Raw genomic sequence first — 72,089 nt, 5'->3', positions numbered from 1 at the left:
ATTGAGCATGCATCAAGACACAGCTAGGATGAGTTAATTTGCAGTAACTGAATTTCCCCTACTATATATATATATATATATATATATATATATATATATATATATATATATATCCATTCATCCATTAGCCAAGCCGCCTATCTCAACTGGGGTCATGGGATGCTGGAGCCTATCCCAGCAGTCATTAGGCGGCCGGCCACCAGGCCGACACACACAAACACATACACATACATTCACATCTTGGGACAATTTAGTATGGCTGATTTGCCTGACCTACATGTCTTTGGACTGTGGAAGGAAACCGGCGCACCTGGAGGAAACCCACGCAGACACGGGGAGAACATGCAAACTCCACACAGAGGACAACCCGGGACGACCCCCAAGATTGGACTACCCCGGGGCTTGAACCCAGGACCTTCTTGCTGTGAGGTGACTGCGCTATATATTACACACATGCACACACACATACTATGTGTGTGTGTGTATATATATATACACTACCGTTCAAAAGTTTGGGATCACATTGAAATGTCCATATTTTTGAAGGAAAAGCACTGTACTGTTCAATGAAGATAACTTTAAACTAGTCTTAACTTTAAAGAAATACACTCTATACATTGCTAATGTGGTAAATGACTATTCTAGCTGCAAATGTCTGGTTTTTGGTGCAATATCTACATAGGTGTATAGAGGCCCATTTCAAGCAACTATCACTCCAGTGTTCTAATGGTACAATGTGTTTGCTCATTGGCTCAGAAGGCTAATTGATGATTAGAAAACCCTTGTGCAATCATGTTCACACATCCGAAAACAGTTTAGCTCGTTACAGAAGCTACAAAACTGACCTTCCTTTGAGCAGATTGAGTTTCTGGAGCATCACATTTGTGGGGTCAATTAAACGCTCAAAATGGCCAGAAAAAGAGAACTTTCATCTGAAACTCGACAGTCTATTCTTGTTCTTAGAAATGAAGGCTATTCCATGCGAGAAATTGCTAAGAAATTGAAGATTTCCTACACCGGTGTGTACTACTCCCTTCAGAGGACAGCACAAACAGGCTCTAACCAGAGTAGAAAAAGAAGTGGGAGGCCGCGTTGCACAACTGAGCAAGAAGATAAGTACATTAGAGTCTCTAGTTTGAGAAACAGACGCCTCACAGGTCCCCAACTGGCATCTTCATTAAATAGTACCTGCAAAACACCAGTGTCAACATCTACAGTGAAGAGGCGGCTGCGGGATTCTGGGCTTCAGGGCAGATTGGCAAAGAAAAAGCCATATCTGAGACTGACCAATAAAAGAAAAAGATTAAGATGGGCAAAAGAACACAGACATTGGACAGAGGAAGACTGGAAAAAAGTGTTGTGGACGGATGAATCCAAGTTTGAGGTGTTTGGATCACAAAGAAGAACGTTTGTGAGACGCAGAACAAATGAAAAGATGCTGGAAGAATGCCTGACGCCATCTGTTAAGCATGGTGGAGGTAATGTGATGGTCTGGGGTTGCTTTGGTGCTGGTAAGGTGGGAGATTTGTACAGGGTAAAAGGGATTCTGAATAAGGAAGGCTATCACTCCATTTTGCAACGCCATGCCATACCCAGTGGACAGCGCTTGATTGAAGCCAATTTCATCCTACAACAGGACAATGACCCTAAACACACCTCCAAGTTGTGCAAGAACTATTTAGAGCAGAAGCAGGCAGCTGGTATTCTATCGGTAATGGAGTGGCCAGCACAGTCACCAGATCTGAACCCCATTGAGCTGTTGTGGGAGCAGCTTGACCGTATGGTACGCAAGAAGTGCCCATCCAACCAATCCAACTTGTGGGAGCTGCTTCTGGAAGCGTGGGGTGCAATTTCTCCAGATTACCTCAACAAATTAACAGCTAGAATGCCAAAGGTCTGCAATGCTGTAATTGCTGCAAATGGAGGATTCTTTGACGAAAGCAAAGTTTGATGTGAAAAAAATCTTATTTCAAATACAAATCATTATTTCTAACCTTGTCAATGTCTTGACTCTATTTTCTATTCATTTCACAACATATGGTGGTGAATAAGTGTGACTTTTCATGGAAAACACAAAATTGTTTGGGTGATCCCAAACTTTTGAACGGTAGTGTATATATATATATATATATATATATATATATATATATATAAAAAACAGGTGTTCTTCAAAGGCTTGGAATTATTGGCAATAACAAAATAACATTTAATTGTAACTTTTAAGCATCATACTTGCATGTTCAGCACAGTTGAGATAGCCAAAAAACATCCGAGCCTAGTGGGAAAATGGCATTGTTTGCCTGCAATCAGTTACCGAGTATCAGCATTACCAGGTTAGAAGTACCGATAGTAGACTTTGGTTGCGACTGAGTGATCTGCGAGGACCCGCCCTACTCCGCCTCTGATTGCTGTGACCCTAACGAAAACTCATGTACTGGTAGGCTATTTGTTAATGTCATTTATGGTAGCACTGGTTTCTCTCTTCTTCTCTACTCTCTGTGTTCCAACGAGGGCGGCGCTCACCCCCCCAGCCCCCCCCCCCCCACACACACACACGCACACGCACGGGGTGGAGCAGAGAAGAGACAGTGAACCAGGTTAAGTGAAGATAACATTACTTGAGTTGACAACTAGAGTGGTCACGTTAAGTACAATAAAAGCTTTGCAACATCCCCAAACCAAATTCTCTGGTGTAATGTTAACACATGAACTAGGCAGTAACTACACACAAAATAGAAAACGTTACGCTTCATAATGAAAAACACACGAGGTATGGGCCGGGTCTGGATTGACTTGCCGTTCAGTCCGTATGCAGACCAAGGTCCGGACTTTGAGAAGCCCTGATATAGGACAATCTGAACAGGTGTTTCTAGTTGCCCAGATAAACCAGGCCTGATTCTTAATCCACATCAATGCCTACATGACACTTCACAAACTCTCTTGTTTCTGCAGTATACTAGACATTGCTGTCAGTTTCAGTTTTTGGCTCCCAGTGACACAAAAAACTGCCCTGCAAATGAAGGGCTTGGTACCCTTTCAGTACAAATAGATGCAGGAAATTGGCCAATATTATATTTGGTGGTTTTCATCCATCGGCAGCATAATGTAATTTGGGTAAATTCTTAAAAAATGGATCTGGGGGGTTCTACAAAGACATGTTTCAAACCCACACATTGGCTGATGTCATCTTTTGCTATTTGAGGTTCATTTGAGAGAAACATTGTTTTCCTGCCTATTCAGCCTCATTTTATTACATATTATGTAGCTTTGACTGCCTTGGTTGTTGGTGAGAATATTGTCCAACTTGAGGGTCCTTCATTTGATTCCCTGTGCCGCCATGTCTGTTGAAGTATCATTGCGCAACATCCCCAATATCCCCAACAAGGGCTCCAAGGACCTGCTGAGGCTGGGAAAACATTTAAAATATGATTTAAAAAAAAAGAAAAGAACAAGGTGACGCTATTGTTAAAGTATCACTAGATTGATGCCAGATAAGTAATTTTAGGACGGGGGCAGAAGGCTGTTTGTTTCATCCCTTTTTTACTTTCCCTCTCTCTTTTTTTATGGGTGGGGGTTATGAGTTTTTCTTTTAAATGCATGATCCATTTTTAGCTCTCTTCCCACATCACAAAACTGATGGAGAGACTTTTTTTTCCCCTTCACAGCTGCTACTTAATCTAAACCAAATAAAATACAGAATATCCTCTCCCTCCCTCTCTCTCCCTCTCTCTGTCTGTGTCAAGTGATACCCTGCTGCTAAAATCTCCTGCGTCAGCACGATGAAAGTAAAAAGGTTTCTGAACTTTCCCGATGGGAAGGGGAGGTCTATTTTTGATTGCGGCACATCACAAATAAGCAGTCTGACATGACGAGCACTGTGCTTGGTGAAATAAAATACACTTTGATCTGTAAATTTGCACACGATATATAATGACTGCATGTAAAGCAAAGCCACCAGCCTCCTATCCACTCGCACAAAACAGATGTTCCTGTTTGAGACCTTATTATTACAAGATAAGTTATAGTCGTTGTTATTATCATCATTTCTACTGCGAATTGGGTTAGCATGTCACGGACAAATAAGCTTTTACAAGGCTTGCTTAACTGTGAAGTTTTTACTGTTGAATCAAGACATTACCGTAGTCATTACTCATTCAAGACACTTACTCCCGTCTGTCCAAAGGTTATTACAGGAAAAAGGCTGTGGCGAGAGTTTTTCTTCATTAGAAAAAAATAATTAATCAATTTTTATAGAATTCCACTCTGACACTTTAACATATGTGTCCATATAAATGTGTGTGTGTGTGTGTGTGTGTGTGTGTGTGTGTGTGTGTGTGTGTGTGTGTGTGTGTGTGTGTGTGCATGTGTGTGTGTTACAACTTACTGTCTTTCTTAACATGAAAATAAATATGAAATGCAAATGCTTTATTTATCCCAAAAACATACTGCCTTGTGTGAGGGCTTGCTCCTGCATTAGAAATTAACACGTTTCGGAGCAAACTTCACCAGCACTGTCCACAACACACCTTATATTTGACAGAAGCCCATCAAATATACATAAATCCCAGCATTGACCCTGCACAGTTGTCTCTTGTGTATTATTATCTTTCCAGCCCGACCTTAACACTGATGTCCCCTGAGAAATATCGGAGAGAACAGAGCCTCAAACCTTCAGGGGTGTTCAGCATCCTGTTTATCTTGCCAGGGTTGAGGACTTCTGAAATGAAGACATGTAAATGAGGCGGCTCTAAGCCTTTCAACTGAAGCTTATCCATATTAATGACATTCTTCTAAGCTGAGTGACAAATAGTTTCTCATGGAAGGGCGGCACACCAGTCAGCCATGGGCGGAAACACTATAATGTAATTTATCATCTTACTCAGAGCTCCATTTTTTTTTTACTTTACGCTGAGGTAGACCTGACTTTATTTTTTTTCCATGGCCCTGGGCAGCTAAGCAGAGTTTGTCACATGAGAAAATACAACACATAGGAGAACACGCTCCAAAAAGGTTAAGAGCAGCAATACTCAGCTATGTGTCATGGAGGATCACACGTGTGTGTGCAGGTTTTCATTCCAACACTATGAGTTACCTTTAACCTTTAACCAGAAGGCACTGGGCAGAAGGAAAGGTGGTACAGACCCCACCCCCCCCCCACCCACCCCCCCACACACACACACATCATTCACACAGGGGCAATTAAAATACTCCAGTTCGCTTAACACCACTTCTACACATGCTGCAAATAAGCGAATTGGCATCACAGCTTAAACGATCCTAACCGGTTGTGTTTTTACGTTGTGGATGTCCAAAGCACAATCTTTATTTATTTATTTTTAAATTAGGCTCGGCTCGGCTTTTTTTTTCCCCCTAATCACTTCTGCATGAAAATGAACGAGTATCTCTGTTAACCCTATTGGTGATGATAATGCAGATACTGACATTTACCAGCTTTTTTGAGCATTAATTGACTTGAGTCATCCATCCATCCATATCCAAACCGCTTATCCTTACTCTGGGTCGCGGGGATGCTGGAACCAATCCCAGCAGTCATTGGGTGGCAGGTGGGGGGGGGGGACACTCTGGACAGGCTGCCAGACCATCACAGGGTCCACACACACACACACACACACACACACACACACACACACACACACACACACACCTAGGGACAATTTAGTATGGCGGACTCACCTGACCTACATGTCTTTGGACTGTGAGAGGAAACCGGAGAACCCGGAGGAAACCCACACAGACATGGGGAGAACATGCAAACTCAATACAGAGGATGACCCCGGGACGACCCCCAAGTTTGGACTACCCCGGGGCTCGAACCCAGGACCTTCTTGCTGTGAGGCGACCACACTCACCACTGCGCCGCCGTGCTACTGTTTGACTCGATTATGTGAGCTAAATTACCCGATCTGTGGCGGCAGTTCAACCATAAACAATACACATGGCATTGTCTACCTTTCCCCATCAATGAACACATTTTTGGTGATCTTTTTGTAGCTAGCTAGGTGTATTTACAGCTACATCCTCGCTATATGCCTATAGGAAAATACAACCTTCAAGTCTTTGGACTCGGGAAACCCATGCAAAAACACACTGAGAACATGCAAACTCCAGATGGGCTGGAATTAAACTCAGGTCTCTCTTGTTGGGAGGCGAAAGCAGTAACTACTGCCAAGTCACTGTGCTGCCTTTCTTCCAAACAGGGCAGAGTTTAGTCAGTAAGGTCAGCTGGTATAGTATTGGGTTGGAACATTAACCTGCCTATGCATAATAATAACAACTTTTATTTATTTATTATATATGACACCCAATAACACGACTTGACTTTTATTGGTTTAGAGTATTTCAGCGAAGTGTTTGCAAGCTAACTTATGTGTCCTACTGTTGAACAGTAAAACCATATTTTGAATAATACTTAACTAGGGCTCTGTGATCTGGCCAAAATCTAATATCATGTCCCTAGGTGTGAATGTGTGTATGTTGGCTCTGTGATGGCCTGGCGGTCTGTCCAGGGTGTCTCCCCTTCTGCCGACCATTGACTGCCCGGCAAACAAAAAATGTCCCCAGCATATCCCTTAAAGGTCCTCTCCGAACATCCGATAAATGTCATTGTGAAGGGTTTTCATTACATCACGGGTACATTATCGCAGGATGTCCCTGTAACATCGCGAGGAAATTACAGGGATGTAACGGGTAAAGTCCTCTAGACCTCATCGTGATGTCCCGGGGACATTATTGCATGATGTTCATGGAACGTCCCGAGGACATTAGGGGAAACTCCTCTAGACGTCCCTGTGACGCCCAGGGGACGTTGTCGCGGGACGTCCCTGTAGTGTCCTCGCGACCTTTCCCCTAATGTCCCAAGGACATTACAGGGACATTAGGGGAAAGTCCTCTAGATGTTCCTGTGACGCCCCAGGAACTTATTGCGTGACGTTCATGGAACGTTGCAAGGACCTTACAGGGACGTTAGGGGAAAGTCCCCTAGATCTCACTGTGACGTCCCGGGGACTTATTGCATGACATTCATGGAACATCATAAGGACATTACAGGAACATTAGGGGAAAGTCCTCTAGATGTCCCCGTAATGTCCCAGGGACGTTGTTATAGTGTGACGTTCATGGAACGTCGTAAGGACATTACAGAGACATTAGGGGAAAATCCTCTAGACATCCCCTTGATGTGCCGGGGACGTTATTGTGTGACGTTCATGGAACGTCCTGAGGACATTACAGGGACATTAGGGGAAATTCCTCTAGACGTCCCTGTGACATCCGGTGGATGTTATCGCGGGACGTCCCTGTAAGATCATGAGGACATTGCAGGGATGTTAGCGGAAAGTCCTCTAGATGTCACCGTGACGTCCCGGGGATGTTATGCATGACGTTCGGGGAACGTCCTGAGGACATAACAGGGACTTTAAGGGGAAGTCGTCTAGACGTCACCGTGACATCCCGGGGACGTTATTGTGTGATGTTCGGGGAACGTCCCGGGGCCATTACAGGGACGTTAAGGGAACGTCCTCTAGATGTGCCTGTGAGATCCAGGGGCTGTTATTGTGGGACGTCCCGTCCCCAGGACGTTATTGCGTGACGTTCATGGAACATCGCGAGGACATTACAGGCACGTAAGGGGAAAGTCCTCCAGACGTCCGTGTGATGGCCAGGCGACACCATTGCGTGACATTCGGGGATTGTCCTGAGGACATTACAGGGATGTTAGAGGAAAGTTCTCTAGACTTCCCTGTGATGTCCGGGGGGCATTATGGCGGGACGTCCCTGTAACGTTATGAGGAAGTTACAGGGACGTTAGGGGAAAGTCCTCTAGATGTCACTGTGACGTCCCGGGGACGTTATTAAGTTACGTTCGGGGAACGTCCTGAGGACATTACAGGGACGTTAGGGGAAAGTTTTGGGTCTACTCAGTTTGTTCAAGAGTCGACTCATTAGAGTGGTAACACCCTTGATTTGGTTTTATCTAAAGGGATAGCTGTTTCCGACCTGAATGTCTTGCCAACCACATCTGCTGTGTCTGATCATTTTCTCATCAAATTTGAAGCATCATTGGCCTATCCAGTTAATGTCAGCACAGATGTAATTGCCACTCGTCACATTGGTCCCTCCACTGTAGCTGCATTTGGCCAGCAGCTGCCTGAAGTCTTGGCTCCTTTCACTGTTGTAATTGATTCTGTTGAGAATGTCACTAGTGACTTAAATGTGGCCGTTTCAAGTCTCCTCGAGTCAGTCGCATGATGAGACACATGCTCTTAAGTGGGCCTGCAGGAGACTGGAATGTACATAGCGAAAATCAAAATGGGAAGTTAATGGGAAGATAAAGCACAAGCGTGCTTTATCTGCTGCAAAAACAGCGTATCTCTCTCACTTAATCAATATTAATAAACATAACCCCAGATTTCTCTTTGACACTGTATCTAAACTTACTAAAAAAGCAGCCCTCTATTAGCTGCTCACCATTCACGGCCAATGACTTTCTAAATTTTTTTCTGCAAAAACGTTGATGAGATCTTAAATAAAATTAGTTCTTCCAACTCCAGCTACTCCCGCAGATCCCGTCTTACCAAATTCATATCTATTCAATGAGTCACTGATAGTCCCTGTTATTACAGCGTCCAGGGTGTCACCCTGCCTGCCGCCCAATGACTGCTGGGATAGGCTCCAGCATCTCTTTGACACTGAGAGCAGGATAAGCAGTTTGGATAATGGATGGATGGATGAGTTTATCTCTCTTGATACTTTGACTAAGTTTGCGTCAGCTTCTAAACCAACTGCTTGCCTACTTGACCCCTTACCAGCAAAACCTTTTAAAGACCTCTGGCCTTTTCTGGGACCTACAATGCCAGATATTGTTAATTTATCTCTTACTACTGGCACTGTTCCCTGCAGTTTTAAGACAGCTGTGGTTAAACCTCTACTTAAAAAACTGCACCTCGATCCAGGGTCTCTTAATAACTATTGACCAGTCTCTAATCTTCCATTCTTTTCTAAAGTACTAGAGAGAGTTGTGTATCAACAACTTCTGACCCATATATTGGAAGAAAACCATCTATATGAACCTTTTCAATTGGCTTTCAGGTCCTGTCACTCCACTGAAACTGCTCTGACCAGAGTGGTGAATGATCTTTTACTAGCTATGGACTCTGATTCCACTTCTGTGCTTCTACTACTGGACCTCAGTGCAGCCTTTAACACCATTGATCACTGTGTACTATTAGACAGATTAAATTGTAATTTTGGTGTCTCTGGCTTAACCCTCTCTTGGCTTAAGTCCTACTTATCTGGAAGGACACATTGTGTCTGCTATAGTAAATAATTTTTGCTATCCTGTTTTTATTTATTTATTTATTTACATGGGGATGCTGGTCACATGGCTTGGGTCCTGGGCTGTTCCGGTTGCGTCTGGACACTGCTTGGCATCCTGCGCATCATATTCTTCATACATTTTATAATTCTATTATAATTATGTTATCCTCTTTCAATGTGGTATTCTGTAAATTGTGTAAACACAACATCCATTGCACGTTGTCCGTCTTGGGAGAGAGAGCCCTCCTCTGTTGCTCTCCCTGAGGAGGTTTCCTATTTTTTCTCCCTGTTGAAGGGTTTTTTTAGGGAGTTGTTCCCTATCCGATGAGAGGGTCTAAGGACAGGATGTTGTATTGCTGTAAAGCCCACTGAGGCTAATTTGTAATTTGTGATATTGGGCTATACAAATAAAATTGACTTCACGTTACTTGACGTTCAGGGAATGTACTTAGGACATTACAGGGACATTAGGGGAAAGTCTTCTCGATGTCCCTGTGACATCTGGGGGACGTTATGGCAGGACGTCCTTGTAACGTCGCGAGGTCGTTACAGGGACGTTAGGGGAAAGTCATCTAGACGTCCCCGTGATGTCCCGGGGACATTATTGCATGACATTCAGGGAACATCCCGATGACATTACAGGGACATTAGGGGAAAGTCCTCTAGACATCACTGTGACGTCCCGGGGACGTTATCACGGGACGTCCCTGTAACGTCTTGAGGACATTACAGGGATTTTTAGGGGAACGTCCTCTAAACGTCCCTGCGATGTCCCGGGGACGTTATTGTGGAGGACATTAAAGGGACGTTAGGGGAAAGTCTACTAAACATCCCCGGCACATCACAGGGATGTTATTGTGGGACGTTCTTTGAACGTCTCGCAAGAACTTCCTCATGACGTAATGAAAACCCTACACAAGGACATTTACCGGATGTTCGGACAGGACCTTTAGGGGACGTGCTGGGGACGTTCTTTTGTTTGCTGGGAGGTGTGAATGTGTGTGTTGGCCCTGTGATGGCCTGGCGGCCTGTACAGGGTGTCTCCCCGCCTGCCGCCCAATGACTGCTGGGATAGGCTCCAGCATCCCCGCGACCCTGAGAACAGGATAGGGGGTTCGGATAATGGATGGATGGATATAACGATACATATCACGATACAGCACATTTTCTGTGAATTCAGTGAATAATAAATAGTTTATGTAATTTATATTATTTTGAATTATATACTCGACAAATAAAAGGTACTTACTCATATTTGATTATTTTTCTCGTTTTATTTAAAACTTTTGCGCAAATTTTCAATTAAGCAGTTAACAAAATCTGGTCCGTGTCAGACTTTTCATACCCAAACATCGTCCATATGATAGGAGTAGCCCCTCTTTTAGGTACAAACTCCGGATTTTGTCCTGGCTGTCGGGAGTCCTTCTGTTCGGAATTACCCCGTTCTGCGTTACGTTCGCTGTCCTCCCTGTTTGTTTGTATTGCCTCCATGCAAATTTCCTGCCTGCGTCCGTGCTGTGCAAAGAGTGGAAGGGGTCCACCAACAAAATATTGCCATACAGAGTGTGATATTTCAACACAACGAAATAAACCTGTCCAGGGTGTCTCCCCACCTACCGCCCAATGACCGCTGGGATAGACTCCAGCATCCCCGCGACCCTGAGAGCAGGATAAGCGGTTCAGATAACGGATGGATGGAAAAAACGACAGAGCTTAGTGTAAAACGACAGACATTTTCTACCGTCACACGATATGTATCATCATATCGCACAGCTCTATATTTAACCGACATGTGATAGTTTATTAACTATAAGCATCTTATTTTGTGCTGTCTGTGTTCTGTCTTTCTAAGAATGCTAACACAAACTCCCTATGTAACCTGGTGAAACCTGAATCTTTTCTTTTTTTCTTTTTGCTCCCGTGTTCGCTGATTTTGGGGATGAGTTTATACCTCCTTGTGACTTCATGCAGTGATACATTCACATACAGCCCGCCTCTCAGAATCCCCAGCACATCTGCAGATGACTAAAACATTATGTCATGTTATCACAACTGTAATTTTACCAGCCCTGTCATTTACACCAGGGTGTGTTACTGTATGTATGTGTGTGTGTGTATGTGTGCGCGTGCACTTGCATGTGTATGTTTTTTTGGCGCATGGTGGTCAACCTGAAATGTTTTCTTTTCGTAAACTCTTCTCTTATATTGTGGTTGGTGACTGGCCGCTGGCGGGTTTTGGTGGCTTCTGGGCTAAGAGGAAAATATGCAAGACACTCAGGGATAGAAAGAAAATTTTCTTGCTGCAGTGATTGTAAACATGTTGCAAGCAGCATAAACACAAACTCTGAACAACTTGAAAACAATGTAAACGATACAAACGCATCCAAAAATGTATACCAAACATATCAGATTATCCAAATACATTCTTGCAAAATTGCCGGTTTGCATGTCGGGGCCTGTTTGTGCAGTTGTGCAGCTGCTGTCAGTCTTACATGAATGGAGTGACAAGCAGAAGTATAATGGAGTGAATTAAACCAAGACCTGATCTGTTTACAGTTAAATCATTGTTGGACTATTTATTTTTGTGAGGGATTTAATATGTAAAGTACATGACATGCAAAATCATCAGACGGTGAAAAATACAAAATAAATCTGTATCTGTGTGGGACCTGAATGCAAAGGTGGGCAATGGCCCCTCATTGACATGATAAAATTTTGAACCTAAGGTCATGGAAAAGGTCTTTGCCACATGTGATTTCATTTTCTCCAAATTGATATGTTCTGTCATTCACTTCAAGTAACAATAGCAAAGAAAAATAAATGCACATTAAGTTACCATCTCTCCTTGAACGCTGTGACACAATGACGATTCAGCCAGTCAGCAGCTGATAAAAGCCTGTGCATTCGCAGTAGTACAGAGAAACACAAATGTGTGTCTGTGACGACATTCCCAGAACAAATCCCAAGTGTCGCACAGGTAGTGACGTGCTTTACGTCACCCAGCCGTGGTTGGTCCACCAGAGCTTCCAGTGTGGGAAGATGTGCTGCGCAAATTTGTGTTTGCTGACACAGCCTCACCCAGTGCCATTGTCGGAAGATAGCGGCGCGAATTCACATCTGTGGCGGCCTCACCCAGTACCGTCCATGCAGTGTCTTTGCCCACGTCTGCATCTACGTTTTGTCTTCGTTTGATGGCTGGCAGAGCTGGCGCTGATCGGCTGCGAGAGCGGGGCAGGCTAAGCTAACTGCTAGCCCATGCAGACCGGCAGTTCCAATAACACCGAGGGCGGTCTGGTAGCCGCCTCACTTGGCGTTGACTGCGGTGTTTTTGATCTCGTCGTGAGGAGTGCGGGGAGGTGTGTCGAGGGTGTCTGGTTGGGAGAGCCGCTGCTGGATCAGCTGGGAGAGCTTGGTCTGCTTTGTCCGGTGGTACAAAGGACTACGGCCCCTGCCTGGAGCTGCGCTTGGGGAGAAAACGGCGAGGGTGGTCTGACAGGACGCGGAAGTGGGGCGGGCTAAGCTAACTGCTAACCCATGCAGACAGGTGGTTCTGACGGTCATCCTGGCTGGCGTTTATTTCCTAGGACAGTGATTTTTTCGTTTAGTTTGGATATATAGTATGTGTTAGTTTGGGTATGTGTGTTCTTGTAGTTTTTGTATGTGTTTTTGTCTTTGTGCTGTACTGCTGTGGGCTGGGGGAGACGGCATTTCATTTCATTTCATGTACACAAGTGCATGAAGTGAAATGACAAAGTGTTCCTGATTCCAGAGAGGATAGGCATTGTACTTGGCCAATTACCCCGCTCTTAACCACATCCGACTGCCCAACCGCAGACATGGCCAATTGTGTCTGTAGGGACGCCCAACCAAGCCGGAGGTAACGTAGGGATTCGAACCGGCGATCCCCATGTTGGTAGGCAACGGAATAGACTGCTACGCTACCCAGACGCCAAGCTTAGTGTCTCTTTCACACACACACACACACACACACACACACACACACACACACACACACACACACACACTGCAACTTGTTCACGTATGCCATCATTCCAACGTAAAATAAAATTCCCTGGTAATTTGTTCCTCTTTTTGTCCTTTAGTTTTCTGTATGTTACTGTTGTTTGAGTTTGACCGTTATCAGTAAAGTTGGGGAAAAATTATTATGAAAAAAAATGTTTCAATAAAAATATCGATATTTGGTACCAGTGTCTCAATAACGTATCGCAAGAGAAAGTATTATGATTCATACAACAGTTGGTTCCAACCAAGTCATTTGATTGGACAAGAGGCATTCCACGAGTGCTGATATTCAGTATAACAGCACAGGGACTTTTAACTATATGTATCACTCCGCCACACAGTTCTATTAATAACCGTTAATTAGGCTACATTAACGGTCGTTATCAATATCAGATTGTAACAAACTTGCACGGCAAAGATGGATATACTTCCAAAAATAACATTTGAGTTAAATTACGAATGGTCGTCAGAAGAGGACGAAGGGAAGGAAAGCTTAGATAGGCCTACTTCGGTGCAAACCTCCGGGTGTGCTGATATGACACCAGCTGACGTAGACAAATTAGAGAAGAGCAATAATGAAGCTCACACCGTAAGGCAAACAACATGGGCTCTGAACTGCTTTCAGACATGGCTCCGTCTCAAATATATAAATATCGACATTCAGTCCATTGAGAAGACCGAGCTCAGTACAGTCTTGAGGCAGTTTTATGGATCCATCCGGACAACTAAAGGAGAGCGCTATGGCATTAGCAGCTACCTTGGGCTTCGGGCTGGTTTAAACCGTTATACCAATGAGCCTCCGGTTAGCGGTTGTTGCTTAACACTGTTAACTAATAAATGGCAGTGATTATCTTTGGTACTCGACCTAGAACCTCGTACCTACGAACGAATCACAGCCGTGCTGATATTCAGTGTAACAGCACGACCTCGACTGTGATATTGCTTAAATATATTCCAGTATCAACATTTTGTCCCACCCCTAATTGACACTTTAATGTTCAGTCATCTACAACATCACGAAATAACCACAGCATATGGTTAGGGTTCGCCACGGCTTTGGTTTAATTTCTTTCCTCATTAATTGATGACACTGCCTGGTCTGCAGCCTCTCTCGAACCCCCTTCAGACAATGCTATCTCTATTTCCTCCGCCTCATAAAGTCCAGACTGAGCAGCTTCAGGGAAAGAAAGGCTCTCTTCAACTTTTCAGAGAATCGGGGAGTGACAGCGCCAAAGGACAAAACATTGGGACATAGAAACACAGACAACAAGATAAAGGGAGCGAGAGAGAGAGAGAAAGGTGGGGGGGGGGGGGAGAAAGAGGTGTGTAGTGTTTTCAGAACTCCTACCTTCAATCCATAGTGGGCGAGCAAGTCCAGTTCTTGTGCCTCCTGTCGTGGTCCTTTTCATCCCGTCACCATGGTTTCTGCTGAAACATGTCCCTTCCCATTGTGGTGGGGAGGGGATGGAGCGGGGGGCATAGAAACGGGAGTGTATTTTGTGTGGAAGTCCATGTGAGCCTGTCAATCAGATGAAATAAAAAAAGGAGGCAAATTAAGTAAGTGTGTGTGTGTATGGGGGGGGTGCAGGGTGGTCAAAAACTGAAAGAGAAAAACAAGTACAGGCATTGTGAAGAGGAATGAGCATTGAGGATAATAAACGGGGAACAAAGGCAGCCGCAAGGGAGTATTTGTAATTTTTTTGTATAAACACTTCATTTCTCTCTCTCTCTCTCTCTCTCTCACACACACACACACACGCACATTAGAAAAGAGTGGAAGTGTGTGTGAGATGGTGAGAGCAATTGTGAATGTCAGAGTTAAATGGAGTTATGCAGCAGTCATGACAACTTGGAGAAGTTTTGCTTTTTTTTGGGGGGGGGGGGGCTTGTCCTGGGACCAGAATACTTATTACTTTTTAAGGTAATCAATCATTACAAATAAAAAAAAGGAAAGAAAGCAGTCCATTCTTGAACATATGGGTCATTATTGAACACTGCACCCGTCAGGTTTGCCTACTGAGATGTTTATTTACCTAAAACCACGGATCGTTACTCTTAACCCACGTTTAGGTTAATTCCCCCTGTAGTGTTTGAGCTGTGGCCTCAGTTTGGTGAGACATTGCTGGACTTTGCTGCTTCCTGTCCCCATCTTCTCAAACCCATGTTCTATAGCATTAGCCTAAACTGGCTTTATCATAGTTATTACTACACTGTAATGATTTATACTCAACAGTTCCTGTTTTGAAACCATATCTACTTCAAATTCAGAACGGAAATATCTTACCCCCCCACCATTATCATCTCTTTGCTAAATTATGCTATGAGTGAGTCCACTGGGACACTGCCTGAGATCCAGTTTGACTCTGTCATCCAAATATTTAACCATCAAATGGAGGACAGTTAGACAAGCTAAGTCTGTTTTAACAAAGGGATTCTCTTTTCTCCAAACACTGTTGATGGAGTTTATATTAAAGTTTATCCGTTTCGATGCTCCTCCATCATATTTGACCCCCCCCCCCCAAGTCCGTGCCAAGTTTAATTCAACACTGACATGCATTTTAAACGTAAGCCATCTGTCCGGGTTTCACATCCACTCTTCTTTTTTTTTTTACACTGACTCGTCAAGGTAGAGATGTGTTGCATATGTTTGAAAGCTCGGAGACACCATAGCGAAGCCCTTCTGTCTGAATGGATCTTAGCTATGGGCTTTGGTGCCTCCCTCCTGAGCTAAACAGGAAACCTCAGCAGGGCAAGTTGTCCTATTTACATCTTGCTGTGAAAAAGAAAGAAAGCACTTTATTTTCTCATTGTACAGGTTACAATGAAGTCTGGCTTCTGTGTGGGACCAACGCCACTTCTTCTTTCCATTGCCTTGCTCAGGGGCACAGGCAGGAGTAGTAACCCTTGGGGAGTCCGGGTAGTGTAGTAGTCTATTCCGTTGCCTGCCAACACGGGGATCGTCGGGTCAAATCCCCGTGTTACCTCCGGCTTGGTTGGGCATCCTTACAGACATAATTGGCCGTGTCTGCGGGTGGAAAGTCGAATGTGGGGATTTGTCCTGGTCACTGTACTAGCGCCGCCTCTGGTCAGTCGGGGCGCTCCCGGATCGGCAGAGAGCGGGTGCAGCAGTAACCGGGACAGCTCAGGGTAATTGGCCGGATACAACTGGGGAGAAAAAGGGGGGAAATTGGCGGAAAAAAAAGAATAGTAACCCTAACCCTAAGTCTTTATTGATGGTGGGAGGAAACTGGAGCACCCGAAGGAAACCCATGTAGACACGGGGAGAGCATGCAAACGCCACACAGAAAAGACCTGGGACGGCCTAGGGTTCGAACCCCGCACCTTCTTGCTGTGAGGCAACAGTGCTAACTACTGGGCCACCGTGCCACCCATTTTATTTTTCTTTCTTTCCTTTTCTTTTCTTTTTTATATAATAATAAGCAAGCCATAAAGAATGAAAACTGAACGTGTCTAGCACGTAGTAGCTCTCGCAGCAGCACCAGTTTATGTTACATCACATACAACGGTTTGGTGGACACTTTCCTCCAAATGACAGGGTACGCATTATAATAGTTTGCGGTCACACTGGGAAGGGATCCCCTGGCTCTGTTGTGTCATGATGCGCTGCCCATGAAAAATATCACACCAAGTTCATCTTCAGCACTGTGTGTGTCTTGTTTAGGGAGCTGTAAAAGTGTCAGGTCAATCTGTCAGTGTGTCTATTTCTAAATCCTGTTTTGGAGGGAAGAAAAGCAAAGCAAACCTCAGTTGAAACGATGTCTTTTCACAAGCACCAAACTAATAGTTATGAGGATCGTGTGGCTTTTCTTGTCGGGCGCTTAAAAAAAAAAAACACTTCCATGCACTTAAACGTGTACATCCAGACGTGCGAGCGCGCGCACACACACACACACACACACACACACGCACGCATACACACAAATACTCTGTGGCCAATGACACTTGCCAGGGTTGTCGTTTTCCCTGTCTTTCCTTGCACAACATGGACGGTAAATGTAAGACTGTGTGAGCAATGCATTAAAGCAAAAGCATTGAACAAAGAAGTCCTAAGAAAACACCACAGCCGTAGTAACCACCAGACTGGAACTGGGTTGCTAAACTGTCAGCTCTTTAATCTACCAAGCTGTCACACCACTATTATATTACCAATGTGAAAATTATCTCCAGACTCTTTCATTGTGGACCAAAGAAGCTTCAAATGGTTTTTTATATTATCACTGCTGAGACCTTTTAATGAAGTACAGTTTTGTGGGTTGGCAATGGCTTTTATGTGTGTGTGTGTGTGTGTGTGTGTGTGTGTGTGTGTGTGTGTGTGTGTGTATGTGTTGTGAATTATGGTACATGTTTTCAATTGATGTCTTAGGAGGAACGGCTAGAATGCTGCTGTGTGCTTGTGCTTTAGAGTCCTCGACCCCGGGTATCACCAGTGCTCATCCAGCAAGACCCCACAAATCATAGCATGTCACAGGCAACAGGTTGGTACCGTATGGGCCGACAACACAGGAATGTAACCTACATATAAATAGGAGGGGGGGGGTAAGAGAAAACTCAGTCAGAAACTCCATGTTATGATGCAAATACTCCATGTTACAAATGCTCCACATGCAAATATGATGCAAATACTCCATGTTACTCCATGCAAAAACTCCATGCAATGATGCAAATAATTTTGCATTTTCCACACACAAGGAGTTTTGCATTATTGGGACGCCTACATCAAAAAATGCCAAAACCATAACACAGCATTAATTCTGAGATAATGTCATGAAACACCCAGGGTGCAAAGTAAAGTCATTTCCGTATAAAACAGAGATTTTTGGGGATGTTTTTTTTGTTTTGTTTTTTTTGCATGTCAAACCTTTACTGGCGAGTGAGTCGGTCATAAAGAATCGGTTAATTCCGCAATTTAGAGGAAAACCAGAGAGCAGGATGGACATGTTGCGCTTCAGTGGCGTCTCTGGCATGGAAATCCTAGTCGGCCACAATAAACTCTGTATGGCCATCATCCGACTTGTCAATGAACATTCTTGCTCAATAAATCCAAACACAAACACGACTCTTCAATGAATGAAATCACTGTGATGCAGCCATCACACAGTCCTTGGCAGGGGGTGGGCCAGAGTCCAATGGCATGGAGAACCAAAACGGTTGGAGACCACCCTCTGTTGCAGCCTTCATCCACCTTCCCTGCCATTGTGACCTGGAGACATCTTCCGCCAGTTCCGCTGTTGAGGTCTTTGTTGGATCACACTTCCTCTAGAACCTCCCCCTCTTGACCTATCTCCCTTGGGTGACCCTACCAGGAGCCAAGCTCCGGAAGGCATAGCTCTTGGGATCATTGGTACACACAAGCTTCTCCACCATGGCACGGTGGTGATCCAGGAGAAGCCACTTACCCATACCCCCCCACACACACACACATACATGTATACACACACATACACACATTTACATTTGGTACCCCATACATCACAAACCAAATATTCCCTCCCCACTGGTGATCTAAACTGTTCTCCATCTAGTCTCCTTCGTGGTGCGCCTCTTCCTTCTTCTAAAATATTTTTTAAACCCCAACCCCATCAACAGACTTTTAACTGGGTACTACCCATCAGCTAGCTCACATGCATGCATGTATACAAGGCACTTGGGCCCAACCCATTCCCAGACTCTCTGCACACAGGCACACTCATTCTTTAAATTGAATACTTCACAACCTGTACTGCATGGTGGGTGTCTCAATGAATATACCAAGCACTGTTCTGAAGAGATTATAGTGTATAGATTATTGATTATTGCCAACTGTTCTCTTCTCTCACATCTTTTCCCTCTCTCTGAATCTCTTCTCCTTTCTCTTCTCCTGTGTGTGTAAATGGTGCACTGTGAGCCTCCCCTGTGTGCACGCGTAATCTGTCCTCCTCCCAGGTCTCCATGGTGACAGTGGTCACCACCTGGACACTGCTTGGTATCCTCCTCATCACCTTTATTTTTATATATCTGTCAAGTTATGTTTTTCGAATATGTGCAGCTTGAAAGGAATTGATGCATCTACCCGAAGGTTTTTAACTGGATTCCACTCAATGACCAAAATGCTTTTCCTTTTCCCCCCCAACTTTTATTTTGGCAGGTTCAGCAGTTTGATTTGATCCATCAGTCATTTGCCATTAGCCAAACTTCATAAGGTATAAGCTATAAACCATAAGGTGAAAATTCTTTGAATAATAATAAAAAAAAAACAGAAAAGAAAAAACACATGTAAAGATCTGCTATTGCAAATAAATGTAAATGGTTAAAAAGAAGCATTTGTAAGTATTGCAAGAAAACAAATATTAAGCATCTGTGCCTTATTTCACTTAATTATACATTTTCTTACATCAAATGCAAGTAAAGCCAATATACCCACTTGACAAAAATCATCAATTTGCTAACGGATTTACAATCAATACGCTTAGAGTTCAGAAAAAAAAAACAAAAAAACAAAACAGAAACCAACTTGCAGCTATGAACATTAAATCGTTAAACTATCGAACCACACGTAAATGAGCTGCCGACCTCTGTGGCATGAAACTAACGGCCCAAACATACTCGGGCGGAACGTACGCGAAGCGGTCGCCGCCGGACTAAAAGCGGACGTCCGCAAACCCTGTGCGCGCAAGACTCAGATTATCGCGGTCGTAAAATCTGAGTTTTGCGCGCACAGGGTTTGCGGACGTCCGCTTTTAGTCCGGCGAAGTCCGCTTCGCGTACCTTCCGCCCGAGTATGTTTGGGCCTTAACGCGAACCCAAACTGGTTTGGCTGCGGCAGTAAGCTTCGCCAGGGAAAGTCTCTGAAATTATTGAAGTTCAACGTCTTACCGGCTGCCTCTCCGGGGTTTTGTAGATGTCGCTGCTCTGCACGGTTTTACTCCCTCTATTGTTCGGGAACAATTTTCGGCGTTTTCTCCGAGCACCTTTTCTTTTCTTTTTTCCTTTAACGCGGCGCTTGTTCACTTCCGGGCCCCTGTCCCTCGTGACGCTGTTCGACGCTTCTTATGCTCCGGGGAGTATGTGGGCAGATTGGTTCCGTCCGGTTTGTTCTCTCAATATTGTTCGTCGTATATTTTGGCTTGACAATATATCATAAATCCATATTGTAGCGAATTAGGGGGGGGCGGCAGCCCGGGAACCGCCGCAGCCAGGACGCAAATCCGGATCGCCCGCACCACGGGCGATAACGTTAACCAGTCGACTAAAGTGTCCGACCCGTTAGCCAAAGGGCTAGCTAGCGAGTCTATTCATCCGTGGTCGGTACAGCGTTCCGTTTCAATGTTGTACCCTTCTCTCACTCCGATGTGTGACTAGTGTGATGCGAGTCTCCCCCGTATGTGTGTAGTTTCCCTCTTTTTTTAACCCCCCCCCCCAAATAATATCTGGCCAATTACCCAGCTCTTTTTGAGCCGTCCCGGTCGCTGCTCCACCCCCTCTCTGCCGATCCGGGGGGCGCCCCGACCGACCGACCAGAGGAGGCGCTAGTGCAGCGACCAGGACAAATACCTACATCCGACTTCCCACCTGCAGACACGGCCAATAGTGTCTGTAGGGACGCCCGACCAAGCCGGAGGTAACACGGGGATTTGAACCAGCACGCCCTCTCCTCATTTCTTAAGGTGGATTTCACCAATCAGACATTTGTCTGAAATATATATATATATCCAGGGAGACTGAATATTTAAATGGACAGTTTTGGGAGAATGAATGCTAAATCACCCATTTTTTTTTCTTTCTTTCAGTTTTTATATGGGTAAATTGTGGCTGAGACACCAGTATATGTTTGAGGTGTACATCAGTTAAAAACAAACAAAACTGAAAATAAAATAAAACATTACTGTTATTGTTTTTGCAGGTTCATTTACATTTGGGGAATGTTGGATTTAAAGGGGGAGAGGCGTTGCAACATGAGCTTTTATTTTGTAAAGACTGGCTGTGTTTCCCGTATATGTGTGTGTTACGTCCTCCAACTTGTCGGGTGTTTACAGTGCACGCTGCTGCGTATTACTGTCAGGTTTTGCCAGCCCTAGATAAAGTTAATTCAAAAGATAAGTTGTCGTGGGATCCTTTTCTCTAAGATGGAGTTACCACATCAGCTTTGTGAATCTTTCTGATGCTAAGTGTATATAACCTTTGTACAAAATGCACACACACTTCTTGAGTGTCAATCGACGTTGTATTCACAAACTCCTAATTTAAACTGCCGCTGAATCAAGATAGATGCAATTTTAATTTGCTATTATTATTTCAAAACACACATGGTGGATATCCCAAGCTTTGGCGATGCCCCCTTCATGAAACAAACATGTAGGAAGGAGGGCTTCCGGGTAGCGTAGCGGTCTATTCCGTTGCCAACTAACACGGGGATCGCCAGTTCGAATCCCCGTGTTTTCTCCGGCTTGGTCGGGCGGCCCTACAGACACAATTGGCCATGTCTGCGGGTGGGGACCCGGATGTGGGTATGTGTCCTGGTCGCTGCACTAGTGCCTCCTCTGGTCGGTCTGGGAAGGGGAACTGGGGAGAATAGCGTGATCCTCCCACGTCCCCCTGGTGAAACTCCTCATTATAAGGTGAAAAGAAGCGGCTGGCGACTCCACATGTATCGGAAGAGGCATGCGGTAGTCTGCAGCCCTCCCCAGATCAGCAGAGGGGGTGGAGCAAAAGAAAAGGATAAGCATGTTGCTTATCAGGGCCATACATGGCGGGGTTTGTCTGTTTTCTTTGCATGGACAGATAATGCGGCAGGCCCCAGTGATCACTTAAAGGAGAACATGTGACTGCTAGTGAATAGCGCTAAATGAAACAGTAATGATAGAGGTGACCTTTTAACCTTTGTACTTTGCTGCTATCATAAGGATTCCAGTGTTACATTTCTGCTTCCACTTCCACTGCCACTTCTAGGAAAGCGACCTGATAATACACATGCACGTGCACGCAGACACACACACACACACACACACACACACAAAGCAGCTTCCACATTCAGCTTAGTGTCTGAACATTGCTGGGTCTGCCCGTGGCACCATTTTGACAGTTAACTGGCAGGTGGACACTTCAACACACATTGCAGACGTATGTAGGAGAGATTGTCAGCCTGTAATCCCTACAAGGGTTGTCAAACTACTGTGCACTGTCTGTGTGTGACTGGCAGCTTGATACAAGTGTCACGAATGTGGAAAAGATTAGCTAATATGTGTCAAGTTGGTTGCTGAAACCCATTCAGGGGAGCAACAAATTGCCTCTCCAACAAATCTCATCGGAGGTTATGTGACAGGCACGTTGAAGATTTCTCTTTTTCTTTTACTTTCTCTCTTGCTCGCACTCACTTTTTCCTCCCTTTCTCTTTCCAACACCTTTTCCCTCTATTTTAGTCATTATTTCTCTACTGACCCCCCCCCCCCACCACCACCACCACCACCACTCCTATAGGCGTGAAGATGTTAAATGGCTGTGTGAGCTGGGCCCCCTCGCCTTCTGTTTCAGATTACACAAAACCCCTTAAACCTGTGCCATGAATTACAACTGCATGGCACATAAGCTTGACATTTTGTCCCGATACCGCTAATGTTTCATGACGTACCCACCACATTTCACAGCAGCGTGTTGAGAGGTCAGAAATGTGATGAAAATCAACCCATAATGAACCACCGTGTGATCCGGGAGGACTTTGCCACCATCGGTTTTCAGTCTAACAAAAACAGCCACTGACTCTGGGTTCTTAACTCACACCCCACTTTTCAGAGTCTCAAGTATCAAGAGTGTTTCAAGATTGCCGTAGATTCACAAATAAGGAATGTACTTATTACCCGACTTGCTGTGGGCCCAAAAAGTGGTGCAAGAAGAGGCACTGCCATGCAAACACCAGTCTGGTTTTGTGGTGCGACAACTGTACGCCCAGATTCAGGGCCCCTGTGAAGTGGATTTCTTTGGATTAAAGTTGCAAGGAGACAAAATCCCCGGCATGGTGGGCTGACAATTTAACCGCCCTGCCTGAGCTATAATGTAAAACTTGGGATGAATCCATGGTTTTTGTCGTTTTTTTTCCACAATGTGCTTATGGTGTGAGAGATATGGGCCATGACAACTTTCTTTTTGTGGGAAGTGTGTGATAAATGGCGGCACGAATTCACGTTTGCAGCAGCCTCACCCAGTTCCTGGGTGCTACTGCGTCCGGTGGGCCCAAGGACCATGGCCCTGCCTGGAGCTGTGCCCGAGGAGGAAACACAGAGGGCGGTCTGGCAGGATGTGGCAGTGGGGCAGGCTAAGCTAACTGCTAGCCCATGCAGCCCGGCAGTTCCAACACTCATCCTGTTCTTGTTCTCTTGGACAGTGATTTTTTTTTCTTTTGCAGTTTGGATATACTATGTGTTCTTGTAGTTTCTAGATAAGTGTTTTTGTCTTTGTGTTGCACTGCTGTGGGCTGGGGGAAACAAAAAATAAAGTGTTCCTGATTCCTGATAAAGAAAGACCAGTCAAGTTTTACCTTAATGCAGTTCTCATTTTATTTAAACCTTAAAAACAGCAAGTAAGAAGAAGAAAAAAAAACCCAGGACGAAAAAAATGGTGAAACAATAAGTTAAACACATGAAGAGGATTAATGTGAAGGCGCATGGAAATCATTTATAGGAGATAGGCAAAGGCACGAGAGTGACTTGTTAATGCGACCAATGAAAACACAGTTATGTACAATACTTAGGAGACTAGGAGCAATGTCGCAGCATTTTAATTTCACATAATTTACAAAGAGCACTACTGTACTTGGCTGCTTTCTCACATCGCCGCGCATTTCTGACCATGAAACGAAACGGATTCCAAGACTTCAGCTAAGTTTGGATTCTCATTTCAAATCAGAAGCAATCACACAAGGAAGACCTTGCAAAGTATCTATTATTATGCATGCATCAACCAAGACAGGTGGCCACATATTTCATGAATAATGACAAATATTTTTGTTTTGCTCTCAGCATCATTCCCCTCAGCGCCGGGAGAAAACACATGCTGTCTAACTTCTGCTCAGCCCCCCACCTTCCCCCACTCGCGCCTTGTCCTCTGCAGGGAAATGCTGAAACATAACTCATCTCATGTACTTGGCTGTGAGCAGGTATTTCAAACCATAGAGGGAAGACTAAAACGATGCACACTTCCAAACTCCTTTTCTTTCCTCCAAAGAAGAATTTATCTATGTAATCGCACCAATATCCCCCCCGATACCAAACACAAGATTAGTCCCACATGTTAAGGGCTAAAGATTTTAACGCTTTTTTACAAGCAACCAAAAGTCTTCCAACGGCCTTGTCCTCATTCCCAGAAACGTAAGCTCTAGCTCGCCTTCCTTTAGCTGGAAATCTTCACTTTGTGAGGAGCAGTGCCCCCTCACCCCACCCCGAACCTGCTCTTGAGAGAAAAATAAAGGATTGTTTCTCACTAAACGGCGGGTATAAAGTTTCGAGTCAAACCTGCAGGATGTCTCCAGCTGTGAACCGCATCTCCACCAGCAGCGTTGCGCAGCGTGATGCGTGCACGTTTGTTTCACTTCGCCGCACATCTTATGTGAAACTCAACTTCAGACTGTAGTTGCTTAAAACAATTTATCCCAATGCACCGCCTTTCTAAACACTCATCTAGCCCAGAATCTTCAAAATCAGTCTTTGGGGATGCCGGGTTCAAATTACCGAGTTATTGTTTGTTTAATAAAACGAAAACTGATAACCGATCCGCCTAAAGGTGAAAAGGACAGAAACATGTCAGTTTTGTAGTATGAGCTGAGCAAAACCTGCAGTAAAGAGAAAAGGTGTAAATATAAACAACCAATTTTGCACGAGTGCAACACAAGTTAAAACAACACCAAAAACCTCTGAACTCATAAACCAAAATTCGGATAAATCATCATGTACACGTGACTTTACAAAAGCAAGACTGATGTGTTTTTCTAATGAGACCGACTGCAGAGAAAACCAGGGTTTACGGCGTGAAAGGTTAGTCTGAAGCCATCTGTATGAAGGAGAAAATAAAATTCTCCTCTGTGTATAATTCATACTAAGAAAGCACTGCGTACATTCCAATCAGTTAAAAAAAAAACTCCTGCAGTCTCACGTACACCTTCGTGTCTGATAGTTTTTCCAGTGCCTATAGTCAGCGTTTATATGTACTTTAATGATCCAAAACTGTGTCAAATACTCAAATATTGGCTTTTTCTACATGTCTGTGCTTCGTTTGTTCGTAATTATCCCACACATGAGCTCAAACTAGACTATTGCTTGCATCGTGAACGCTTTGCTCATGTAAATGGACTAAATGAGCTGCGAAGGCATTTCCAACAGGTCATAAAACAAAATGTCAGCTTCTTTTTATGGGTTAAAGGACTGGTATGCTGCCCAGGCCTGAGCCACATTCTGTCAACATATTTCAATATAAACTTAATACACTGAAAATATATTAATGCTTAACTGACCTCATTAATCAAGACTGCTGGTGACAAAATGCTGAACTGGGATCAGTGAAACCAAAAAAAAATGCATTTCAATACAAAAGCCCAAAACTGATCAGAGATCAGCATTCCCACTCCTCGACTCCTAATAAATGTGGACTGAGCCTCTGAATAACTCCACACCCTGTCTTTGGTTTCCTCCGTGTTTACAGCGTGGGCGTCTGTGTTGTTCTCAGACCAGCTCCACCTTTGAGTTGGGGTAAACGGCCACGACGTCGTAGCCCTCGGGCGGCTGCACACGGGCCTTGGCATGGGTCTCACAGTACAAGTTGTCCTCGATGAAGAAGTAGCCTCTTTGCTTGAGGTTGATGCCACAGTCGTCACACATAAAACATTCGGGGTGGTAGAGCTTGTCTCTGGCCTTCACGATGGTGCCCCTGGATGGAGACAGATAAATAGATATTTTAGACAAGATTAGAATTATAATCAGAATTAGAATTATAGTTTATCTCAGATTATAAAATGAATATATTATATCTATAGCACCTAATAAAGTATTATATAGGTAATGATAAGTAATAAGTAATAAAAGGTATATTTTTTGATAGCCCAGTCACTTCAGAATTGCATGGTGTGAGTATCTAGCTCCCATTTAAATGCACAGACAAATCTGGTTGAATGTTTTTTTTTTATTTTGAGATGGGCGGCACAGTGGCGCAGTGGTTAGCGCTGTAGCCTCACAGCAAGAACGTCCTGGATTCGAACCCCGAGGTTGTCCAACCTTGGGGGTCATTCCAGGTCATCCTCTGTGTGGAGTTTGCATGTTCTCCCCGTGTCTGCGTGAGTTTCCTCCAGGTGCTCCGGTTTCCTCCCACAGTCCAAAGACATGTAGGTCAGGTGAATCAGCTGTACTAAGTTGTCCCTAGATGTGAAACTGTCGGCCCTGTGATGGCCTGGCAGTCTGTCCAGGGTGTCTCCCCGCCTGCCGCCCAATGACTTCTAGGATAGACTCCAGCATCCCACGACCCGACTTCAGATAAGCGGCTTGGATAATGGATGGATGATTTTGAGATACTTTCTTGATCCCCGTAAGGAAATTACACTCTGCATTTAACCCATCCTAGCTGTGTAGCTAGGAGCAGTGGGCAGCTGACGTGTAGCAACCGGGGACCAACTCCAGTTTGTCTTGCCATGGGTCAGTCAAGGGCACAGACAGGGGTATTAACCCTAACATGCATGTCTTTTTTTTGATGGTGGGGGAAACTGGAGCACCCAGAGAAAACCTACCACAGACACAGGGAGAACATGCAAACTCCACACAGAGGAAGACCTGGGATGACCCCCAAGGTTGGACAACCCCAGGGTTCGAACCCAGAACCTTCTTGCTGTGAGGCGACAGCACTAACCACTGTGCAACCATGCTGCCCATGAATGTGACAGAGGTCATATTGCTGAACAGCAAGGTCTGTCTAAAGGTATTGTAAGAGCAACAGTGAACCAGAGTCAGAACCAGAATCAGAATACACCATTCAGTCTGTACTTAAGTGTAAGAAAGTGCTCTATCACGACAGTATGTGCATTCTAGCAGAACAGTGTTCATAAGTTGTAGCTTTTCCACAATGCAGTGAAATAATGCAATACATAATGCCAGTTTTGGAAAGGACTGAATTATATGATGCATGACTGAGACCTGCTGAAGCACCATGAGATATACAGAACGTGCCCTAAATGGCTACAATCACACACAACAAACAGTGAAGGTGTCACTAACTTTCAAATGGGTTCAGTGTGAATACTCATTTACTGATTTGTCTAAAAGAAACATTGTCTAGTTGACTAAACCGTATCGGCATTTTGAAATCACCTGTCATAGGACTTCATAAGAGCTGTAAGCAAATAATTATCTGGAAAGACGCTATCACAAGCTATGCAAACTACACTGCACTTAAAAAAAACCCATTATTTAACACTGTAAGTTGGCTAAGAACACAAAAGTATATACAGTAATAGTCTACAGTAGTACATGCAGGGGACTTGAACCATTGGCCAGTTACACTTGGGCACTTGGAGGTCAAGCGCTAGTAAGTCGTTGACAGAGGATCACTCACCCTCCCAGATTTCCCTCTGGTTAAAAGCCCAGTTCTTGTTTGACTTCGGCCACTTGGCTAACTGCCCCACTTGTAGGTAAAACTATTGAAGCGGTTCTCTATAATTGCCTAAAACTTACTTGTAAATTTTCCCAGAGCATAACAGCCTTATTGTGCCTTACAAGCTCCTACAAGGCTCTGTTGTTAATGGCTAAGCTAGCGGGATGACATCACTGTTTACCTGCAGCTGCTTTTATAGAGGGGGGATTACCGGTGCCCTGGTTTTCTTGGCGAAAAGGTGTGCATGTGTGTGTGTAGGTTTCTGAGTGTGTGCATGTGTGTGTCTATTTGGTCCATCTGCCTATACTCCTGTGTGTGTGTGTGTGTGTGTGTGTGTGTGTGTGTGTGTGTGTGTGTGTGTGAAAGGGCTTGGTTTAATCGTACAACTGACATAAAGATCATGTCCTTGGTGCAGCTGAAAGGCCTGTTGGTGCAAGTGCGCCTTTATAACGTTACTTCTTTGTTTCAGGATTATTGAAGGATTTTTGGTTACACAAGTGATCTGTAATTATACACTTATAAAGACTGATGTGACGGTAGCCTATGATTTTCAGTTGGCGATTTACTGTATTTTTTCAACAACTGCTTTGAATAAGATGATGAACTGTAATTGTCTGCTGACTTTCACAATAAAACAAGATTCAAGGTAAGTTACATGCAGATAATGATTGTGTACACACTGTCAGTTTTAGGGAGTGACTGGAATTCAGAGTTAATATTGATTACGTGTGGTACATTGGAGCAGGACGGTAAAATGACTAGACTGTGTATAGACTATTAACATGAAAAGTGGCACTTTAAGACTCCACTTAACGGAGGCATGACTTTATCTGTCACGTAATAACAAACCTCGCCAACAGTGTTGTCATAAGTTCTTACTGCTACTGGCCCCCAAATCCTTTTCTTATGAAAAAGGAGGCGGACAGCAGTGGATGATTACATCAATTTAGATAAGACTATAATATATATGTCATGGGGCAGCACGGTGGCACTGTGGTTAGTGCGGTCACCTCACAGCAAGAAGGTCCTGGGTTCGAGCCCCAGGGTAGTCCAACCTTGGGAGGTCGACCTAGGTCGTCCTCTGTGTGGAGCTTGCATGTTCTCCCCGTGTCTGCATGGGTTTCCTCCAGGTGCTCCGGTTTCCTCCCACAGTCCAAAGACATGTAGGTCAAGTGAATTGGCCATATTAAATTGTCCCTAGGTGTGGATGTGTGTGTGTGTGTGTGTGTGTGTGTGTGGGCCCTGTGATGGCGTGGCAGCCTGTCCAGGGTGTCTCCCCGCCTGCCGCCCAGTCTGCTGGGATAGGCTCCAGCATCCCCGCGACTCTGAGAGCAGGATAAGCGGTTTGGATAATGGATGGATGGATATACTATGTCATGTTCTCTCACCTTGGTTTAAAATTAGCCTGCTGCACCGAAAAGTAACTTTTTTGTTTTGTTGCTCACGGTTTAAAACCATTTAGCATTGGGCATTCATCTCGTTATTAGATTAATTGTTATTCTTAACTTATGCACTTTCTTAAAATCAAAGTTCAACAACTAAATGAGAGCAAACAGTGAAAGATAAAATGACTCTTACACAATGCCATTGCCGCAGCGTGTGCACTGGGGTAACTTCTGAAGGCCAGTCCCAGGCCCAGGGATGGGGCTCCCCAGTTTGGGAATGGGGGACCTGACTGGGGACCGCAGGCTTCTCATTCTCTCAGTTGGGGAGACACCTAAAAAATGAGAATAAAATAATCCAAGAATTAGTAAAAGATGGACTGTGTAACCGGCACCATAGAACAAGCATTCAGGAGGAGGGTCGCACTTCTGACCTGGAAGAAAACCACACACAAAGACAACACACGTGTAGATATGAACCGCTTGTGGTTCAAAGTGGGTAACTGGTAATCCTAGGAGAGGGTTTGTGTGTGTGTGTGTGTGTGTGTGTGTGTGTGTGTGTGTGTGTGTGTTTTGCTCTCTGCAGTAAAGGCCCTCTGGGTTTCAGGTACTGAAGCTATGAGGACAGTGGCTGTCAGTCCATTTTGGGGGGCTGCTATGTGACCCAAAGATGGATAAACATTTCTTGGAAGTGAGAGGAAGCAGGAGTCAGCTTTCTTTCCCTGTAGAGTAATCACTCATCATTCTGGTCTTCCTGTTGTTTTTCTGGCCAGAAGTACACAGAGGGGGTTCAGGTACCAAGGGCTGATTTCAAACACTTGGAGTCTTTGGATTTGTCTTACTGGATTATCCTCCTTTTACTCAAGCTGTGGTTGGTATCCACCCAGGTCAACCTCCACCCTCCCAGTACCATAACCTGTGTCCATATCCTCCCCTGAAATAAACCATTAGACAAGTCATACACAAGCACGCATACGTGCACTCGAACCCTTACCCTGACCAGGGTTTGTATCACACACACACACACACACACACACACACACACACACACACACACACACACACACACACACACGCTTTCTTCTCTTGTGCTTTCTTAAGGTTTCAAGGTTGCACGTTTTTCATAAAGCACATTACGTTCATTTTTATTCATCCAGTTGTACAGAATAAATTTAGTTTGACAGATTGATTTCTGAATAACTGCATTTTGGCTTCACATTATTTGCGGTTATCAGTAGTCCGGCTGCTCTGAAGCATTGTGTCTCCGTTTTTATCGGTTTTGGTCCCCGGTAAAGAGACAAATTTCCGTGTAATCGGGCAATAAACTCTCTTCATTTCCTCTCCATTTGTGTTCCTCTCTTGCGTTTCCTGTCCGTCACCACCAATCTTTCTCTTTTTATTTCTCTCTCACCCCATTCTCTTCCTCCCTCGCCTTCTTTTACTCACCCCCCCCCCCCCACTCCGTCTCTCTTCCTTTTTCGAGTATGCCCTGCTTACACACCAGTGCAGTTCAGCCTGTTTACCAGGCCAGCTCTCAGAAGTACCTCCCCTGTTAGTTAATTATGCATAAATATGCAAAATATGGATTTTTCTAAAAATGGCTAAAAACCACTTTTCTCGGCATTTCAGATGATTCTGAGCATCTTTGTTTTTTTCACCTATATAAAATGTTTTTTCTGGGACTTAGAAATGTTTTGGCATTATGCAAAATATATGCATTTTTGCAAAAATGCACTTATGATCCTAATTTTTTTTGGAGGTGGTAGGTATTGTTCCAGAGAGGACCAGAAAAATGGCAGAAAATTAAAATAATTATAATAATTATGCATAATTATGCAAAATATGCATTTTCTTAAAATGGCTAAAAACCACTTTTCTCGGCATTTCAGATGATTCTGAGCATTTGGGGTGAGGGAGTTGGAGTGGGGGGGGTTAGGGGCAGGGGAAAGGCAGTTAGCTGGCAGGATGAAGAGGAGGGAGATTTAGACGGGTGGATAACCAAACCGCTACATTGTAGCGGGGTTCTTCTATCTACTCATATATTTTCGTAATGTGTGTGTGTGTGGTGTTAGTGTGCATGTGTGTTAGTTAGTGTAGATAGCGGGACCGAAAACGAAAGCACTTATGATCCTAATTCTTTTTGGAGGTGGTAGGTATTGTCTCAGAGAGTAAGGGAAAAATCCCAGAAAATTAAAAGTATGCATAATTATGCATAAATATGCAAAATATGCACTTTTCTAAAAATGACTAAAAACCACTTTTCTCGGCATTTCAGATGATTCTGAGCATCTTTGATTGATTTTTTTCACCTATATACAAAAACATTTCTGGGACTTAGAAATGTTTCGGCATTATGCAAAATATATGCATTTTTGCAAAAATGCACTTATGATCCTAATTTTTTTTTTGGAGGCGGTAGGTATTGTTCCAGAGAGGACCAGAAAAATAGCAGAAAATTAAAATAATTATGCATAATTATGCATAATTATGCAAAATATGCATTTTCTAAAAATGGCTAAAAACCACTTTTCTCAGCAATTCAGATGATTCTGAGCATTTGGGGGGAGGGAGTTGGAGTGGGGGGGGGGTTTAGGGGCAGGGAGAAGGCGGGTTAGCTGGCAGGATGAAGAGGAGGGAGATTTAGACGGGTGGATAACCAAACCGCTACATTGTAGCGGGGTTCTTCTAGTCTCGATATATTTTCAAACAAGATATAGGATGAGACAATACCGTTTAGATCCATGTAGTTTGATGTTGTGTTCAAATATTGTAGCAAACCTGTACAGCTGGGAGTTCTGGATTAGCGAAGTCGGTCTATCGTCTCCCTGCTCTTGCCAATCACGGGAATGCATGTTATGTCAGGCAGTGTGCGTGCCGGTGGTTGGTGGATGGGGGGGCTGGCCTGCTGGGTGCCTATTGGCTCTGTTGTGTGTCTTTAATATTTTGCTCTGGAACAAGACATTGCTGCATCCGTGTGTTTTCTCTTGGCGCGGCACGAGAGGTTTAATAAACCGATTTGTGCGAGAAACCAACAATACAATGCATAACCCATTTCTTAACACCACAACGACCGGGATTTCACTCCTACCTAAAACGACCATGGGTGATCAAATTGACGGTCGGTTTTTAAACTCTATATTCTGTCAAGATAAATACCCAATTGAGATATTAATGCATTACATATGTCTGTTAGGAAACGACTGACACCAAAATTAACATTTTAACAACTTTCAACATTAGTTTTCAAACAATTTAAAATGGCCACTGTCCCACGCCTTGTAAATACTGCAACGCCTCGGTGGTAATCATGGTGCATCTGACACGGCATCTGTAACCAGACATGTTAGCAAGAATCAAACATCAAGTTTCAACTATTACTCTGCACTGGAGGACTTCCCTAAGGAAATGATGCGACAGAACACGTCATCAATAGTGACATGACGCGCACGATCACGCCCAAATTATGAGTGGCCATTTTGACTGCTCATGGTTGTTTTAGGTAGAGCTTATCTAACTTTTTTTTTTTTAGGAGAATTCAGGGAGTGGCAGGTCTGTATCCCCCCCCCCCCCCCCCCCCACAAAGTTATTAAACTTTGAAAATTCAAAACGGTCATTTATTTTGGAATGCGGTTTGCATTCTCAGAGACAGGCCTATTTTTCATCTAATATAGGCTATTTATTTTAGATAATTTTTCGTTTGCACGTTGATAAATTGTGCCGCTGTATATTTCAAAACAGGGAAGGGAACCCTGTCCTTGCATTTTATTTTGATCTGTTTTACTAAAAGCGCTTGTGACATCTCACGCTTTGACTTACAACTGAACATTTAGCCCACTTCGTAGAAAATGCCAAGATATATATCATGTATCGCCATTCAGCCTAAAGATACCGAGATATCATTTTTGGTCCATATTGCCCAGCCCTAATTCACGATGTTCCTGAATTATCCCCCCACTGACTCCCACTTGCCCAGGTATCTGCTAAAATGAAGCATTTGGCAGGAGGGGAAGAGTCATAATAATAATAATGGAAATGAAAATGATAATAATAATAATTATCTCAGAATGATTAGATTATTAGAACGATCACAACCTGACCAAAACCGGACAAGATAAAAATCAATGTGCAGAATACAGATCAGGTTAAAATCAGTATAAAAAATGTGGTTTAAAAAGTGATGGAGGCAGAGACTGGGTTTAGACCTTACACTGCAAAAAATGAATTTCACGAAAGTAAAAATGCTTTATTTCTAGGAGGAAGGAGGAATCAGGAGTGGCTCAGCTGGAAAAAAAACGATCACTTCTACCTGGTGAGTCTCTGCCTACGTGTGTGTGTGTGTGTGTGTGTGTGTGTGTGTGTGTGTGTGTGTGTGTGTGTGTGTGTGTGGGCAGAGAGGGAGATATCTGGATATATGTGCTGCCATGCTGATGCTCTGTTGTATGTGTCTATGCTTGTTTATGTGAAGTGAGCTATTGATCCAGTCGACTGTGCAAGGGGCACCACTCCTAGAACGGTTTTGTTCAATAAAAACTGCACACTTTGATATCGCTTTGAGAGTGTCTTTTATCCGAAGAGCCTGAAGCGTCTCGGTGTTTTCACAGCAATTTTAATGATGACATTGTGTCAGTAAAATTGATCTCAATGGGCATGTAGAGGCAGTTTGTCAGAGCCGATTGGCCAAATGAGAAAGTAGATGCAAATTTTGCCAGCACTATAACATAGCTTTAACTGTTTCCCATCTGGCTCCGTATATTTGCATATACTATATGGAACCAACTAACTCTTCACCTTTGGAACAGACTGCCTCTGCTTACCTAATTAGAAATATAACAGTACGTGATGAAAAAGGATTGGAATTTTATCTATTTTTGGTAGTTTCTTTCTTCGCATGGATGGACAGATTTCCTATTAAGTGCTTTTAACTCTGACCATCAAGTATTAAACTATGCCTGAGTGGAATGCATGAAAGAGACGTGGTTTATGGATTTGGAGCCATTTCAGTGGTTCCTGTGCACCTACGTTAGATGAATGGAGCACAGCCGTGCACAATATGACCTCCCTTCACAGATGATGTGCCAAGAGAGGCTCTTTAGCCCAGCATGCTATCTATAACTGCTGCTAACCGCACAGCCGTTACCTTGCATTTGGCATCTGCTTTAAAGCACTTTCCATTCCTTACTCAGGCTTAGCTTCTAATTCTCCACATCGTTTAAAAGTTAAACAGTGCTGCAGGTGTTTTTCATGGGATTAATTGTTCTGTTACCTTATGATGCATTCTAATGTCAAAACCTTTATTACCGAAGTCTTTCATGAGAGACCCAAGAAATGGGAGGTCGACTAAGAGCAGAATTAAAGAACAGGGAGAACAGAACACGTTCAGGTATTGCCAAAGAAATCAGAAGAAGAATTTGTTAGGTCTCCATGTTTCCAATTAGTCAAATGAGCCGGGCTCTGGATAATCTGTGTGCCATGCGCATGCAGACACAATGACAAGGAAAAGACAAGTTGGCAGAGCACAACACAAATTTCACATCACCAAATAAATCACAATATCAACAATGCATGTCCACAACTGTGACTAATATCAACCAGACATAAAAGCTAAACAGTCACTTCCACATTTTACCGCCTCCCACAGCCCAAGGCAAAGATATCAAGTGGAGTACAAAACCTCAGCGGACTGAAGGCAACAGAATCACAATGTGGAATGATCAAACACTGTGACTAACCTTGTAAAATCATCTGAGATGATTTGTGGTTGTATATGTATAATTCTGTTAAATCATCAAAATGACATGTGCATATCAGCTAATATATGGGACCACGGCAGCAATAAAGGAGAAATTTTTTTCATCTGGTTGGATTTGGACAGGGAAATAGATTAGGAGCCATATCTGCAAATAGAATGACCTCTGTTACTTGTCATGAAAGCTACCAAAACCACATAAGAGAAAAAATGCTAAAAATGTCCAACACAAGACTAAACTAGAAGAGTGCACTCAGTAGAGTGCAGACCCCCCGGCAGGCGTATCTCTCCTTCTCGGTGCTCAAACTTGGCAACAAACCAGTTGAGGAGTTAGCACTCAATTGCGGTGTAAAACTTTTTTTTTCAAAGGTTCTGAATCACCGCAACCATGAGAGGTCCTTGATCATACAGTGATAACTGTGCACAAAAATTATTAGGCTGACAGGCCCAGTAGTATGTGAGATTAGTAGTGGACAGACACACACACACGGACAGAAAAAACAGTGTTTTTCAGGAACAGGAAATATGGGGGGGGAGTTGTTAATATGCAGTACTCAAGCTAAAAAATCTACCTAGTTAAAATGTTTTGCCTGTCAGTCTGTGGATGTGCAGCCTCCTAAGCGGACCCTCGCATGACCAAGTCTAATACGAACTTGCACTTTCCAAAAAGAGAAGGTTTGCTAGGAGACCATTTTGGTTTGACCCGAACCCTTTCTTTATTTTTATAATATAATAAAGCTGGGTAAACCATTTACAGTCGCACATGCACGACTTACATCTATGGTTGATTCAGATCAGGCAGCAACAAGAATATGCAACACTTCCTGTTTTGATTGCACCCTAGAGGAAGTTGTTCCTTTATAACTTTCGCATTTTTTGGATTTTCAAAATTCTTTTATACTTTTGATCATGCCGCTGCCCGATCTGAGTCAACCGTAAATGTGAGTTGTGCATGCACATGGTTGACTCAGATCGGGCAGTGACTGAGAGCAGCATTGGTCGAGTGAGCTAGAGAGCGAATGGAGAGAGGGAGCAGCTTTAGTGAAAACAAATATTTTTCAAAGGTTTTTAATCACCACAACCACGAGAGGTTCTTCATCATACAGTCATAACTGTGCACAAAAAAATTCTAAGATAATAGCTCCAGCAGTTTGTGAGATTAGCCACGGACAGATATACACACAAACACACAAACTAACAAACCAAATTCAAAATTCACAGCACAGTAATTAAATTAAATTAAAAATGTGATACCATGTTGGCTTGGATTTAATGGAATGACAGTAATATAGACAGAATCGTCATGTTATCTGACTTGATGTCAAAGTTAATAATAATGGTTTATAAAATATTTTTTCTTAAATTACACTATAAATTGAGATAAAATACCCATTCACCTACATTATATTTACACTTGTGAGCTGTAGGCAATGCAGTAGATGGGTACTGAAATACTAGTAGATTATGTTAATTATTATAACACTAAAAGATTTGGTTAATGTGTTACAATTTGAAAGTAATTTTCCCATCCATGTGCACAGTGCTAAAGAATGAGATGTATGAAATCATGTGATGGACGTCTGCTTTCTCCAAGGTCTTTGATGAAGGAAACAGCCTGTTGCTGTCCTAAGCTGGCAAGATTATTTGCACCAAAACAGTGGTTTGCAATGATTAATCACTGTTATGACGACAGCTATCTTGCAAATAGAGTGACTCCCCAGCTAGCTAATAGGAGAGGTCACTTTTCTGGAAATAAGGCAAAGCATGGTGATGTGATGAAACCTCTCATATTATTTTCTAAACCTCCATTCAAACAAATGACTTCAGAGGTCAGAACATCCAGCGGGAATGGAGGGGGATTTCAAGAGTTCAGTATATCAAGTTTGTTTCATCTTGTGCAACAGTCAAAAAAGTTACTTCTCACGCTGTCTCTTTCACTGTTTTAAAAACGTATTTCATTATTTTTTATAACGTTTTACCCTCAAAAAAGCTGTGAATCAAAATGTCATAACACTAGAGATAAAAGAAAAAAAAACATTTAGCTGTGCTATTTAGCTGTGCTAAATGAAAGATTTTCAGTGCTTGTTACTACTACCCGTTACTGTCCAGGAAAATAAAGGTATAGATGTTCTATAGCTCTGACAACGACTCCAAAGAGGATAGATTCTGAATCTCATCATCAGCCAGTCAGACTAGCTTGGTCTAGTCAGAAAGGCACTAACTGAGGAAGCCTCTTGGATGAGAGGCGAAACGTCTTCACGGATATATACCAAGTCCAGTTGCACTTGATTCAACTCCTTTGGCTAAGGTAGACCATATGCCGAGATGTATTTTCATTACTTAGTTTAGCGTAAGTGTCAAATGGAACTTACAACTCCACAGTTAGACTCTCTTGATTCTATCTCATTGATGATGTTCCCTGGAAGGCCCATATTCAACACCTATAGTCAAGAGCACATGCAACTCCACCTGACCCATCTTTCCATCCACAGTGCTACCCAATCTGAATATATTCAATGGACTCAGGGGTAAATTGACACTCCTGTTTGCTTTGACTTTAAAGCCCATGAAAGTCGACAGGGCCACCACTGTAGAGTTTGCCTTCAAAATGAGAGCAAATCAGTGGCTTGGAATTTAAAGCTACTGAGTTGTGCAAACAATAACAGGAAGACTTGTGTTTCTGTCTGTCTGTCTGTCTATCCATCTATCCCTTCCTTTCTCTTTCTACCTATTATTGTTTTTCTCTCAATTTCACCCTCTCCAATTCCTTCATAAACCTGTGAGTGGTTAGTAATTGATTAAGGGGACTATATAGGGTAGAAAGATCTGCAATATTGCATAAACAACACCAGAAGGGCAGGCGGAAAAAATTTTCAACATGCTTCCTTGATGACTGTCACTGTCACAGTTGGGCAGAGGTTATCTTATTGTCCAAATGATAGCTAATGTTGGAGAATGTAAACAATTGCATGACATTTTTTCCAGTTAGTTTTGGCTCATTCAGAAATTCATTCATTCACTGTCCATACCTACTTATTCCATCACAAGTTTGGGGTGACTGATGTTTATCAGACATTAGGCAGAAGGCAGGGAGACACTGGAGAGGCCAAATGTCCATCACAGGACCCCAAAACCCAGTAACTCACTGACCTTCAAACCTATTGTTTAGTTTACAGCCTTAACCCGACATGCATGTCTTTGGACTTTGGGAGGAAACCAGAGTACTTGGAGGGCACCCATGTAAACATGGGGAGAGTATGCAAACACCTCATAGAAGGGATAAGGTCAAACCACAGACCCTCTTGTTTTAGTTACGGTAATAGTCGTGTTTATTTAACCAGGGGAGGTTTGCTCCCTTTCATTCTGCTCATCCCTTTGTGCAGCTCCACACTTCCATAACTGGGACCTCCCCAGTACAACCACAATCTTTTACAATTGCTCACTGGACCAAGACGCAACAATGGGTTTTCCAGTACTTTCTTAATGGGGACCTCAACCACAGTTGTTGAGGATTATGTTTTCATTATCTGTCCTAAGACTTCCCCAGACCAGATCAGGGATTTAAACCCGCAGCCTTCTTGTCACAAAGCGTACTCCACAAAGTTTAGAAAAACAGAATAATAGTGATAATAATAATTACTTAAAAAAAATGTTTGGCCTGTTTCAGTGGAAAAGATGAAATATGAAAAGGAGGGATTTTCATTCCAGGAATTAGTCCTGCTTTGCCAGCCTGCCACTGTCAGCATCACATGACTCTTCCTTTTCAGTTCAGAGATGGAGATAATGGCAGCCTCTGAGAATGCTGCGTGGTCAGAAGGCAGACAGAAAAGCCATATTTCTTGTTTTATTGTCCTTTGTGAGGCTGTTTTAGTAATGACAGTTTCGTATTGTTTTGGATTACCAGTACTTCCCTCCCTTTGTCATTTTCTTCTGAAACTTTTAAGCACTTCATCTTTCTGCGTCCTTCTCTTTCTTGTTCACTTCCTCTCCTTTTTTTTCTGCTTGCTCTCTTTCTTTTCTGTATCTCTTTCACCTCTCTCTTTCCCCTGTGCTCTCTGTCTCTCCGCCTATAAAAGGAAAACTATGCCAGTGAGGCAGAAGACCTCATGACAGCCAGAGACAGACTGTATGAGATGTGCAAGATGGTTCCTCTGGAATCACGAGCTTTATTTATGCAAGGAGAAAAAAATGTTAACCTTAAATATACAAAATACAACATACATGTTGTGGTGATGGAGGTCCACTCAACAATGGCAGTAAAATGTCGCTCCACCACCAGGAGAGCCACAGAGGGAATTCCTCACACTTGCATCATTTAAGTCTAACCAGGTCTCTGGACAGAGGCCAACGCGAGCTGCAGTTGAAAAGAGACCTGCGTCCAATTATGTTGCAATTGTTCTCTTGCACCAACAGATAGCGATATGGAAGATATTGTGCTACCAGGTTCTCATGAATAACTGAGTCTATGTCAGACTGCCAAGAATGTTATTTGTTTCTTTAGCTAGCCTGCCCACCAGTCCTTTCTTTTTCATAAATACTTTCTGGGGGATTTACCCATTAGTGTCTGTGATGGTGCCTTATGTAAAACCCTGCTGTCAATACACCCACACCACAATGCATAAACAGAGTGTTGAAAACATACCCATGGGCCAGATGGGTACTTCTGAGCTAGAATTTACTGTCCCTCTTCCTTTCAGTTTGCGTGATGAAATTATTCAGCCTGCAGTGCGGAAGTTTTGTCTCCCCCTTCTGGCAGTGAGAGTAAATACTTCTCTTCTTTCAGCGCTCTCCAACGACGAAAAGCTACACCAATGGTTACCCCTGTTTGTCCTCGCCATCGATCGCTTTCTTTTTTTAAAAAAAAATTAATCCTTCCCCTGAACGCAGAGTTTCTTTTTTCTCTCGAGCATCAGAAACTTTTCTTGGACGCTCCTTGGGTTTTTCCACCGTAGCTTCCGAGCCCGAAGCTTCCTGGCAGACAACCCCGAAGGCAAGCCAATCAGAGGCATGCAAATGCTTTCGTACCATGGAAGTTCAGCTCTGGCAAAGCAATCATTGCTGGTGGACTTAAAATGCATCATTTCCGTCCGGTGTGCCAGATCAGGAATGCAGCGCAGGAATGTCGCCCCAGACACCAGATTTAAATCTCCGGTTTACAGTGAAATACAAAGATTTACCTGGCGGTAGTAGGCTTAGTTTCTTTACATTGGAAACAACAAAAAACTTTTTTTTTATAAAGAAAACATAACTGAAATGATTGCAGGACATTGAAAAATCGAAATTGATGTTTCACTTTCGTTAACCAGTGATTTTAATATAACCCATGTGACTTGGGTTCTACAGGGCTTAAGCAAACATGCATGCACGTTTATATTTGGTTCAACTTTTCCATGTTTAGCTATACAACATACAGAGAGCTGTGTGAATAAAGTTCACCTCATACTGACTGCTAAAGCAAAAAACGAAGGAATGGGTGGGTTTAGCTGCCCAGAGCATGAGGAATCAAACACGACTAAAATCATTATCGGGGAAATGCATTTAACACATGCTATAAATGGATATGGATTTTGTTGTTCAAATAAATTTGTGTCTTCTCTCTTCTTGTCTCTGTTGAAAGGGGGATGGTGAATTGTGTTACTGTCAGAGAAGCAAACCCATAACCTAAATTAGTTTGAATTCAAGGACCGATCCTTGTTTTGTCTAAGCTGAAAAACAGAGGGTTTTTTGTATCAGGCATCAGGATCCCAAATATAACCAGTGAGCTGCTGTGCTGCTTTCTGTCTGGGCAGTCACATGACAAATTTGCATTGTAATAAACTGACTGATAAAATATATCTCATCCAGCTTAAGAGGGACAATGACAAGTTTGTGCATTTAGGGGAACAAGTATGCTACTTTATGTACGCTTACATCTTCCTCTTTCATATTCTATCAGTCTGTTCCCCCTCCCACTCAAACACACACACACACACACACACACACACACACACACACACACACACATGAATAATACCTCCATCTCCAGCCTCCAGTATTCCTTGAAGGTACTTGAAGGAGCCAGACTGTTTGGGTTGGGAGATGGGCTCTTCGTAATGCTGCAGCATCTTGTATACGTCTGATTCGGTGTTGAAATTGTTCCCGGTGTCGTTGCGGCCTACAGGAGAATGCACTGGAGGCTCTGGGCTAAAGGAGACAGAGGAGGGAAAAAATGATCTATCGTGACCTCATTTACTTCATATTTCAACACTGGATAATGGTTGATGGCAAAGGCACAGCAATTAACATTCGTAGCTATGCTTCTGACTAGTAAAATAAATACAAGTTACTGAAAGCCCTGAGATACGGTGTGACCAGATCAAAATCAAGATGGGTTGACCAGATCTAGCGCCAGTTTAAGCTGAACAATTCAGTGGCATTTTGAACTTTTCTCAGAAACTAGCTCGGAGCAGCGGCAAATATGCCAAAATCTGGGCAGAAATGATCCAGTCTTGTATTGGTTAAAGATTTTCTTGCCTTGTTTTTGAACAGATGGAGAGGTGATATAGACTTTTGGTTAAGACAGGAATGTTTGGGGGTGGCAGCTGGAGACGTTCAAACAAGAACAGACAAAGCCTTGGATGAATTTTTGCCAGATTACCCGATGGGAAAACGTAGAAAAAAATGCTTTTTAAAAGGGAATGAAAAGTGGAAAGGCTGATAAACTTCCTTTGGCTTTGTTTGAAAAGAGTAGTTAGTCCACTCCCAGCTGTATTTTTTTTTCATTTTCTTTGTTTAAGCAGGGGTTGGGCTGAGAGAGACAGAAGAGCCACAGGAAATAAAGTTCAGGTAGGATTTGATAGTTGGCTGGCAGGACAGAAGTGTAAACATGTTTCCATGGCAGGGGTCCTGACCTACAACTACATGGTTTTTCCACTAACCACTCTGCCCGCTGTGGGTTCATCTAGCCTACTGTGGTATCTCCAGACCAAACAGGACATGTACTGTACAACATCTTTTGTTCACATCTGAGCTTCAACCTCAGAAAAAGTGCATGTTTGTCGTCTGACCCTGAACATTTTACATGTTTCTGTGTAGATGAGGACAGCTACTATTTAGATGTGTTGAGAGCCTGTCACGCTAAGATGCATGTCATCTCTTGACTGTTGGACGAGAAAACAAGAGGCGGGCCTCATGATAGTGTACTCATGCATCACACTTTGGAGTCCAGCATGACATCTAGCATCGGCGACCAGCACCCCTACATGTGGGTAAATGTTTAAAGGAGAAGATGTGAGTGGCAGAGAATGAGCCTATGGTGCAACTGGATTGAATATTTAGGTGTGAGGAAGTGTGAGACAGAGCAGAGAGAAAAAAACAGGAGTGTGTTTGACAGTGAAAGTATATGTTTATGTGTGTATGTGCTCATGCAGTTTGGACTCAGCCAGGAATAACAGTCTTGTCGAGTGTGGCAGAACATTTTCCGAAATGTGACACGCCCCTTTAATACTAGCTGATATGGACATGTGAGGAGTCAGCCGGGACAGCAAGCGAGAGAAGTGAGGGCGGGTTTTTCAAATAAGGAAATCAAGATTCAGAATATTCGTGCAGGGGCGCCCCCGGTGGCTCACCTGGTAGAGCGCGTACCACATAAGGCTGAGCCCTTACCGCAGCGGCCTGGGTTCGAATCCGGCCCAGGCCCTTTACTGCATGTCATCCCCTCTCTCTCCCCTGCCTTTCCTGTCTCTCTCTACTATCGCTATCAAATAAAGGCGGAAAATGTCAAAAAATTAACCTAAATTTTTAAAAAAAAGAAATATTCGTGCATCTTAAGTTCTGTTAAAAGTTTTAGTAATTCCTACATTCAAATTCACACGGTCTTGAGAATCTGTCAATTCTATGGACCTGCCGATTTGGGATTCTGGGTTTGGAGAAAGGAACAAGGTGAAGGAATTGTCCAAGGAAGAGGCTTAGTCTTGGTGCACGTTTGAAACTAATTTATTTCACACTTCATGACCCTACGGTCTTCTGACCGTTTCTTCCTGATAAACATGTAATGGATGCACATACTGAATCCTCAGTTTCCTACCGGTTTCTCCCTCTTCTCCCGGCTTCCATTTGTCTCCCAAGCTCTCACCTTTCAAGCCCAGTCAATCACTTCATTCACAAACACCTTCAAATACACACACACACACATTGTCCAGACACCTGAACAGCTTTCTTTTGTTTGTTTCTCTGATCATTAAAACAAAATGGGACTGCTATATTTATGCAGTTGTTTCGAGTTTTGTATATTGCTGATTCTTTGTCCAGATAAGAAGCATTCAAGTGAACTGTTTTCCATTTAATAACAAAAAGATACTTGGACTGATTATATTCACAGACTATCGTTTACAAGGGCTAAATTAAATTGGATTTTGTGTTCATAATTCGTTTACCATTGTCCCTTTATACACAGAGACGTGTCATTCTGTGTTTACTGTTTAACCTAATGAACTTTTTATTTAGGTGCATTATTATGTTAATCCTTAAATTCTCTTATTCGTTTTTGTAGTGGCTTGGTTAATTATATGCTAGTCAATCAAAAATAAAATTATCTGGGGCATCCGGGTGGCGTGGCGATCATTCTGTTGTCTACCAACACAGGGATCGCCGGTTCGAATCCCTGTGTTACCTCCGGCTTGGTTGGGCATCCCTACAGACACCATTGGCCGTGTCCTCAGATGGGAAGCCGGATGTGCCCTGGTCGCTACACTAGCGCCTCCTCTGGTAAGTCGGGGCACCTGTTCAGGGGGGTTACTGGGGGGGAATAGCGTGATCCTCCCACGCGCTACATCGCCCTGGTGAAACTCTTCACTGTCAGGTGAAAAGAAGCGGCTGGCAACTCCACATGTATCGGAGGAGGCATGTGGTAGCCTGCAGCCCTCCCCGGATCGGCAGAAGGGGTGGAGCAGTGACCGGGATGGCCCGGAAGAGTGGGGTAATTGGCAGGATACAACTGGTGAGAAAAAAAGGGGGAAAATCCAAAAGAATTTGTTTTTTAATTATCTCTGACATACATGTATTGGATGAGATACTGACAGGTTTAACCTGTCTGGTGCCCAACTCTATATAGCAGACCTAAATCCTTCACTCTAGTGGGCAAACCACCGCTCCAAGAGGGACATGAGCACTGTTGCGTAGCAGAGGTTGCACCCTGAGACACTTCGCAAGCACACATTTATCACATACTCAAGGGGCCTCACACGAACAAATGGCTTTTCCAGTCCATCTGCACGGGTCTCAAGAGCCATTTAGTAGTGTGCATGTAGCATGTAGAATCCATGTACTGCATACATATGTGAATGCCGCCATTGTTTGTCAAAGGTATACAGGTATGTCTTTGTGTATGTATTTTTGTGCATGATTATGTACCATGTTTGCATCATACACTGTGTGATTCCCTATGTCTCTAAAGTGCATATATGTTTATATATGTGTGTGTGTGTATTATATACTGTCTTACTTGTGTGTCTTGAGTTTGTATAGGTGTGGGTATCTATCTGTGTGAATGTACATGTCTGTTATGTACTCTGATGATCTTACCCGTTTGTTCCGTATTTATACTTGTGTGTGTGTATCTTTTTGTACGTGTGTGTGCGCCTTACCTGTGTGTGAGGCTGAGGCCTCCCATTTTGTTTGGCAGAGACCTGTCTCCATTGCTGCCATTCTGGGCATACAGGCCAGCCGGGTTGTTGTACTGGGCATGCCCGGTTCCGGTTCCGTTCCCATATCCGTAGGTGTGACCGTTGTTGGGCCGGGCGTGGCCGTTATTCAGGTGGGTGGGCTGGAAAACCGGCGTGGGTTGGGGCTCAGGGGTGTGGGATGGTTTGCGGCCATAACCTCCATATCCACTGGTTATGGGACGGAAATTCTGCTAAACAGAGTAAAAGGGATATACGAGAGAGAGAGAGAGAGAGAGAGAGAGAGAGAGAGAGAGAGAGAGAGAGAGAGAGAGAGAGAGAGAGAGAGAGAGAGAGAGAGAGAGAGAGAGAGAGAGAAAGAGAGAAAAACAACAAAAAAAGAGCAGAGGGGATATTAGAAGAACAGTTGGTGGTTTGGAGAAGGATCTCCTGAATATGATGAATTAGCAGACAAAACATCAGTAGAAATTTTGCTGATGCTGTCAACTGGGATGAGGGAGCAGAAGTGTGTGGGACACTACATGATGCATGTCATTCCTGTCTGAGTCATGGTTCCGACACCAACCTTTTTGCAAAGCAATTTGTTTTGAAAAGCATCTAAAAATAATAGTTGTTATGAAATTGTCAATTATCAGCACACAATCACGATGCCTATCTATCCACTATTACTGTGAAAGCACTCCCCACTTTTCCCCTTAAAGACACCCCTAGGAACAACATGGGTAAGAGACCCATTACAGGACATGCCATAATGGCCTGGAGCCTAAAAAAAAAAGAAGGAAAGAAACACAAGAGGGGAAATGAGAAAACAAGTCTTATTGACTTTCCAACTGGAAAACCACAATTCTTTTGAGGCGACAAGAGAGGTTGTTTCCAAATGATGTTTTAAAGCATTGAGACTTGGGATATTTTTTTTTTGTGTGTGCCACATTTCACATTTCCCCTCTATTGGTTCAAGACATTTCATTGTACAGGCCACAGAGTTTCCTTTCAAAAGCCATGTTCATTGCTATTAAGTAAAATAGCAAGAACGTAACACACAAAGTATTTGTACGGCTTCTATTCTATTGTCTCCTCTTTCTTAGATGTGATGAACAAATCTCTCCTTGGTGTTTATTATTTATTTGTAAAAAAATTTGGGGGGGGGGGGGCTCACTCTTCCAAGCCGTCCCGGTCGCTGCTCCACCCCCTCTGCTGATCCAGGGAGGGCTGCAGACTACCACATGCTTTCTCCAATACATGTGGAGTTGCCAGCTGCTTCTTTTCCCCTGACAGTGAGGAGTTTCACTAGGCAGACGTAGCACATGGGAGGATCACACCATTACACCCAGTTCCCCCTCCCCCCTGAACAGGCGCCCCAACTGACTAGAGGAGGTGCTAGTGCAGCGACCAGGACACATACCCACATCCAGCTTCCCACCCGCAGACACGGCCATTTGTGTCTGTAGGGACGCCCGACCAAGCCGGAGGTAACGCGGGGATTCGAACCAGCGATCCCCATGTTGGTAGGCAATGGAACAGACCACTATGCTACCTGGACGCCCTCCTTGGTGTTTATTTGATTTGTTCATGTAGTTCTTCGTTCTGCAATGTCTTTCAGGGTACCCTGGCTTCAACACTTGCCATTACTTTCTTGTAATATCTGCGATGCAGAAATTGAAGCTCACTCCACCAGTGTGCTCATTGTATGTCACTCTAGATAAAGACATTGCCTAAATCCTTAAAAGGAAAATAAATGTAGTCCACAGCAGTTCATTGTTGCAGTAATACACTACAGTATGTACCATAAAAAACCTGGGTTATATATCCTATTGATGCCTACTCTGCAGCTTCCATACTTGCTGCATTTCTGCTGGAAAAAGTTATGACCCACCCCAAAGTAGAACAGTTGGAAAAATCCCCCAATGTTTACGGGGACAGACACCTACAATTAAACCACTGTGTAAATAGAAGGACTGTGTTTACTCTGAGGTCAGTGCACTTTTCATGTGTTTGAATAAACAACGCAGTGACATAATTGAGTCTTTCAGGGCTAACCTTCATAGACACAGAGCTATCTGCAAATAACTCCCTGATAAAGCTCATCGGTATCCAGACTAAACTCAGCTCATTGGCTGAACTATAGAGATAAATGTGCATTGCCAGTATTTGGGTGATGTCACCACCTCTGATAGCGTTTCCATGCTTGGAGTATCAGTCTAGAGACGGTCTGGTTTTGAAAGACTAAAGGAGAGCTGCACATTATCATTGCTTTGCACTGTAAACATTTCAGATGAAGTGGAGTGACTTGTTTACAAGTGAGGCAGGAATGGAGAAACTACTCATTCCTAAGTTGGATTGTTGTTGCTATAAGCCACTGGTATGAGTGCATGTGTGTGTGTGTGTGTGTTTGTGTGTGTACATGCGTGCGTGCATGCATGCATGTGTGTGTGTGTGTGCGTGCGAGGTAAAGGTTCACAGCCCGTGTCATCTCAACAGATGGGACGACAGGACGTCATCGTGTCTTCACTGCTCTACCCAGACCACACACACACAAATATCGCCACACACACACACACACACACACACACACACACACACACCCACACGCCATTTCCAACCACCACTTTCCAGAGATCTGGAGACCTCGCCTACACCAGTGATCCCACATCCTGAGCTCAGTGGAGGGATCTCAAGACCCTTTGCCCTGTCTGCTGCGGTCATGACAGATGACTCTAAGGAAAAGTGAAACCTCCTTCTTCTACTACCCCCCAAACCCTTCACCAAAAAGAGATGGATACATGTGCAATCCCTCTACACAAAATATTGGTTTTCGTTAGGAATAGCAGCAGGGGAGTCAGCACTTGAGCTAACTCCAGCCCTCAGAGCCACAAGTTGGTTGGGCTATTACCAGACATCAGGACATCCCTTCTCTGCACATCATCTCCCCCCAAACAAACCAGACTCCATCTATGCTAGTAAATAAAAAAAAACAAAACAAACTATGTCATGTGTTATTGACCCCTGAAGGCAGGGATGGACTGGGGTCAAAAAACAGCCCTGGCGTTTGCGACATATACTGGCGCGACAGCCCTCTTTCCAAACCCAGCACCAACCTCAACTGCACCTTTAGCCAAGTAATACTAGGGCTATTACTAGGATTGCCGCAGTATATTCAGTATTACCATAGCATACGTATTATAGTCAACACAGGTTAGTGTTTCCCTGAGAGTTCTTTAAGCAGCGGTGCTGTTGTACCGTATGTCCACGACCACGCGACACCGGCCCATATTCACACATCGGAATAGCTTAAAATTTCAGCGTTTTCCCTTGGTTTGTGGAAGACTTCAGAGCACATATTTGGGTGGGGGATTAGGGGGTAATCCCCTAGGAAAATTTTAAAAATATATACAATTTATATCATTTTGGACCATTATTATGACCATATTATATATGTATCTGTGTACAAAGAGTTGGAAAAGCTGGAGGAGATAATAAATAACCAAAACCCAAAAAGCTGAAAGACAAAATTGCTAAAGAAGTCCACTAGGGACCAACTAAGACCATTACATTTGGAAAAAAGTCATTTAGTTACTTTTGATGCTCTCCACACATTGATTTTACATTCATTCGGCTTAGGTGGTGCCCAAAACAGCTTGGGTGCTGCGCCTTACGTCTTATAATGGTAGGGAACACCCTGCTGTAGCCTATAGTATACATTTACCACCAGATTAACAATTTACTGCTGACCTTTTCGCCTGCTCCGCTCGCATTCGCAGTCACGTTTCTGCCGGTCGCTCTCATACTCGCTACACCCTATTCCTTAAACCTGCAGTGTGGAAGTTTTGTCTCCCCCTTCTGGCAATAAGAGTAATTACGTCTCTTTGTTCAGCGCTCTCCAACGAGGAAAAGCTACACCAATGGATATCCGTGTTTATCTTCGCCGTCGATCGCTTTCTTTCTTTCTTTTTTTTAACTTTAATCCGTACTTTGAACGCCGAGTTTCCTTTTTCTCTGGAGCATCAGAAATTTTTTTTCCGCCATAGCTGCCAAGCCCGGAAGCTTTCTGACAGAAAGCGCTGAACGCAGGCCAATTAGAGGCATGCGAAAGCTTTCGTCACACGGAAATTAAACCCTAGAAAAGCAACCATTGCTGGTTGACGTTGACACATCACTTCCGGTGCGCCAGAGCGGGAACGCAGTGTGGGAATGTCGCCCCAGACACCAGATTTAAAACTCCGGTATACTGCGAAATACAGAGAGATTTACCTTGGGGGTGACAGGCTTAATCAACATTGTGTGAACTCGTTTGGCAAGGACTTCAATGTCACGGACATTAATTTTTATATTTACAGGAGCTACGCTACTCTTATAACAGTACCTTTCACATTGATGTGATTTGATAAGACAGGGAGGATTCTGGGATTTGATGCACTAGTCAATGAGTATATATTTTATTTTTATTACCCCCCCCACACACACACACACACACATGCACACTATAACAATTCATTCTGTGCAGCCCAAATGGCCAATGGTCAGCCGCGGCCCTTCTGACATTTGCCCAATTTCCAGTTGGCCAGTTCGTCACTGCCTGAAAATAAACTTTACTTAGACTCTTGACAAAATAGGAGCTTGAATGCAGGTCCTCTGTAACTACTGCACTGCCCAGAAAAGAACTGCTTCCCTCCAAAGAACAATTCTGTGATTCTTCATGCTACTAAATTTGAACAGAGATGGTCTGTCCACCGGGTCACAGTTCAAAATAAACATATTGCTTTTGAACATTTGTTCTAAACATATTGGTTGGCGCTGGCTCTGCCAAGCCCCTCCTGGCCCAATTCTGTGGAAAAGTAGCTTTAAAGTATTGTCCAACTCCAAGACTCGGTAAACCTCTTTTCTGGGTCAAAAGGCCTTATACTTTAGATGCACTAACATCTTTTTCACTCTCATATTCTTTTGCTCTCTCTTTCTCTATGTTCCATTTAGTTTCTCTCCCTCCCCCATTTCACCTTACAGCCCTAAACATCAGGACATTTCCCAGAACTCTTGGTTTTAACAATAAGTCGGGGAGTCAAACTCTACAGTCTTTGCCACACTCCCTCCCTGACACCACCCCCCCCACACACACACACACACAAGAAAACACCCACACCCTTCCCCCTTTGACCTCAACAGTCTGAAAGCAGAGAACTTTAAACTCTATCGCTCGCTGTCTTTTGCTTTCCCTCCTCTCATCAGGCCTCCATCTGGCCCATGCAGCCTGCCCTGCAGAGGCTGACCAGAGCAGATCTGTCAATCCGGTCCTTAGTTGAGTTCTGCCTATCCTCCCCTCACCTCTAAACATCCCATACGCATCATGGACCATCAATTTACTTTGTGTCAAGGACTGGCGAGAAAGTGGACATGGCAAAAGAATTTCAGATTTTAGAGGGATTGTCTGTAATTTTTACTTCAGCCTAATCACCATCATACAGCAATGTGAATAATGACAACAAATCAAAATACGTGAATTCAAATAGAATAGCATTTGTGGACATCTGCCATTATCTATACCTTTAACAGATATTGGCTTTTTGCAATCATGACAAAATATGCTGAAGACTGCAAGTGCAAACCAAAGCTGTTGGAAGTGGAGAGTCACAAGCCTTCAAAGAACAATAGTACTCAACCGGCCCACCTCCTGTATTTCTGAATTCAGAAATCTCGGGAGTGGAAAGGGCGTACATCATTTACTTTGTTTCTATCAAGACTGCTCAGCAAGCTCCAGTGATATTTCCTCATCATACCAGGCTTCAAGAAAACCAAAAAAATTACATGTATGCTAGCTAACTATTAGGGAATTGCTTTGCAGGTTTCTTTTATGTTCTTCTTCTGTGTCATTTATTCTCCACTTTTAGCTTTTTTATCTTAAACTTTACTGGAGTTCAACATAGCATAGAGATATTCTACATCTGTGCTGCTACGTTTCAACCTGCCCTGGGCAAGGCAGGTGGAAAAAAGAAAATGTATTAGTCACAAAACCACAAAAATACAGAACACTTGCCACAGTGTAAATCAGGAAATAAATACTTTAACAGGTGTAATTGTAACAAAATGCATTATAAAACCCCCATTAGCAGATTAAAATCATTGCATGCATGTCTAGTGTCACTTTAGCAATCTTTTAAGGCTCATTGAGAAGCCTTACATCATTTATCTGATTCATTGATATGCTCTAACTCAGCTGATAACCATCAGCGACTGTTATCTTCACAGACATGAAGAAGCAAAGACCTCCAGTGATAAAGAAAGCCAACCATCAGGGAAGGTTTTCTATTACACATTGTTCCTGCAGTGACGAGGCACTATAGCCATTTATTACTCTTAATCTGAACAAACTACATTTTAAATGGACTAGCTAACATCACACTAATGCTTTAAAAAAAAAGATAAAAGAAAAATTTCAATTAATTATTCTTAAGGAGATGGGTTGGTTGCTTTGAGGGGGTAGACTAAAGGTATGAATTCAAAACATTTAACAGTTGGGTACTTACTCAGGCCATAGGGAAATTGTCTTTTGTTGTCACACTCCAAACCAAGGTCAAAGGTTAGGAATAGTGTAGCATACTGTCCCCGAAGCACATGGAGCTCTTATAATTCATATGATAAAACATTTTGTGTCCCTCTGGCCAGCACAGAAATCTCCACTCTAGGAGTCCGTCCGCTCGCACTGAAGCCTGACTTATGTGTCTGTAGAATCGACGCCGAGGGTCCGGGGAGGGGGGTCCGTAGGCACGCATAGTCATACCCTACACTGGAGGTTATGCTGGGGCCTGATGCGTGGCTACGCAAACTGCAATATTGTTATTGATCCGCTTGGTAGCATCGCATTTCTGGCTGCTTCATCTTCGTATGCTGTTTTACACCAACCAGTAACAATGGACCAAATCCTTGGGAGACTAGCTGAGGAAGTTCGCATTTATGCACATTTGTACGACTCGTCTTCACGACATTACAAAGACTAACAGATTTCAGTATAATTTCAGTAAAAGTAACTGTTGTTTAACATTTATTAGCTCCAACTTCAACATGATCCGTTCGTTTTCAGTCCAGTCACCATTGTTTGAAGCGCACGAAGAAACTTCTTTTGTTGTCTATGAGAAAGTAAACACAGTGGCATAGAAACCCAACCGCTAACTAGCGTTTTGATAGTGCAATTGCAGAGTGAAGCAGACACGCCAGCGCACGCAAGTGTGGATGCTGACAAACGGGTAGGCGACTTGGGTAGGCAACAGCGTGGGCTCTGCATGGATTCTATGCAGAAGCATAACTTTGCCTTGAATAGGTGATATGGTAGGACTGCTTCCGTTTCAGTGAAAACCTTTCCAAACCATGATCTTTGTCTCGCCCTCTCATAACAGGTTTCGCTCTGGCCCTGGACGTCTGTTGCAGATAGATTTTTCTTGTGGGTGGATAAGAGGTTTATATGTCCAGCACATCTGTGCTCACCTTATAAAAATGCCAGTTTGGTAACATTCAAGACCCGTACACGCTTTCAAGGGTACTCTTAAGGCACAGTGTCTGGGTTTCTATTCATTAGATGAATCAGCTGCAAGCCCCCCGTCTCATTAAATAGATTTATTCTGCTTTTTCCAGGTCCAGACTACATATAGGTTTACTGGAGACTATCTCAAGGTGACTGTCAAGTTCAATGTCTTTGGTTCACTGCCCTAAGTAATGACCCATCACCCGATAAATCACCCCATAACCTTGTCTTGTTTTCCCAAAGTAGTCAAAACAGTTTAATGTTTCTCTGAGTAGGAGGAGAAATCTTAAAACAGTTTCAACCTTTCTCAGACACAAGTCCCGGCTGTGAGGGCTTTTGAAAAAGTCCATCTGTGATTATAGATGATGTATTTCCTAATCTCTGTACCTCCCTTGAAAACGGCTACTCTTTCATTTTCTCCCAGACATCCAGCTGATTCGCCTGTCACTGAAGGAGGAGAGATTTGGAGAGGGAAAGAGACAGAAAAAGAAAAGGGAGACGAAGAAGAGCAGTAACTAACCAGAACTGTCTGACCATAAAGTAAGAATGCCACCAGATTTCACCAACCAGTTATAACGTGACAGCCAAACATGCTCATGTTCTGGAGGATTGGCCAAGTGAGTGCATGTGTGTATGTGTGTGTATGCATGTGTTGATGTGTGCGTCTTTAAAAAAAAAAGGAGAAAGGAAAGAAAGAAAAATAAAAACAAAAAAAACAAAACCTGTTCTATAAATCAAAAATTTACCCCTGCGGTACACGGGCCAGTATGCATGCAAACTGTTTGTTCAGGCACCAGTGTGTATGAGAACACTATGAACATCTCTGAGTATGTTTAACTGGGGCACATTAAGCCAGGAGTCATGGGGTTTCTCCATTCATCAGCCTGACTATAAATTACACAGATTAATAAAGGTTTGGAGGAGGGGGTTTCTATATACACTACTGGTACTCCAGCCCGCAACCACAGAATTTGTTCAGGGGAGGTTAGATGGAAAGCGGGGGGGGGGGGGGTGAAGGTGAATTGAAGGAGAGGAGAGAAAGAGGAAAAAGAGGAATGGTGGGGTTGGGGAAGGTTGGAGGGGGGCTTTAACTGAAATCATATGTTTGTCTTTTTAACCGAGTATGGAGGCCTAAGCCTGGCGCTCTCGCTAGACGCACACATAACTACACGAGACAAGCACATACGCTCCACGCTCCACACACACGCACACACACACACACACACACACACTAAAACATGCACACATAACACACACGCTACCTTTTCCCTGTCCACCTCCTGCATGGTAATCCCATCTGCACCTTGGAAATTAAGCTTTTTACATGGGGCTCTGCCCCACTGACTGAACACAGGCCAGCCCTTTACAGCTGTCTCGGCCTCACCCTGAGGTTCCTCGCTGGGAGGAGAGACAGGCAGGAAGCTAAAGTAAAAGTAACTGGGACAGTTTGGCAAGTAGACAAGAAAGAAGTGTAACATCACCAGGTCAGTTTGAGAGCAAGAGAAGGCCGCCTTCTCAGGACAAATGCCAAAAGAGAGGGTAGGCACCGAAGGATACGGGAGGCTTTGGGAACAAATGACCTAAAAATTCTTCCTCGAAATTAACTCCCCCCCCCCCCCGAAGAAAATCGTGTCAAACCATCAATTTTCTGAAACAAGAGTACTTGGGGGGGGGTGGGGCTGAAAAGTTCCTCACATTAACACCCTATTAGCTCCTTGGTACAGACAATAAATAAAAAGCAGGCTTCTGGGAGATATTGTGTAGGCTAGCTGAAAGTGCAAGTGCTGGTAAGGAGGTTAAACTGGTTTACTGACTTGTAATATTTCATGGTCAGTTCTCTCCAAACATTGTGCCATTCATGTCTGTGTGTACATTCATCTAAAAAAGTTATATATCTCAAAAAATACATCGAATTTAACCACCAAAATCCAATCAAGTGTTTCTATGCCTACCTGCTCATAAATTTTCATGAGAATCCATCTGTCTTTGCAAAGTCCTTCTGACAGACAGGGTGATCTTTCAAATCGAGGGTCAAAGGACATTTTCACTGTGAGCATGTAACTGCGATTGAGGACAGTATGAACAAACTTGACTGGATCTGACAGACAGACAGACAGACAGACAGACAGGAAACTGGACTGTTCAGGTGAGTCTTTGCAACTGTTATATGATGCAAATTTGTACAAGGTTAGATAAGTCAGACAGTTTTAAAGAAGAGAGGATTTTTGAACACGGGCATAGGAGGGAGTTAAATTAGGAAACTGCTGATCTCGTTGGCCTCAGCCATATTTTCACCATCCTTTTAACTCAATAACCCATGCTAAAAGGGAGGGCAATTTAACGGGACTGGACAATTTGTGCTGCTTATTGATGCCTCTACTACTGCTGCAATATGCTGAACCCAGCTCTAACCCGTAGAAGCCGATCCTGTTTGGATTGCTTTTTGTTTTTTTGATAAGACTACAATCTAGGTGCAGGCAATATGTACAGACATGTAGTTCCATTCGTAGCCATACCTTAAAGTCATGCATTCTATTACAATAAAATATATACCGATTAGCCAAAACATTAAAACCACCTGCCTAATATTGTATAGGTCCCCCTTGTGCTGCCAAAACAGCTCTGACCCATTGAGTCATGGACTCCACAAGACCTCTGAACATGCCCTGTGGTATCTGGCACTAAGACGTAAGCAGGAGCTCAATTACGTCCTGTATGTTTTGAGGTGGGGCCTTCATGGTTTGGATTTGTTTTTCCAGCACATCCCACAGATGCTTGATCAGATTGAGGTCTGGGGAATTTGGAGGTCAAGGCAACACCTTGAACTCTGTCATGTCCCTGTCAACCATTCCTGAACAATTTCTGCAATGTGGCAGGGCACATTATCCTACTGAAAGAGGCCGCTGCCATCAGGGAATAGCGTTGTCATGAAGGGTATATCTGGTCTGCAACAATATTTAGGTAGGTGGCACATGTCAAATGTAACCTCCACATGAATGCCAGGACCCAAGGTTTCCCAGCAGAACATTGTCCAAAGCATCACACTGCTTCCAGTGGCTTGCCTTCTTCCCATAGTGCATCCTGGTGCCATCTCTTCCCCAGGTAAACGATGCACGCACACCTGGCCATTCACATGATGGAGAAGAAAATGTGATTCAGACCAGGCCACCTTCATCCACTGCTCCATGGTCCAGTTCTGATGCCCATTGTAGGTGCTTTCGACGGTGAACAAGAGTCATCATGGACACTGACTGGTCTGTGACTACAAAGCCCTATACGCGGCAAGCTGCGGTGCACTGTGTTCTGACACCTGCCTATCATAGCCAGCATTAACTTTTTCAGTAATTTGAGCTACAGTAGCTCTTCTGCGGGATCGGACCAGACAAGTTAGCCTTTGCTCTCCACGTGCTTCAGTGAGCAATGACCCTGTCGCCAGTTCACCGGTTGTCCTTCCTTGGACCACTTTTGGTGGGTATTGACCACTGCATACTGGGAACACCGCACAAGACCTGTTGTTTTGGAGATGTTCTGACCCAGTCGTCTAGCCATCACAATTTGTCCCTTGTCAAAGTCGCTCAGATCCTTACACTTGCCCATTTTTCCTGCTTCCAACACATCATCTTCAAGAACTGACTGTTCATTTTCTGCTTAATATGTCCCATCCCTTGACAGGTGCCAATGTAATGACTTAATCAATGTTATTCACTTACCTGTCGGAGGTTTTAATGTTTTGGTTGATCGATGTACATTTTTAAAATAGCTGAGTTGTCTTCACTGAGCAACTGTAAAGAGATTGGCGAATACACAAGTGAGCACAGAGCTCTGCAATGCAGACACTGCATTATTAGGAAGGCTGTTTCACACACACACACACACACACACACACACACACACACACACACACACACACACACACACACACACACACACACACACACACATACAAACACATCTTGTGTGCTCAGTGTGTGATACAACTCACTGGGTGCAGCAGCCCTGTTGCAAAGTGCTCCACATTGGACTCCCACCTGCTACCCCCCCACCCCACCCCCAAAAGCATTGACAGCCTGGGAGGGAGGGAGGATCCAGGGAGGACCCTATTAGCAATAGCCAAATAAAGACAGGAGGTTTCTGGGGACTATCAGCTGATTAGTGAACACAAACAGCAAAACACAGGGTTACAGGTGTATGATCTAAACTGCCTGCTGTGTGTGTGTGTGTGTGTGTGTGTGTGTGTGTGTGTGTGTGTGTGTATGCGCACATACATATGAATGAGTGGATATGGAGCTGGGGGGGGGGGGGGCTTTCCATTACTGGTCCATGGGTCCAAGATCTTTCAGCAGGGGATAAAGTCCTGATGGACCTGGTAAACATGTTTTGGCAACATGTAAAAGTTAAACTAAGCACTGAGTGCCTCGTTATTGTCATATCACACTTAGGGTTTGGGGACCTTTATGGCGTACATCAAAATATATTGTCAAGGCCCCAGGTGGTCAAGTGTTTGCCATAAAAAAAATGTTAACATTGAAGTGAACTAGTTAACTTTATATAACTGTCACACCTTAGACTGATTACCTTTATATACTAGCCTACAACAATGACACACCTCCCTGTTCTGCTTTATGGCATCTGGAATTATATCCTCCATGTGGTGTATTTTGATCATCGTATCATCTCCTCTAAAAGGCAGATGATTCTCTCTGACAGTTATTGGGAAGCCACTGGCTTGTTCCATTCATAAAAACAGATCTTGTATAACACGTGCGTTTTTCTGAAGTAAAACAAATTCCGAGCAGTGAAAGAATTACAGTCTGTAAGTCATTTCAGGGCTCTGCCTGTCAGCCCCTATCAGTGCAACTTGGGAGTATTGGCTGTTGGCCGCCAGCTCCTGATGTGAGACTGGGAGGTTTGGGAGTGGAACCCCGGGCGACGTGGGTTCCTCTCGTCAGGTTTCCGCATTCTCAGAACTCATTCTTTCCACGAGACCATAACACTTGGCCACAGTAACCGTCACTGTTATAACAGCCATCACTTTGATAGTAGGCGATAAGGTCCATGATTGGCAATGTGATATCTTTGACAAGAAAGCACATTACATTAAAAACCAACCTGTGGGCCACCCCCGCCCCTTTTCTCCTCAATTGTATTTGGCCAATTACCCCATTCTTCTGAGCCGTCCCGGTCGCTGCTCCACCCCCTCTGTCGATCTGGGGAGGGCTGCAGACTACCACATGCCTCCTCCGATACATGTGGCGTTGCCAGCCGCTTCTTTTCACCTGATAGTGAGGAGTTTCACCAGGGAGACGTAGCGCGTGGGGATCACACTATTCCCCAGGGGCATCCCCCCAAACAGGCACCCCGACCGACCAGAGGAGGCGCTACTGCAGTGACCAGGACCCATACCCATATCCAGCTTCCGACCCACAGGCAAGGCCAATTGTGTCTGTAGGAACACCCGACCAAGATGGAGGTAACTCGGGGATTCGAACCAGCGATCCCCATGTTGGTATGCAACACATACCCACCTTCTTAAATGCTGCCCCTGTGTAGTTTTTTTTTAAGAAGGTAATTTTGAAATCAGGAAACAGATATAATCAAAGGTTTATGAGAGTTGCTTTATTTCTGCACAATTCCAACCTGAAATAAAGAAATGGAAAAAGTAGGTCCACTGAACACTGTCTGAGATGGTACTCTGACAGTGTTTTAACCCTGTTTCCACATTCTCAATACAGAGAAGCTTTCGGTTTCCATTGGGCTGGGGGGGGGGGGTTCCTATATGGTTTAAAGCTGCTATGAGGAGTTTCTCACAGATTAGTTATCAGTCTTAATTTAACACTGATGCCTCAATATGATCAACATAAGCAAACAAGACCATCTGTGATATATTGTGATTCCAAATGTTTGTCTCCAGGTTGGATTCCCCACAAAATCTGACAAAACAATTTATGGCACACAGACGGGATACATAGCCACAATTAGAGATGCATTGCCTCATCGCTGTATATCTTGCAAACAGCTGTTTTTCCAAAACACCACAACCTCTTTCACTCTTCTCTGCAAAACAAATGGATGAGCTGCCAGAGGGGGAATGTAGATCTTTGGGACCAGGTTTGGGTTGTAATGGAATACAAGTAGCAGCGTTATGTATTCAGGATACAGGATTCAAAATACCAGAATTGAGATTACAGTTACTTTATGAATTTTGAGGGGAATATTTTTCGAATACTTACAATTTACCATTTCATTTAGCAGATGCCTTTACACAAAGTGATGTACATCTGAGAGTTAATACAACACAAGCAAGGATCCAGTCAGGGGCCAACAACGCAAGTAAGTGCCAACAAACTAGGTTCAAGTCTGTGTCAGCAGGAGCAGCAGGTGTCAGCAGGCAGTGCACAAAGGCAATGCATAGAGTGCATAGAAGCAACTTTTTTGTTTTGTTTTTTGATACCATCAGGTGTGGAAGTGTTTGAGAAAGAGCTGGGTCTTTAGATTCTTCTTAAAGATGGAGAGGGACCCAGCGGATCGAATGGAGTTTGGTAACTCGTTCCACCACTGGGGAGCTACAGAAGAGAAGAGTGGCTAGTGACTTAGGGCCCCGTTGTGGTGGAAGTGCCAGGCGCCTTTCATTGGCAGAGCATAGTAAGCAGGACTCAGTGTAGACCTGAATGAGGGAGTTCAGGTAGGCGGGAGCCGTTTTAGTTGCTGTTTTGTAAGCAAGCATCAAGGTTTCGAATTTGATGCAGGCAGCAACTGTGAGCCAGTGGAGAGATATGAACAGTGGAGTGACATGGTGTTTTGGGCTGGTTGAAGACTAGACGCACTGCCGTGTTCTATATCATTTGCAGAGGTTTGAATGTGCATGCAGGGAGACCTGCCAGTAAGGAGTTGCAGTAGTCAGTGCGTGATATAACAACAGCCTGTACCAGGAGTTGTGCTGCATAGTCAGACAGGTAGGACCTAATTTTCCTGATGTTGTACAGGGCAAATCGGCATGACCGAGCGATCAAGGCCACATGAACCTTAAAGGTTAGTTGGTCATCAATCATGACACCCAGGTTTCAGGCAGACTTTGTGGTTGTGAGTTGGGTTGATCCAAGCTGGACATTGATCTGTTGGATGGACTAGCTGGGATGACAAGAAGCTCAGTCTTAGCTAGGTTAAGCTGAAGGATACTTCCCTCTTAGTCTGTCAGCGTTACGGGTGACACTGTGTCAACGTTTCATTGGCGGGCGAGTGTGAGCTCAGATGAAAATTGAAAACTGAATGGAAGAAAATTGTCTTTTAAAAGGTCATATTAGGCTATGGTCTGCAACTCAGCAAATGCAAAACACATGGAAAACATCTAATTTGCCGCAATAGAATTACTCATGCATGTTGTGCGTTGGTGCATGCATGAGTCTGCCTGCAGTTCCAATGTGCAGCCTACATGCACTCCTCTGTCACAGCCTATTGCTCGTTCATAATACATAATAATAATAATAGCCCCAAGGTGAGGTCAAGTGAAAACAACCCCACTGTAAAATTGATATGCCCTGATGCCAACCATGCAACGAATGAAAAGTAATGATACAATCTTGGTCAACACATATTCAGATATTGGCATGGAGATATCAGTAACGCCAGCAACAACAATTTGACATGAATAATATTCATGACACGTCATAGCTGTTTCACACGTGCCATTAGAAGATGTATTAATGTAATCTGGAAACATTACTCTTTATGAGAATTGTAACTGAATACATTGCTGATTACATTTAGGACAAAGTATTCAGTATTCAACCACGAAATACGTATCCAAAGGATTCTCCCGACCCTGTTAACGACAAGAGGCAATGCTTATGTGAAATAAAATTGTTCTTCCAAGAAATATGCAAAGTCAACAAAATTCAAAAACTCATCGTAGCAGTTCTCATAAATTACTGGTGTCTTTTGGCTACACGACGACACTTGGGAGCCGTTAGCAGCCTTTGTATATTTTTCTTTCCAAAAAAAAAAAAAGAAAAAGAAAAGAAAATCAAAACATCAGGTGACACCATTCCACTTTGAAAGCCTATCATAGCCATGCATCTTTATCAGTATATCTCTGGTGAAATGTGTCATGTGCAATTTCTCTTAACACCTCTAACAGCCTTAGATAGAATTCTTTAGCTAAACGTCATACCTTCACTTTGACTTCCTAAAAAAAGAACAAAAAAGGGAATGATCGAAAAGACAGCTGGCACTTGTATCAAAAGCCTCTTATCCAAAAATTCCCTTTGTTCTCATTCAGCCTGAATGAAAGGAAACCTCTCACAGCCTCTGTGTGTCACTTCCTGCTCGGTAGCTCATTCCCGAAATCAGGGATGGAAATTCCATGACAACGCTTCTAATAAAGAACAAGGAGTGTGTGAAAAACAAAAAAGGAGATGTCAAATGCAGCACATCATGCAGAATGCCCTTAGAAAGTTGAGGGGAGGAAAGTTTTTCAGGGCCCTGGATTTTTGCCTCCAGTGTGGATGGTAGCAATTTTGTGAGGTAAAGTGCTCCGTGACCCTGCCTCTGGCTGCTGTCCTTCAACTTTTCTATGGGAAAGGAATCAATTTCAAGTGTAGAAAACAGAAGTGGGTCAAACGGTATTTCCACTAAACAGTTTTTCTGGACTTGGAAGTACCACATGGCGGGGTCGGGGGGTTACTGCATCATGAGACTTCAGAAAATGCATTCATGAAAAATGAAAACTATTCAGGAAAAAAAACTATATATATTCCTTATATATATATTTATATATTTCTTTCATAGAATTGGTTGAGTATTTTTGGGCTCATTGTTTGCCATTTGTAGCAAAAACCACCCGTCCAGACTCCTACCAGGCAGAACAGAACAATAAAAAAAAATATTAGTAAAAATATTATGACCTAGTTATGAGACCCATTTGATTTGTCAGTGCAAGCTTGCTTCACAACCCCATACTATGTCAAACTATTATTATTCTTACTGTCCCGACCAGCTATTAGTCTCATTATAACTCATTAAATAGTCCCAGCTGGCAGTTGGGATGTGTGTAACAGAGATCCAAGCCAGTGTCACATAGCTCAGTGGGAACTTGGACCAGTCGGCATGAGAAGGACCCCAGTGTGTAATTGTTTCCAAGGTGTCTGAGGAACATTTGCTATTGTTAACGTTTGTCATAATCCTTCAAGCTGTATCCAAATACGGAGAGTGAGAGGAAAAAAGAGAGCGATCCCCAGTCTTTTTTCCTTTATACAGCACCCCAGGGACCGGATGTTTCCTCTGCTCATGCTAGGAGGAATCCACCTGAGCGTGAAGCTTAAGTGGACCCGACTTGGCAGTATCAAGGCATTCCAGTTCAGTTTATTAAAATAGACAAAGGGAAACATTTGGACCTTCGGAGAAGGCGATCGGCTATGATGAGAGAGAGAGAGAGAGAGAGAGAGAGAGAGAGAGAGAGAGAGAGAGAGAGAGAGAGAGAGAGAGAGAGAGAGAGAGAGAGAGAGAGAGAGAGAGAGAGAGAGAGAGAGACCTTTTGACCTTTAACCAAGCCTTTAATGGTCCAATTCTTCATTCCCATCAACATAATGACATTAACACAAATACTCATATACATAGTGAAAACAAGAGAGAGAGAGAGAGAGAGAGAGAGAGAGAGAGAGAGAGAGAGAGAGAGAGAGAGAGAGAGAGAGAGAATATAGCAACAGCATGAGAGCCACACATTTCTAATTCTCGTGTTACCCGCAAGCAAAACTCCCCTATCAGGCATGTCTATGTTTGTAAAAACAGTTTTAGCTCCTTTCAGGTTTGGCATTTCCTCACTTTAACTGAAACAAGACACAAACAGGATCTCCTGAGGGCTCGGACAGTGAAAGAGTATACCTGCTTGAAAGCAGGTTTGGTTTTACCTCACATATTACACTGTGGAACTGTATATATGCTTTATACATGATATCAGTGTTTCTCATATGATTACTACATCATATGACTTCAGTGCTGGAGCATTACCCAGGGTAACCATTATCCAACTAACAAACTAAAGACTGATTTGTCATTTTTACTGGTGCATTCAGAATACTGATGAATGAACATTTCATATCTGCCTTATAAATACGTGTAAAATACACGTTATGTGAATGCATATACTCATGAATACAAAACAAATCCTTATGCTCATTGTGTATTTAAACGATAAGGTAAACTTAATTTTTTTACCAGGGAATATTCTATGTGTGTACTGATTGCAATGTTTCAAAAGAAGTACCCTAGCCATTTACTGTTTAACTATTATGTCAGTACAAGAAAGCAATTGAATTGGTCGTCCGGATGGCATGGTGGACTATTCCGTTGCCTACCAACACAAGGATCCCGGTTCGAATCCCGGTGTTACCTCCGGCTTGGTCGGGCGTCCCTACAGACACAATTGGCTGTGTCTGCGGGTGGGAAGCCAGATGTGGGTATGTGTCCTGGTTGTTGCACTAGCACCTCCTCTGGTTGGTCGGGGCGTCTGTTCAGGGGGGAGGGGGCACTGGGGGGAATAGCATGATCCTCCCACGTGCTACTTCCCCCTGGCGAAACTCCTCACTGTCAGGTGAAAAGAAGCGGCTGGCGACTCCACATGTATCGGAGGAGGCATGTAGTAGTCTGCAGCCCTCCCCGGATCAGCAGAGGGGGTGGAGCAGCGACCGGGACAGCTCAAAAGAGTGGGGTAATTGGCCAAGTACAATTCAGAGAAAAAGGGGGAACCCCCCCCCCAAAAAAAAGAAAGCAATTGAATCAAAGTCTTAATTGACTGGCCGAAACAAATCGTGGCGAGTTATACTAAAGCCGTGAGTCCAACTCCGAACCTCTTTTCAAAGCTCTTTCACCTCTTAGTTCATCCACCTTGATACTGCAACACTGAAAATGAATACCTGTCTGTCCTAGTGTCAAACCCCCGTTGATGAGAGGACAGATAGGCTTCACTATAGCCCTTTGTGAGGCCGCTGAGCTGTTTGAATAGAGTACCAAAAGAATTCCCTGCTGTAGTGTAGGCAGCGGGAAATGGTGTTCAGCGCTGGGCCTGAAACTACCCGAATACAATACTTGATGAATGGACATCGCTCCCATATCTTAGCCACAATATGCTCATTGTCCACCTCTATCATTTACACATTCTCCATGCTCACATGTACTCACATGCATGTGCAGACACACACACACACACACACACACACACACACACACACACACACACACACACACACACACACACACTCACACACATATGTGCACACACACCATCTCTTCTATCAGTGTTCATAATGCTGTACGACTGCCAGCGTTGGAAAATTCAGAGAAGATGAACTGCGAGGGTTCAACTAGCGTCTAATATGTGCTTGGCAGCTCTTGAAGCTGGAAAACAATCAAGGCCTTATTTCAAAACCATTCGGGTGCATAGGGGGATGCATTATCTCATTTCTAATCATGTGAATGATAGTGTAGTTGCAAATTATGGATGGAGTGTTTTGGTCGTTTCCATGGATATTGTTAACGAGATAGACAGTGAAGGAGACGTGCATGCCACTCCTATGGAGGTGCATTTCTTGATGAGTCATCTGATTGGGCAGGAAGTGAACTCTCCTTTGTCCAGTGCAAAAGATAGCAAGCGATAGCAGTCTTAATGGTTGGGCAGCAAAGTGGTGGCTGCTAATCTAAATCAAGTGTCTCATTAAATCCTGGTAGAGACAGGATCACTGCTGAGCAAGCCACCAAATGCCAAATAAATCACTTGGACGGTACTGCACTGGACTGTCTAAACCCATATAAAACCCAAGCACAAAATACACCAAAAACTACACCAGCATCAACTCCAAGAATTAAGTTTATCCATCCATCCATCCATTGTCCAAGCGGCTTATTCCAATCGGGTTCGTGGGATGCTGGAGCCTATCCCAGCAGTCATTGGGCAGCAGGCAGGGAGACACCCTGGACAAACCGCCAGACCATCACAGGGCCGACATACACACACACACACACACACACACACACACACACACACACACACACACACACACACACACACACACACACACACACACACAAAACATTTAGGGACAATTTAGTACAGCCGATTCACCTGACCTACATGTCTTTGGACTGTGGGAGGAAACTGGAGCACCCAGAGGAAACCCACGCAAACATGGGGAGAACATGCAAACTCCACACAGAGGACGACCTGGGATAACCCCCAAGGTTGGACAACCCGAGGGTTCGAACCAAGGACCTTCTTGCTGTGAGGCGACTGCACTAACCACTGCACCACCGTGCCACCCAGAGTTACATGTATGTCTTTTGCATTTAGCGGATGCGCCCAGAGTGACTTTATCATTGTCAAGACTGGTGCCATTGCATATACGGGACGTCAGCAACAACAAAAAAAAGAAGGTCTGTTTGTATCCATAAATATAGCCATTCATTCAAAAGTCTTAAATCCAGATCTGTACTTTAACAAGTCTTCTCTACTAATGCTATTGTGTCAATTTTTCCAATAAAAATGGTGATAGGTTCAATCTACACTTGAACCAAACTTCGAAGAATTGCCAAGTGTTGGTCTGATGGCCCACACTGCTCTCCTCTTAAAAAGCTTTACTGGATTACTTATTGATAACCAACATGAAATGTATTAGATGAAATATGCTGTGCAGCATACTGAATAATTTTTTTCCTAATCCAAGAAAAAAATAAAACAAAAACAAAATATTGATACATCAGCATTTGAAAAACGCATGTAATAGAAATATGGAATGTGTTTGCATGATTATGCATAAAAAAGGAAACGTGAAAAGTAAAATAAAATGAATAGTTGAGATATTGCCGAGACTCCAGCCTGTGTACTGATGCACACAGGCTGGAGTCTCAACAAAACTTTCCAACAAAAAAAAAAGGTGACCAGACAGTCAATCTAGCCATCATCCCTGCAGAACACCAACTGCACATCTCTGCTCTCATGCCTCCATCCTCTAAGAAGTATTTTGCAACCAACTTCAGCAAACTTAAACGTAATGGACAATTTTTTGTTTCAGTTTGATGTAATAGACACTTCTCGCCTATGCAGAGGCTAAGATCGGGACGGCTTTCGCTAGTTTCTGAAAATTAGCTATTGTCTGAATACACCAGCGTTACAAAGTATTAAAAACTGTAAGCATGTAAATCTCATAGCTTTAACAGCATTTTTGTTCCAAAACCTGCCCCAGACATGGGCAATAAAACATTGTTGGAAATCGAGCCTGGCCTAACATACGTGCGTGAACCCCCGCGGAGCGTCAGACCCCGGCCGCATGTGACCTGTTCCTGATTTCAAACAGGCCACGGCGAATAAAGCTGAGTAAATGATGGTTACCTGTGAGTCAGGTTCCGTGTATGGGCTTGTCTTGCCATCATCACTGAGTGTCGGAGACCACACTCTGTCTCCTGATCCCGACCTGAAAGAGACAGAGACAGAGAGAGAGAGACAGAGAGATATGACATCAAACACCCAAGGGTTATGGTAGTGTAATTTCCATCACTAACTGTCAGCAGACAGGTTTTCCCACAGAGACTCTATGGTTACTGTTGTTTATTTTGTTTATGAGTTTATGACTATGAAGAACAGGGCTGGAGATAACGACCCTAGTCGCTGTAATCTCGTAAAGATAACTCGGATAGAATGGATACCGATGTTAGTTATATCTCACGATATGCTGTCAGATGTTGGTGGTATAAAAAAACCCAGGAATGAAGCTACTCCTGGTCTCCAAAATAGGCCGCATGGCTACAGATTCCCATCATTCAGTGCAGCTTTATTCTTTTAAATGTTTGTGGGTCCGCTTCCGGCGTGGGAAGATGGCAGCGCAAACTTGCATTTGTGGCGACCTCGCCCAGTACTGTCCATGCAGTGTCTTTGTCGACGTCTTCATTTGTGTCTTCGTTCAGTGGCTGGGAGAGCTGGTGCTGGATCTGCTGGGAGAGCTTGGTCTGCGGCATCCGGTGGGCCCAGGGACCACGGTCCTGCCTGGAGCTGCGCTCGAAGAGGAAACACCGAGGGCGGTCTGACAGGACGCGGAAGCGGGGCAAGCTAAGCTAACTGCTAGCCCATGCGGACCGGCAGTTCCGACAGTCATCCTGGCTGGCGTTCGTTATCCAGGACAGTGATTTCTTGTAGTGTGATATATGTGTTCTTGTAGTGTTTGGATATGTATTTTTGTCTTTGTGTTGCACTGCTGTGAGGTGGGGGAAACGATATTTCAAATAAAATAAATAAAGTGTTCCTGATTCCTGACCACTTGTTTGTACTGGGTATGTGTGCGTGAGTGGTACTGGATGGGTGTATGTGTGTTTGAGGTATGCATGTTTGTGTGTGTGTGTGTGTGTGTGTATGAGAGGGATATCATTCTATTCTACCTTCTGTATAGAGATAAAGTTATCATCATATTGTAAATCAACTATATGAACTATTTATTACTTGGAAAAACTAATAGAGCGTGGTCATAACATTTTAAAAGCAGATTGAATTATTGGGATCTATTTTCTCTCTCTCCCTCTCTTCAGATTACCAGTAAGTGGCTCCAGGTGCTTTAGGTTGAAAATATCATTGACGTTACTGACCATAGGTTCACAATGACATACAGTAGTGATTAGACGGCTTGCTGAACAGACTCAATTCAAATACACATCAAATGGGGCCACTAGAGATTACTCGCTCTCATTCAGAGGTAGGGAAAGAAACGTGAAACGTGAAATGCAGGGCCTACTATAAAATCCTCAGCTCATAAAATGTTGTGACTCATTTCTAATGCCGCTGTATAGTGTCTTGACTGTACATCGAGTTATATGGTGTATTGGATGCAGTGGCCATTTTGCATTCGTCGTAAAATAAAAGATTTAGGGCGGGTTGTTTGATGCTGTGCTTGAAAGACTGTGGCTGATGCCATCAAGTGGGAAGGCTGCCAACCTCCGAAAGGGCAACACAATGACATCACACACTGAGCACATTGAGATACTAAAGGGCAGCGCGTGGGCTTGCTAATGTGTGTCTGTGTGTGTGTGTGTGTGAGTGTGTGTGTGTGTATGTTGGTATTTGTGGTTTCTTTTCGTCATCTGGTTACCAGCTCTCACTCACACCTCCCATCTTCATAAAATAAAAACCATATACTGTAACAGATGACTGTGTGTGTTTGTGTTGGTCTGTATGAATTTGCATGTGTGTGTGTGTGTGTGTTTGAGACTCCATGAGTATGTGTGTATCAGCTCCATCGGTGGAAACTTGACATATTGAGAGGTGATGTCACCAGCCTGCAGCTGGCACGGCGTTGGTGGTGGAGCTGAAGCAATGCTTCAGATATGAGACACGGAGGTGTTGCTGTGAAGGACAATCTTATCGCCGCTGAGTGTCTGATGGATGCGAAACAGGCTGCGTGGGATGATTCCCTCGTTACTGTGATTCTACCCTCCGTCTTTGTGCAACCCCATGACCACCCTCTCCACTCCTCCTGATCCATCTAAAACTGTGGGGTTTTCAGATTGTTTCCGTTTTGACGGTCACCGCTCAAACGCCCTGCTGAGAGAAGTCAAAAATTCATTCTGGGAGACCAACTTGCGCTGACGGCTTAGAAAAGAAAGCGATCAAAGAGCCCCGAAACATACTGCAAACCTGTGATAAGGGGGAGAAGACTGATGCATGTGAGGAAACTGTGAGGGCAGAGACTTTGAGATTACAGTCATCCTCTTGTTTATTCTGCTTTTCTATATGGGCCTGAATAAGACATGGAATTTAAACTTATATTTATATTATTATTATTTATTATATTATCATTATTTATTATCATTTATTATATTATCTATATTTATTTTTATATTATTTGGTGATGTAAAATGTCACATTCCTGAAAATAAATGCTTCCAAAACAAAATAAAAGTTGAAGTCCATTGCAGCATATCGGTTTCTCTTCCTGAATACCAGACTTCCTTACTCGGTAGCAGAACCTTCACAAAATGACGTCAGTCTTAAAGAGATGAGCTACCCTCAGCAGGACTTTTAAAGCCTATCTCATCTCTAAAACAAATTAACAAGACCGATAACCGCGTATGTAAATAAAAAGAATATCAATAAAACCTGTCATTTTACAAGACGTAATAACTTGCGAGGGACTTTTATTCCTCTAAAGTAGGGCAAACATGATGAGAAGGCTTTTCCTAGTGATGCAGGTTTGTGGGCATGGCTTGGTGAGACAGAGGACGGTCGGCTGCACACCAGTGGATCAGGGACAAAGGGCCATATTGTTGTTTGGTATGAGTCACCTTAGTACTGAGTCAGTCTGTCACGGATTAGCCAAGACCTTCTGGGCAGGATCAGAACTGACCAACTGCTGCTACACATTTATCATTACCGTAATAATTTCTCCCTCACCACACTTTCTGCTCGGCTGTCTCCATCCATCGGTCTTTTTTCCATCTCTCTTTCATCTCTCTTCCTGTCTGTCTCTATGTCTGCCCGTCTGTTGAGTCATTCTACCATTGTAATGTTTTGTGTTTTTTTTTTTTGAAAAAAATTTTTTTTTTTTACCCCTTTTTTTCCCCCAATTTTATCCGGCGAATTATCCTGCTCTTCCAAGCCATCCCGGTTGCTGCTCCACCCCCTCTGCCGATCCGGGGAGGGCTGCAGACTACCACATGCCTCCTCCAATACATGTGGAGTCGCCAGCCGCTTCTTTTCACCTGACAGTGAGGAGTTTCGCCAGAGGGACGTAGCGCATGGGAGGATCAGGCTATTCCCCCCAGTTCCCCCCACTCCCCAAGCAGGCGCCGCGACTGACCAGAGGAGGCGCCAATGCAGCGACCAGGATACATACCGACATCCGTCTTTCTGCCAGCAGACACAGCCAATCGTGTCTGTAGGGACCTCCGATCATGCCGGAAGTAACAAGGGGATTCGAACTGGCGATCCCTGTGTTGGTAGGCAACAGAATAGACTGCCACGCCACCCAGATGCCCTCTACCATCGTAATGTTGAATGTAATTTAGGAAAACTCAAAAAGCTTGAGAAGGAAAAATATGGTGTGGTTCCTTTTGCGGGGATTAAGTGCCCTCCCTGTTGGCTGGACTACTTTAAACCATAAAAACATTGCAGGAAATCCATCGCATTGTTTCCAAGTAATTTGCTGCAGCCAGTGTAAACATTTTTACTGATAAAGAATTTTTCAATTCCTTGACATTTCCATTCATCCTTTTGACTCGTTACGTCAAACCTGACATAAAAATAGCTTGATGGAAATGCAACTAGCCTCTCCCCCCTCGCTCTTGGGTCCAGGTATGAAGATCTGAGATCAAAATATCAGAGCAGCCTGCAGGCCCAATGCTAGCATGGCTATACCATTTCACTTGATGGTGTATTGACAAAATTGAAGGCATCTGTGAGGCTGGATCATGCCCATAACACAAAATGAGATGTTTCATATTAAACTCTAAATCGAGACAGAGTAGCCTTACCTCATCTTTTAAAAGTTACCTCCTCTGTCTGGCTTCGGTGCTAAGGAGGGCTATGAAAAGATTAATTGTCGGGAATAACCCATGCAGTCTGGTCCTACGTATGGCTTCAAAATGATAAATAAGATTGGGGGTGAATGCTCCCAGGTGTGTTTCTAGTGTGTCGTCTCTGATCTCCATCACTGTCTCCCCCAAACACTCATAATGTATATATCACTGTCAAGCAAGATGGAAAACAGACAATTAATGTTTTATATATATATATATATATACATACATATACATACATACATACATACATACATACATACATACATACATACATACATACATACACAAACATATGAATGAGAAAGAGATGGGAATAGAGAGAGAGAAAAAACAGGAAAACAGAGATTAAGAAAGCAAGACAAATAGCACCAGGGACTCCATAGGAAGAGCCCGATTCCAAAACATGATGCATCTAACAATAGATAGAGCAGAAAAACAATACGTCCTCATAACTCACCCCCATTCTGGAAACGTATAATTTTGTCAACCAAAAGGGAAAGTTACTTAATATAATAATTTTAAAACGTCTGTGAGGAAAACGAGAAATGAACTAAAACAGTTAGGAGAGGGACAGAGAAACAGAGAATGAAAGGTGGCGCTAGAGAGTGACACCCAGGAAGAGAAAAATTGAAGAAAAAACAAGAATCAGAGAGGGAGAAAAAGAAGAGACTACACACACACACAAAGTCCAGCCATATACAGGCAGCCAAGCATCTGATGTGACTGACATCTGTCTCAGGTCACCGTGGCGACTCCCTTCATCTTCCTCCTGATCAAAATGTTTCCCCTTCCTGACCTCTCCCTGCCAGATTTAATTTCCTGATTCAGGACATTTGGGGTTTTCGGTGTGGTTGAGGAGTTTATTTTGGCTGAGCAGGATTTCCATGTTCAAGGGGGCAGATGAAAAAAACAAAACTTGCTACCCTCAAATTAAGGCACTGCTGATGAGGCGAGTAAACACTTTTATGGTTCAGATCAACCAAACGGATCCATTTTTTGAATCCTGTCACACAACAAACCCATAAAACAAAATGCTATCTGGGAAGTCCCTCTTTTGCATGAGATGAGATTTTTTTTTATCCTCAAGAGAATAAGACAGAGAGAGAGAGAGAGAGAGAGAGAGAGAGAGAGAGAGAGAGAGAGAGAGAGAGAGAGAGAGAGAGACACACAATCTCCTTATAAGCATCAGTTATGTGGGTCTCATAAGCAGGACCTTGGGGGTGGCGGGGAGGTGGAAGACTTGGTGTCTGCATGATGACAAGATCAATGAAAAAGGGGGAAGGGGAGGGCTGCGACCCCCCACCTCCACTCCCTCTCCCATCCCCATCCCCATGGCCTTTCTACAACAATTCCTTGATGTTCAATTTACAACCACACCAAAAAAGGGACCTCGGGAGAGCAGGAGAGGAATGGAGTGCAGATGAAGGAATGAGGGAGGAGTAGAGGTGGTAATGCTGAACGGAGTGGTAGGGTGGGGGCTGGGGGGGTGTCAGACTACTTTTATGAGGTCTCGTTTCGTCTTTGTCCCCTTTGGAGTTCTGTGCTCCTTTTGGTCTCATGCAGAGCCATTCGTAATTCCTCAGCTCTGAGTCATAGGTCAGGGAGTCAGAGCAAGGCACAAGGGGGGGGAATCCTCAATAGGACGAGGAGGCCTGACTCTGTGTGTGTGCATGTGTGTAGTTTCTCTGGCTCCATCTCTCCCGTCCTCTCTCTCTCTCTCTCTCGCTCTCTCTCTCACCTTTTCTCTTGAGCCTGCGAGTACATGCAAGTAGCTGGGGCATGGTGCAGTTATGACTGAGCAGAAGGATGACTAGAATCAGAGTCAGAATCTGTTTTATTGGCCAAGTAGATATGAACTTAACATGTCATATGATTTGTGTTGCTCACATGACACTCATAGTATGCAACATAATAAAGTTGTGGACGAGTAGAATATCTAAGTTAAGTGTGGATAAGCAAAGATAAGAAATTTAGGAAAGCACGCAAGAAATTGTAAGAAAGTAAGAAAGTGTGTGTGTGTGTGTGCGCGCACGCACGCACGCACGCACGCACGCGCACACACACACACACACACACACACAAAACCACAGACAAGCACAACCACAGCTCTAGCTTCACGGCTCATCACTGAGGGTGTGTAACCTTCCAGGGAAGCGGGACTCTTTCCACAGATCTCGACCAGCAGTGGAAACACAGAACCAAACAGCCATCTGTCTGACAGGCCCTTGTGACCACAGTGCTCGCTCGCTCGCTCGCTCTCTCTCTCTCTC

The 72,089-nt window shown here is 43.7% G+C and overlaps 1 protein-coding gene across 1 annotated transcript; it reads right to left on the bottom strand.

The window, feature by feature from the left end:
- Positions 1–23,892: 23,892 nt before the first annotated feature.
- On the bottom strand, positions 23,893–71,600 carry LOC130116377 (PDZ and LIM domain protein 4-like). The gene is made up of 7 exons (XM_056284293.1): positions 71,558–71,600; positions 71,209–71,404; positions 65,648–65,729; positions 44,730–44,998; positions 41,120–41,289; positions 29,557–29,695; positions 23,893–26,268 (listed from the first exon to the last, which is right to left on the bottom strand). Exons 1-7 carry the CDS (start codon positions 71,598–71,600, stop codon positions 26,064–26,066), a joined length of 1,104 nt encoding a protein of 367 aa, XP_056140268.1. The 3' UTR covers positions 23,893–26,063.
- Positions 71,601–72,089: the final 489 nt, after the last annotated feature.

This window comes from Lampris incognitus, chromosome 8 (assembly GCF_029633865.1).
Source record: "Lampris incognitus isolate fLamInc1 chromosome 8, fLamInc1.hap2, whole genome shotgun sequence".
NCBI lineage: Eukaryota > Metazoa > Chordata > Actinopteri > Lampriformes > Lampridae > Lampris > Lampris incognitus.
The sequence above is the reverse complement of the archived record's forward strand: the minus strand, read 5'-3'. Positions and strand labels throughout refer to the sequence as shown.

Excerpts from the sequence above, each read along its gene's own strand:
- LOC130116377 (XM_056284293.1), bottom strand. The coding sequence starts at position 71,600 with ATGCCCCAGCTACTTGCATGTACTCGCAGGCTCAAGAGAAAAG. Across the intron at positions 41,290-44,729 it reads GGCCTCAGCCTCACACACAG|CCCAGAGCCTCCAGTGCATT; the intron begins GTAAGGCGCACA and ends TGTCTCCTTTAG. Across the intron at positions 29,696-41,119 it reads ACTGGAGGCTGGAGATGGAG|GTGTCTCCCCAACTGAGAGA; the intron begins GTATTATTCATG and ends CTCATTTTTTAG.